Genomic DNA, 72,089 nt, shown 5'->3' on the forward strand with positions numbered 1-72,089 from the left:
AACCGGTCCACCACTGTTATGATGACTGTAGCCTCATCGGAAAGTGGCAATATATGTGCCTTGATAACCGCAGAGGGGCAAGGAAGGGACCCACTGGAGTGCATTACAGCGCATGGCCGTTGGCTGGAGCAGGGTCGTACTGCAGGGCCGAGCGAATCTGATTCTCAACAGCCTAGCTGACGGGGGCGAGGATTTGCTAGGATATAATGATGGGCTGAGAGTCAATTTCTGTTTCAGCTGGATTCAAAGAGACAGTGTGTCTGCCTTTGTGCTCTTGCAGCCGGAAAGGAGAAAGGGAAGTTCAATTGCTCAAGCCTGACTTGAGTTCAATTGGCGATCTATTTCTGTCGTTTGCCTAAATGAACAGTTAGATTACACGAGATTCTGCAGATGCTGGAAATCCACAGCAAACGACAGAAAATGCTGTAGGAACTCAATAGGTCAAGCATCATCTTTGCAATGGAATAAACAGTTGACTTTTCGTGCCGAGACCTTTCATCAGGGCTGGAAAGGAATGGAACAGAAGCTGTTGGACTGTGGTGCTGTTATTTTCCTTTTGACCTTCTGCTTTCAAAAGTCTGCAGTCGCTTTCGAGCTTTCCTAACGGTCCACTTCGACATTTTAGACTGTTGTCCACAAACATCTTCTGCTGCCTCTTAAACATACGAGTTTGCCTTAAATCTAACGATTCTTCAGAATGGGCTCTTTCTTCCTATTTTACAAGTTGGAAGGTATCAAAGGCGTCAAGAAAAACATAATTACAAAGCTAATGTTTTCTGTTTATTAGGCGATTTGGTGCAGAATGATGCGTAAAATATACCGATATGAATACCATTATCCCATGCGGTGACAAATAGCAGTCACAGCAAGTCTAAGCAAACAGCGCTCTCCATAATTGGCAATAAAATCTTGGACACGTTATTGAACTGGGCTAGTTTATCATGTGCCCAATTACACTGTGGCCAGCTTTATTCATTAATTAGACTTCATTTACTATATATTTAATAAGTTACGTCTCCTTCAAACCGATTCCCTGGTACTTACTGGATATAAGTAAGGACGGGCTCCTTCACCACTGTCCCTCTGACCCTCAATACAGGTGCCCCCCAGCGTTGTCCTGAGTCCCCTCCTCTACTCCCTTTACATCCACAACTGTGATGCCACACAGAGTTCCAAACTGCTGCTCAAATTTGCAGATGACACAGTGATCGCCTTATTTCTAGCGGTGACGAGACAGCCCGCAGAGGAGAGGTTAATACCCTGACAAAGTGGTGCCAAGATAACAACCTCCTGTTCAATGTAAAAAAAAACACAAAAGCGCTGATTGTGGATTACAGGAGGAACGGAGACGGGCTCGCCCCGATCAACATCAATGGGACCGCAGTCGAGACGGTGAGTAGTTTCAAGCTCCTCGGTATACACGTAACCGAAGCTCTCACTGTACACGCCGGTTGTGTGACAAAAAAAAAACACAATGGCGTCTCTTCCACCTCAGGCAACCGAAGAAGTTCGACATGAGCCCCCAAATCTTCAAAACCTTCTGCACAGGCACCATTGAGAGTTGTATCATTGCCTGGTACGGGAATTGCACCAACTTTGATCGCTGGCACTACAGAGAGTAGTACGGACAGCGCAGCGCATCTGTGGATGTGAACCTCCCTCCACTGCAGACATTTACACTGAAGTGCGTAAAGAAGGCCTGTAAGGTCACCGGGGACAACAGTCACCCCAACCATAAATTGTTTCAGCTGCTTCCGTCTGGCAAACGGTACCGCAGCATTAAAGCCAGGACCCACAGTCTACGGGACAGCTTCTTTCCACAAGCCATTACACCTACAAATTCACATGTCTGTACATTGCGACGGAGTCATAACGCAAAGGTTTTTACTTCCTCACGTTGTGGGACAGATGTAAGATTTAAATAATTAAATGACTGAAACTTTCAGCTCACCAATTCATGCATTTCAAGTGATGCACTCTATATAGTAAAAAAAAAGAGGGCTATGGGCAACCTTAGGTAATTTCTAAAGTAAGCGCGTGTTCGGCACTGCATTGTGGACCAAAGGGCCTGTATTGTGCTGCAGAATTTCTATGTTTCCATGTTTCTATGTATGAGCAGTCTTGGCGTAAACTTATTACATTCTCCTGAGCACACCTTTCTTTATTTAGTGTGCATTATGTCGACTTGGCCTAGCATCAGTAAGTTTTCATGTTAGCAACAAAGTCCAAGTCATCCAAGTCAAAGTCGACTTCATCATCATATTCTTAAGTGTAAGGAAAAATCTGCAGCAGCATTAGACACGTAGCATCATGTAAGTAGCGTTTACAAAAATAAACAAATATTATACATATGCTATACACAACTGTTAAATGAGAGAACGCAATCAAAATATCAAAAAAAAATGAAGTCTAATTTAGTGCAAAGAAGTGTACCTAGACAGTTCACGAACCAAATAATTAAAGGGAAGTAGCGGTTCTTAAATTTAGTGGTGTGGGACTTCAGGCTTCTGTAGTTCCTGCCGGTGGTCGCTGGTAAAAGTTGGTGAAAACAGTAGAAATCAGGAACAATGTTGGCAATTTATAGTGAAAAAGCCGAATATTTATGGGGAATATTTGGAAACAGCCACATGAATCTTTACTACTGCAATGAACCAATGTTTGCCACCTGGTCGCTAGATATGAATGAATTGAAAAGGTTTTCTTATATAGATCTTCTGATTGTTGTAATGAAAGTTTCAAAGCAAAGTTTCATTCCATTAACACTCAATATACTGTGAAATACAAATGATTCTTATCATCGTTTGAAATTTTACTCCAGACATTTCTGCAATGAATAATGACATATCCAAGAAGAAAATAATAGTGAAAAAATCCAAAATATAACGTCCATGTTGAAAGCATTTCAGAAAAAAAAGAAGAACATTATGATTCTTCTGTCATCAGGAAAAAGGTTTCGAATTGATCGCAGAGTCAGAATCAGAAACAGGTTTAATATCACCTGCATATGTCGTGAAATTTATTGGTTTGCGACAGCAATACATAAAAAAACTAAATTACAATAATATGTATATATTAAAAATAAGTTAAATTATTAGTGTAAAGAAAGAACCAAAGGTGTAAAAGCACTTCACGGATTCGTTGCCTGTTCAGAAAGCTGATGGCGGTGCAGAAGAAGCTATTTCTCAAAACATTCAGCGTGGCTCATTAGGCTCTTGCACCTCCCCCCACCCCACCCCCGATGCTGCCAATGAGAGGACGGCATGTCCTGTGTGATGGAGGTCTTTAATCTTGAATGCCACCTCTCTGGGGCATCTCCTTTCGACTCCTCATGCTATGGAGTCTTCTGCCCAGGATAGAGCTGGCTGAGTTGGCAACTTTCTGCATTTTTTTCCGATCCTGTACAGTGGTCATTCCACACCAGACGGTGGTGCAACCATTGAGAATTCTCTCCCCGCTACGTCTGTAGAAGTTTTGGGACATCTTTGATCACATACTAAGTCACTTCAAGCTCCTAACGAAATATAGCCGCTGTCATGTCTTCTTTGTAACTGCATCAATGTTTTGGATAAAAAGGGTGGGGGGGGGCGGGGGTTGAATGGCGTTACTCGTCAGGAAAATGTCACTGCAGTGCTCAGACAGGACAGACTGGACAACTCGTCCAGTGAGGCTTTATGGGTGGAAATGAGGAACACGGTGGATGTGACCACGTTAGTGGGGCTATATTTTAGACCACCCAACAGTCCGAGGGATTTAGAGGAGCAAATTTGTAGAGGAACTCAGAAACAAGACAGTAGATGATTTTAACTTTCCACATATTGACTGTGTCTCCCATACTTTAAAAGGACTAGATGGGATAGAGTTTGTCGAGTGTGTTCAGGAAGGTTACCTTAATCTGTATTTAAGAGCCCTAACGAGCGAGTGTGCAATACTTGATCTGCTATTCGAGTATGAGTCAGGATAGGTAACAGAAGTCTGTGTCGGGGAACACATTGTATCTAGTGATCATAATGTAATTATGATTAAAGAATAACGCTGGACCTCGGGTAGAGATTTCAAATTGAAGAAAGGCCAATTTTGTTGGTATCAGAAAGAAGATGGCATGTATGGATTGGACGAGAAAATCTGCAGATACTGGAAATCCAAGCAACAGACCAAAGTACTGAAGGAACTCAGCGGGCCAGGCAAAGTAGAAACGTGTAACCGGTCTACGTTTCGGGTCCAGACCCTTCATCAGTACTGGGACAAAAAGATGAGGTTAGGGCTAGAATGTGGGGCGGGAAAGAATAAGTACAAGGCGGCAGCTGATAGGTGAAATCGGAAGGGAGGAGGGGTGAAGTAAAGATCTGGGAAGCTGGTAGGTGAACGAAGTGTAAAGTGCTGGAGATGGGGCAATCTGATAGGTGAGGGTAGAAGACTATGGAAGAAAGGGAAGTGGGAGGAGCATCAGAGGGAGGTGATAGGCATGCAAGAAGATGAGGTGAGAAAGGGAAATAGGAACGGGATTGTGAAGGAGGAGAGGCAATTACCGCAATTTCGAGAAATCGAAGTTCATGCCATCAGGTTAGAGACTACCCAGATGGAATATAATGCGTTACTCCTTTAACCCGAGTGTGACCTCCTCGCGTCAGTAGAGGAGGCCATGGACTGACGTGTCAGAATGGAAATGGGAAGTAGAATTAAAATCGATGGCCGCTGGGAGATCCCTTTTTTTTCTGGCGGACAGAGCGTAGGTATTCAGCGAAGGGGTCTCCCAATCGACACCGGGTCTTACTGATATACAGGAGGTCACATCTGGAGCACCAAATACAGTAGATGACTGTAATGGACTCACAGGTTGAGTGTTGCCTCACCTGGAAGGACTATTTAGCTATTTAGCGCCCTGAATTGTAGTGACGAAAGATGCTGAGAGGCAGGTATGGCACTTGTTCCGCTTGCAAGGCTGAATACCAGGAGGGAGATCAGTGGGAAAGGATGAAAGGACAAGGGAGTCGCATAGGGAGTAATCCCTGTGGAAAGCGGAAAGTGGTGGGTGGTGGTGGGGGCGGAGGGGGAGAGATGTTCTTGATGGTAGGATCCACTTGGAGATGCGAAATTTACGGAGAATCATGTGATGGAATGCAAGGCTACAGGTGTAGTAGCTGAGGACAAGACGAACTCTATCTCTCTGCTTTCCACACTAATCATCACCTCACTATCAAACACGCAGGTAAGGGATGGGGGATGGGCGGTTTGCTGTAGTAGTCTGTCAGTGTCTTCCCGGTCCCTATACACCTACTGCCCCCATGAGGAGGGCCTTAAAGCTTTCCGCTTTTTTTGTGGATAAAAGACCCAACCTTTCTTCACCCCCCCACCCCCCCCACCACTACTCTCCTCTGTCTGGCAGTTCTGGTCCACACTCTGAATAAGGTGTTACTTCGGGCCCTGTACGATGAATGTGCAGAAATTGCAGGGGCCCTGGCAGAGATATTTAAATAATCCTTAGCAACAGATGAGGTACTGCTGGATTGGAGCGTTAGCTAATATTGTTGCATAGTTCAGGGAAAGTTCTAAAAATAAACCGGAGAATTATAGGACAGTGAGCCTACATTTGTAGTGAGAAAATTGTTGAAAGATATTCTAAGAGACCCGATATATGAGTATTTATATAGACAGGGCTGATTAGGGATAATTAGTATGGCTCGTGTCTAACCAATCTTATAGAGCTTTACCAGGAAGTTACCTGGAAAGTTGATGGAGGCAAGAGAGTGGATGATGTTTACATGGACTTTAGCATGGCATTGAACACGGTCGTGCAGGAGTGATTGATCAAGAAAAATGGTCGATAGAATTTAATATAGACAAGCGTGAGGTGTTGTACTTTGGGAGGAACAATCCATGAATGACATTCAGAGATGTTGGCACCCCCGATCTGAAACTGCTCACCCTGTCCAATGTTGATCCTTCGATGAGGAATGCTGTGTGTTGCCTCGACTTCCCCTTCCTGAAGTCCACGATCAATTCCTTGATCTTATTGACGTTGAGTGCAAGGTCGTTGAACGAGCTTTATCCAGCGAGTGATTGGAATCTAAAACTCAGTGCTTGATAGGGTTGTAAAGACGGACATGTTTTAAACTGTAAAGAAGCACAGGGCAAGCACCTGAAAACGAACCTGGTGATTATATCTGGACAAGCACCAAGGCTAATGGTTGAGAGCTGGTAAGTGGAGTTGGTATAAATTGGTAAGACGGTCAGCATGGGCACAGTGGGTTTTTTCTGCGCTGTGTGATTCCGTGACATAAGTATGACCACGTTCCGCATTCAAAGAGAAAATCTGATGTACAACCTTTAATTCATTTCCTTACCACACTAACAGTACTTCTAATTCTTGAACTTTCCAAATGTGGCTCTTTTGACGGAAAAAATCTTCTGTAATGTGCGGTTTGGAATTTCGTGTTTGATTGGAACATCGGAATTCACAGCCAAGGGTATATTTCAGAACGTTGTGTAAATAATGTCGTAGCTGGATCAAGGACAAAGATTGGATGTACAGGCGAAGAAAGTGAGAATGATCAGGGAAAGGCTCTTGGTGGCCATGTGGGAAGTGAAGGCATAGCCAATATGAACTAAAGTTAGGACAGACCGTACCTAATAAGAAGTAGGGAGTGGAAAAGAACAATAAAGCCTTGGTTAGACCAAATTGGAATATTGTGTTCAGTTCTGGTCAGCTCATTACAGGGAGAATGCGGGAGCTTAAAAGACGGTGCAGATAATAATTACGAGGATGCTGCCAGGATTAGAAAGCATGTCTTATGAAGAAAGATTGGGCGTATTAGGGACCTTCTCTTTGGAGGATAAGAGGATGAGAGTTGACTTGATCGAGATGTATGAGATGGTAAGGTGCTTCGATCGAATGGATAGCCAGATTCTTTATCCCAGTGCGGAACTGACTAATACTAGATGACATAACTTTAAAGTGATTGCAAGAAAGTTCAGACTACTTAGAATGAAGGAAATTCGGAGTAAGTTATTTACGCAGAGAGCGATGAATGCGTGGATCGCAGTGCCGGGGTGGTGTTAGAGGCAGATACATTAGGGATATTTAAACAACTCTTAGGTAGGCACTTGGATGATAGAAAAATAGAGGACTGTGTATGAGGGAAGGGTTTAGATTGATCTTAGAGCATGTTAAAAGGTCGGCACAAAATTGTGGGCCCCAGGGCATGTGCTGTGCTTAATGCTCTATGTTCTACATGCAGCGAGGTATGGGCCTCTGACATGTTAATGAGGAAATGATGTACACAGAATAAGCTGCAATGTGCAAAGCAGAGAAACGTGACGGGGGTTCTGATGGTGGGGGTTGGGGTTATGAGTGGAGGTCAATGTTTCAACTAAACTGTAATGACTAGTGTGCGTAAAAATCTTGCGTGCGCACTGAACTTTTAAGGGGAAGTATTCCTGAAGTTATTCTAAGGATAATAAACTACCAAGTCCATTTTGCTGTTCATTTATTAAAATAAATAAAATAACTGTCAATAAGAACCTTGATCTCCTCTCGGGTTTATGGTTTTCGCTCTCGTTCATCTAAACTTTCACACAAACATACGTAGCAGCCCTGTTGCCGGAGCTTTACTGTCCATATGAGCAGGATTCCTTCAAGGTTAATCTGCAGGTCGAGTCTGTGGTGAGGAAGGCAAATGCGACGTTAGCATTTAATTCAAGAGGATGCGATGTTGTAATATAAAAGCAAGGATGCAAAGTTGAAATTTCTAAAGCACAAGTGAGAACTCACCTGGAGTATTGTGAGCAGGTTTTGGCCCGTTATCTTAGAAAGGATGTGCTGAAACTGGAGAAGGTTCAAAGGAGATTCACGAAAATGATTCCAGGTTTGAAAGGCTTGTTATGTGGAGAGCGTTTGATGGCTGTGGGCGATATTAGGAGAAAGCTTGAGATTGGGGCTGAGAAGAAATTTGGATCAGCCGTAATGAAATGGCGAAGCAGACTCGATGGGGCAAATGCCCTAATTCTGATCTTACGTACTTACGGTCTTACGGTCTTTGACAAACATTTTATATCTTATAGTTGTGACCACTCTGTCAGTTTATACAGTATCTATGAACACTATCTCTGTATTTCGTAATTTAAGCATCCTTAACAGGTCCTCTCTAGGCCACTCCTCTACCAACCGGATCAACTCTAGCTTTGTCATTATGCTAGAAACCAAAGTGCCCTATCTGTTGAGTAATGATGATAAGTCACTTCGACTCCGCGGAAAGATTTTGCAAACAGAACTGGACACAATACTCAGTTTGCCGGTTGTATCTGTATCCCGCAAATGTGCATCGTGACTTTTTTTAATATTTCTTTTATCTTATACCGCTATTTATGTTGTCTCCGAGGGAGGTCGTTGAGGTTTGGAGCGGAGTATGTAGCTTGGAAACCTTGATAAGGAGCCATTGATTCTCTCCGAATGAGGCGTCGAGGGTGCGAGCCCATAATCGAATCAATTGCTTCTCTCTGATTGAAACGTCGAGAGCTCAAGCCCATAATTAACTACATTGCTTCACTCCAATTCAGGCGTCGAGGGCGCAAGCCCACGATCAACGCTTTTGCTTCTCTCCAATTGAGGCAAACAGTAAGTTTAAAGTCGTCTAGGACGAGAGTAGAGAATTGCGCCGTCTTCCTGCGTTTGCCCGTCTTCTTCTCCCTCTCGCTATCTGCTGTCGGTAAGAAGTGCAGAATCCTTGGGATCCACATTGCAAGGATTGATCGGCGAGACCGTGGACTCGTTTTGGGGGACTTTGAGTTTCATGTTGTATGTGTTTCTAGATTGTGTTTTGCTCTTCTCTTTTGCTGTTTGTGAAGGGTTTGATTGGGGAGATTGATGCGGACTGGGGCGCTTCAGTGAAGTATGGCTCTCCCGCCTGCAGTGAGCTAGAGGCGCGGCGTTGAACTATGTGTTGTTTACTTGCTTTTTCCTGTTTGTGCAATTTGTTCTTTTTTTCGCGTGTTGGGTGTTTGATGTTTTCTTGAACCGAACCAATGATGTTTCTTGTTTTCGTGGCTGCCTGTGGGAGGACGGATTTCAGACTTCTATTTTCACACATACTTTGATAATAAAAGTACTTTGATTCTTTGAATCAAATTGTTTCCCGATTCCGATGATTGATCTAAACATCAGCTGAACCTCTTGACCATATGTGCATGCATTGAGTTGCTGCCATATGATTGGCTGATAAGATATTTGGATTGACAAATAGGTGTACTCGTATACCTAAGAAAGTGGTCACTGAGTGTAATGTACATTTTTGAGAAATGCTTTACCCATCCAGGTTGCACGAATTATTAGTTTTAATGATATGACTTTGTATTACAGAAGTTAGTTTCTTCTTACTCTATCTATATAAATTACGATCCCAGAAAACATATTTCTATTTGATCAAAGCAATGAAATCCATTTAAATAAAAGACAAAGGAATAGCAGAAATCACAGTCTCTGAACTCCGTCCAGGGAATTATTTACTTTACTATACTTTATACTTTATTGTCGCCAAACAATTGATACTAGAACGTACAATCATCACAGCGATATTTGATTCTGCGCTTCCCGCTCCCTAAATTACAAATCGATAGTAAATACTAAAAATTTAAATTATAAATCATAAATAGAAAATAGAAAAATGGAAAGTAAGGTAGTACAAAAAAAAAAAAACCGAGAGGCAGGTCCGGATATTTGGAGGGTACGGCCCAGATCCGGGTCAGGATCCGTTTAGCACTCTTAACACTGTTGGAAAGAAGCTGTTCCCAAATATGGCCGTACCAGTCTTCAAGCTCCTGAGCGTTCTCCCGGAGGGAATAGGGACGAAAAATGTGTTGGCTGGGTGGGTCGTGTCCTTGATTATCCTGGCAGCACTGCTCGGACAGCATGCGGTGTAAAGTGAGTCCAAGGACAGAAGATTGGTTTGTGTGATGTGCCGCGCCGTGTTCACGATCTTCTGCAGCTTCTTGCGGTCTTGGACAGGACAACTTCCATACCAGGTTGTGATGCACCCTAGAAGAATGCTTTCTACGGTGCATCTATAAAAATTAGTGAGGGTTTTAGGGGACTGGCCAAATTTCTTCAGTTTTCTAAGGAAGTAAAGGTGCTGGTGGGCCTTCTTGGCAGTGAACTTTGCTTAGTTGGACTTTCTCTTCTGAAAGTCAGTGCCTTCCTTCCGAAAATGCCGTGATGCGAATTGATGTTGCACTTCACGTGTGGTCTTAACACCATGTTGTAAGCATTCAGCATTACTTCCCCTTTTTAGCCACTGCGCTCTTCTACGAATTATGTGGATTCGACATTCCTCTTCAACACCTGCTGCAAATTTCAAAGAATTGGACGTTGTATTTCTTTCTGCCTAGAGTTATGACAGTATAATGATATTCCCTTCCTTTGCAATTGCTGCTGTTTTCGATGTTAAAACTTGTCTTCCGTTTATTTGTCCTATCTACCCGAAATGTTGTCCTCAGGTAGTCCCTCAGTACGCCCTCATTATGAATTATGCCTTGTTATGGCCTTGCACCTTATCACCTGTCTGCACTGCACTTTCTCTGTAACGGTAACATTTTATGCTGCACTCTTATTGTTTTACCTTGGACTACTTCGATGCGCGATTGCAATAAATTGATCTGTATGAAGGGTATGCAAGGCACGTTTTTCATTATACCGCGGTTTTTGTGACACCAATAAACCGATTTACTAACTTGCTTCTAAGACAGCCCGGATCTCTAAAGCAGCTTTAAATTTCTCGGTGTTATAATTTCAGAGGATCTGTCCGGGGACCAGCTCATAAATATAATTACAAATAAGGCACGATAATAACCCTACTTTCTTAGAAGCTTGCCATTCGGCATGACATCTAAAACTTAAACAGACTTCTGTGGGCACGTGGTGGGAGTATGTTAACTGATTGCATCACAGCCCACGACTCCTGGACGTTCTACCCAGGATTTTTCATCCCATATTCTCGATATTTATTGCTTATTCTTAAATTATTATTTCATTTTTTAAATTTTGTATTTTCACAGCTTGTTGACTTTTGCACAATGGCTTTTTGTCCATTCTGGTGGGTGCGATCTTTCATTGTGTTTCTTCCTTTCATTCATTCCATTACGTTTCGCTAATTTACGCATGATTTTGACTATAAGACACAGGAGCAGAATTAGGCCATCGGGCCATTCATCCAGTCTTCTCCGCCATTCCCTCATGTCTGATTTGTTATCTCACTAAACCTCATTTTCCCGTTTCACCCCGTAACTTTTAGCACCCTAACTAATCAATAATATTTAAATATAGCCACTGACTTTGAATCCATTGTAAAGGGTCCTTGTCTTCTAAGGCAGTGTCGTTTGGTCCGAAACTCCCCTAATATAAGAAAAATCGTCTCCACGCCCAGTCTACCCAAGCCTTTCAATATTCGATAGGTTTCAATGAGATCTATCTTCATACCTAAACCTCAGCGATTACAACCCCAGACCCATTACGCTCTCTTCATACGCTAACACTTTCATATCCGGATCATAGTCGTGCACCTCCTCCAGACCCTCTCCAATGAAAGAACATCCTATCGTCGATACTCCAACTGCGGTATGACCAACGTATTTAACAAATTCGTGTTGGCTCTCCTTCTTTAGCTTGGTCTTTTCAAATCCCCAGTTATATTTTCCTGGATCTAAGGTGTCACACATCAATGGAAACGTTTTCTTAAAATGCCACGCCCTTGCCTGCCCTTGCACCAAAATAACATAACTTGCTCGAAGAACTCAGTGGGTCACACAGCATCTATGAATACAAAGGGACAGTGGACTTTCCAGGTGAAAATCCTGCACGAGGATGCAGAGTCATGAAGCCCTGCAGCGCATCGACTCTTCGCCTAACTGTTATTTTACCTGGTTCCATCTACGCGAACCTGCGCAGTAGTACTCCATACGCTACCCATCTGTGTGCTTATCCAAACTTCTATTAAATGTTACAATCGAACCGCAATTACCACTTACACTGTTACCTCGTTCCATACTCACACCATCCTCTGAGTGAAGAAGCTCACTCCCAGTTTCGTCTTTAATAATTCACCTTTCACCCTTCACCTACGACTCATTCAAACTCAGTGGGATAAGCCTGCTGCCTGTGCTCTAACTATACACCTCATAGTTTTGTATATCTCTACCATATCTCCCCTTATACTATTGCGCCTCAGGGGATAAAGTCCTAATCTATTCATCGTTGCCTGTAACTCCGGCCCTCAAATCTCATCAACAGCTTTATATTTCCTCTGTACTCTTTTAACCTTATTGATGTATTTTCTTCAGGTAGGTGGCCAGAATCCCAAACAATATTCCAAATTCAGTTTTACCAACGTCTCCCAAAGTGCAACACCTCACACATGTCTGCAATACATTCCCTTTGACATTTTTAGCCCATTTTTCTAGATGGCCCGAATCCCACTGCAAACCTTAATAGCCTTCCTCGCCCTCCACTACATTCACAATCTTGGTGCCATCCGCAAAGTTGCTAATCTAGTTCACCACATTATATGTCCATAAAACCATAAGAGAGAGGAGCAGAATTAAGGCATCTGGCCCATTGAGTCCATTCCGCCATTCCAATTGTCTTCTCAGCCCCAGTCTTCCGCCTTCTCCCTGTATCCATTCAAGGCCTGACCAATCAAGAATCTGTCAACCTCTGCCTTAAATATACGCAAAGACTTGGTCTCCAAAGCTGCCTGTGGCAACGAATTCCATGGATTCACCATTCTCTGGCTAAAGAAATTCCTCCTCATCTGTGCTCTAAAACGGCATCTCTCATTTTGAGGCTGTGTCCTTGGTCCTCGGCACTCCGACGACAGGAAACATCCTCTCGATCTCCACTTTATCAAGGCCATTCACCATTCGATAGGTTTCAAAGGTCACCCCTCATTCTTCTGATTTCCAGTGAATACAGGCCCAGAGCCACAAAACGCTCTTCGTATGACAAGCCGTACAAATGTGCAATCATTTTCGTGAACCTCCTTTCAATCCTCTCCAGTTTCAGCACATCTTTTCTAAGGGATCCAAAACTGCTCACAATACTTCAAGTGAAAAGTCACCAGTATCGGCATTACATTGTTGGTTTTATATTCCAGTCCTCTTGACAAGAATGCCAGCAATACATTTGCCTTCCTTACCACAGATCAACCTGCAAATTAACCTTTAAAGAATCGAATCCTACACAAGCACTCCCAAGCCCCTTTTCTCCAAGCTATGTATTGTATCTTCATTTCGAAAATAATAACCCTTTTCATTTCTTCTACTAAAATGCATGACCATACACTTCCCTGACACTGTATTCTATCTGCCTCTTCTTTGCCCATTCTTTAAATTTGTTTGCCTGTTCTTCTGTAGCCTGTCTACCTCCTCGAAACTACTTGCTCCTCTACCTATATTCGTATTGTCTGCAAACTTTGCAATAAAGACTTCAACTCCATCATCCAAGTCATTAACATATAACTTAAAATTAAACGGTTCCAACACAGACCCCACTGAAACGCCACGAGTCTCCGGCTGCCAATTATTCCCAGCGGTTCATAGTCCAACAGATATGTCAGGCAATATTTTCCCTTGAGGAAAGCATACTGTCTAAGGCCTATTTTTTTTTAATCATGTACCTCCAAGAGCCCCGAGAGCTCATCCTAGATAATCGACTCCAATACCTTCCCAACCATTGAGGTTGGACTAATTGGTCTACAATTTCTTTTCTTTTCAGAAATTTCCTTTCCATAGAACCATAGAACCATAGAAACTACAGCACAGAAACAGGCCCTTTGGCCATTCTTGGCTGTGCCGAACCATTTTCTGCCTAGTCCCACTGACCTGCACACGGACCATATCCCTCCATACACCTCCCATCCATGTATCTGTCCAATTTATTCTTAAATGTTAAAATAGAACCCACATTTATCACCTCGTCTGGCAGCTCATTCCATACTCCCAACACTCTCTGTGTGAAGAAGCCCCCACTAATATTCCCTTTAAACTTTTCCCCCCTCACCCTTAACCCATGTCCTCTGGTTTTTTTCTCCCCTTGCCTCAGTGGAAAAAACCTGCTTGCATTCACTCTATCTATACCCATCATAATTTTATATACCTCTATCAAATCTCCCCTCATTCTTCTATGCTCCAGGGAATAAAGTCCTAACCTATTCAACCTTTCTCTGTAACTGAGTTTCTCAAGTCCCAGCAACATCCTTGTAAACCTTCTCTGCACTCTTTCAACCTTATATATATCCTTCCTGTAATTTGGTGACCAAAACTGAGCACAATACTCCAGATTCGGTCTCATCAATGCCTTATACAACCTCATCATAACATTCCAGCTCTTATACTCAATACTTCGGTAAATAAAGGCCAATGTACTAAAAACTCTCTTTACGACTCTATCTACCTGTGACGACACTTTTAGGGAATTTTGTATCTGTATTCCCAGATCCCTCTATTCCACTGCACTCCTCAGTGCCTGACCACTAACGCTGCATGTTCTACGTTGGTTTGTCCTTCCAACGTGCAATACCTCACACTTGTCAGTATTAAACTCCTTCTGCTATTTTTCAACAATTTTTCCAGCTGATCCAAGTCCCTCTGCAGGCTCTGAAAACCTTCCTCACTGTCTACTACACCTCCAATCTTTGTATCATCAGCAAACTTGCTGATCCAATTTACCACATTATCATCCAGATCATTGATATAGATGACAAATAACAATGGACCCAGCACTGATCCCTGTGGCACACCACTAGTCACAGGCCTCCACTCGGAGAAGCAATCCTCTACCCCCACTCTCTGGCTTCTTCCATCGAGCCAATGTCTAATCCAATTTACCACCTCTCCATGTATACCTAGCGACTGAATTTTCCTAACTAACCTCCCATGCGGGACCTTGTCAAAGGCCTTACTGAAGTCCATGTAGACAATATCCACTGCCTTCCCTTCATCCACTTTCCTGGTAACCTCCTCGAAAAACTCCAACAGATTGGTCAAACATGACCTACCACGCACAAAGCCATGTTGACTCTCCCTAATAAGCCCCTGTCTATCCAAATGCTTGTAGATTCTGTCTCTTAATACTGCCTCCAATAACTTACCTACTACTGACGTTAAACTCACCGGCCTATAATTTCCCGGATTACTTTTCGATCCTCTTTTAAACAAGGGAACAACATGAGCCACTCTCCAATCCTCCGGCACTTCACCGGTAGACAGCGACATTTTAAATATTTCCGCCAGGGCCCCCGCAATTTCAACACTAGTCTCCTTCAAGGTCCGAGGGAACACTGTGTCAGGTCCCGGGGATTTATCCACTTTAATTTTCCTCAAGACAGCAAGCACCTTCTCCTTTTCAATCTGTACAGTTTCCATGGTCTCACTACTTGATTCCTTTCTTCTGACTCACTTCCTTCTTGAGGAGTAGAGTGATCATTGCAAATTTCTTGACTTCCAGAACCATTCCAGAATCTAGCAATTCTTGAAAGATTATTACTAATACCTCTACAATCTCTTCAGCCACCTCCTTCAGAACCCTGGTGTGTATGCCATCTGGTCCAGGTAACATATCTACTTTCAGTTCTTCCAGTTTTCCAAGAACCTTCTCCCTAGTAATGGTAACTTTACATTTTTCATGGCCGCTGACACTTTGAATTTTCACCCTAGTGCAAAATACTTGCTCAGTTCGTCCGCTCTTGTCTCCTATTACTACCTCTCCAGCATTGTTTTACATCGGTTCAATATCCACTCTCTACTTTATGTACCTGAAGAAACTTTTGGAATCCTCTTTAACATCTTAGGCTAGATTACTTTGGTATTCCATCTTTACCTTCTTATGACTTTACTTGCCTTGTATTGGTATTTTAAAACTTCACAGTACTCTAACCTCCATAGCTTTTGCTTTATTATATGCCCTCTCTTTGGCTTTATGTTGCCATTGATTTTATTTATTAGCAGCAGTTGTGTCCCATTTCCTGCAGAATACTTCTTTGTCTTTGGGATATATATCCTCTGTGCCTTCCGAATTACTTTCAGAAATTTCAGCGAACGCAGCTTTGCTGTCATCCCTGAAAGTGTACGTTTCCGAACATTTCTGGCCAACTCCTCCCTCATGCCTCTGTAATTCCCTTTAGTCCACCGTAATACTGCTACACCTGACTTTAGCTCAAAACTCAGGATGATTTCGATCATATTGATGTCTAACAACAATAGGCCCAGCCCCAAATCCCTGTGTCATATCGCTAGTCACATGCCTCCAGTCACAGAGGCAAGCATGTAATAACACTTTCTTGATTCTTACGCTAGGGAAATGTTGCATCAAATTTACTACTTCACGCTGAATGCTTGTGTTTGTCAAAATCTAGTCAAGGTCCTTGTAGGCAACGTCTACTGCCTTTTCTTTATCAGCTTTTTCTGGTGACGTCCTTAAAAATCTCTATAAACCGTGTTGATTATCCCTAATTCGGCTGTCTCTCAAAATACTTATATATCCCGTCCATTAGATTACCTTACTGTAATCTAGTCACTACTGACGTTAGGCTGACCAGCCTATAATTACTCGGTCGATTCTTAGAGCCTGTTTTCAACAAAGGAACAATAGCTATCCTCCAGTCCTCCCGTAACTTTAGATGGTTAACTGGCCTCCCATAAATTCGTAAGGGACAATTTGTCGGACCTTGGAGACCTATCTGTCCTAATTTGCTTCAAGGCAGCATGCACATCGACTGTCTATGACCTCACTACCGTTTTGCCTTTGCTCTATAGACTCAGCTTCCGACTCCCCAGTACATACAGATGAATGCAAAAAAAAAAAAGAAAAACATTTAAGATCGCACCCATCTCTTTCGGCTGTATGCACTGATAACCACGCTGATCTTCAAGTGTAACAATTTTGTGCTTGCTATCCTCTTGCTCTTTTGAAACTCTTGGGATTCTCCTTCATCTTGTCTGCCAGAGCAACGTGATGCGTTATTTTAGACTTCCGTATTTCCCTCTTAAGTGCTCCCTTGTATTTCTTATTCTCCTCAAATACCTCCTTTCTTTCTTGTTGCCTATAACTGCAAGGCAGCTCCTTCTTCTTCCTAACCAGGGCTTCAATACCCCTCGAAAACTAAGTTTCCCTAATTTAGTTAGGCCTGCCTTTTTTTTTTGTTCTACAGGAATATACAAACTCTATGGTTTCAATGTCTCACTTCTGAAAGCCTTCCTTTTACCGATCATCCCTGTTGCAAGAAAACCAACAATCTCGATCCATACTTTCCAAATGCTTTCTGATACCAACAAAATGGGTCTTTATCCCATTTAGAAATTAAGCCAAACACTAATCCTATCCTCCTGTATAATTATCTTGAGACTAATTGCCTACAAACACTTCTGTCACCTGTCGTATCTAGTTCTCTAATAGACAATCCAGAATCTCTCGAATTGGGATCTCTATACAGATTAAGGAACCTTTCCAGAACACAATTGACAAACTCCATCCCATCTTTTCTTTTCACAGTATGGGGAAAACGGGATAAGAAGATAAGGGAGTGGGGTTCACTGATGGCAAGTGATAAGTGAGAACACGTGCGTGTGAATATGGATGGACGAGGGAGTGGTGATGCCGTACAGTACAGTACAGTGCAAAAGTCCGAGGCACCATGAATTTTTTTAATATATCTTCTCATATCCTCTACAGAGCACTGATCTCAAAATCATTAAGGCTATCTGGGATTGACTGGAGAGACAGAAGCAAGGGAGACAGCCGAAGTCTGCAAAAGAACTGTGACAAGTTCTCCAAGATGTAGGTCACCGTTCCCCAGTGACACCAGATTGATTCCTGGGATGGCCGGACTTTCATATGATGAAAGACTGGATCAACTAGGCTTATACTCGTTGGAATTAAGAAGATTGAGGGGGATCTCATTGAAACGTATAAAATCCTAAGGGATTGGACAGGCTAGATGCAGGAAGATGGTTCCCGATGTTGGGGAAGTCCAGAACGAGGAGTTACAGTTTGAGGATAAAGGGGAAGCATTTCAGGACCGAGATTAGGAAAAACTTCTTCACACAGAGAGTGGTGAATCTGTGGAATTCTCTGTCACAGGAAATAGTTGAGGCCAGTTCATTGGCGATATTTAAGAGGGAGTTAGATATGGTCCTTGTGGCTAAAGGGATCAGGGGGTATGGAGGGAAGGCTGGGGTGGGGTTGTGAGTTGGATAATCAGTCCTGATCATACTGAGTGGCCGTACAGGCTCGAAGGGCCGAATGGCCTACTTTTGCACCTATTTTCTATGTTTCTATGTTTGGAACTGCCTACAAGTCGATTTTCTTATAAATTGCACGACATTGTATCTAATAGAAATGATACTGTTTTAAAGTGAAATATGAATTTGTTTTTAGCTTTTTGCTGTTTGCTGCTCTTTAGAATATTCTTTGATATGTAGAAACTTTTCATTTCATGATTTTCAAAGCATCTTCGCTATACGTATTTTTACACGTGCGTAAAACTTTTGCAAAGTAATGTGAGAATCTTGGAGGTGATAGTTGAAAGAGGTGAAGGACTGGTTCCCTTTCCCTTACTTCATAGTCTTTATGAAGGGGCTCGGCCCAAAACGTCGATTGTTAATTCCCCTCTATAGACGCTGCCAGACTTCCTGAGTTCCTCCAGCATTTTGCATGTGTTGCTCTGGATTTTCATCATCTGCAAAATATCTTGTGTCTACTTCTAGAATCCACTATCCAGGTAAAATGATTACGACCATCCACAGTGGTCCAAGTGTGGTCTCACCATCGTACAGTTGCAACATGTTGCCCTAATGCTGTATTCAATGCTCTGATATAGGCAGACGTGCCGCACTCAAGCACCCAGAGGAAACATACGCAGTCACAGAAAGGGCATACAAACTCCTTACAGGTGGCACTGGAATTCATCTCCAAACTTTTGAATGACTTGAGCTGTTGTAACTTTCTTTGCCAGGGTCCATGCAATTTCTTCCCTCGCTTCAGAGAATGCCACGGGAAGCACAATCGAGGGCGCCGTGGTAGCGTTGCAGTGAGCGTAAAGCTTTATAGCATCAGCGATATGGGTTCAATTTCTGCCGATGTCTGTAAGAAACTTATAGGTTCTGCCCATGACTGCGTCGGTTTCCTCCAAGTGCTCCTGCTTCTCCCACATTCTAATGACCTTCTGGTTAGTAAGTTAATTGGTCACCTGGGTGTAACAGAATGGTACAGTCTAGTTGGGCCAGAAGGGCTTGTTATCGTGCTGTAACTCCTAAGTAAAAAAAAAAAAGTCAATTAGGGCTTGGGGATTTATCTCCCATAACACGTTTTAAGATAGCTGCTTTTTTCCTGACCACTGCCTCAACATTCGTTACCAAGCAGAACTCCCTAAACCGACCAACATTAAACTTCATGCAAACAGGAATATACTGCACCTGAACACACTCTATCTCGTACACAGAACCCTCCCACACGCCAGGCATCCCTTCACCTGCAGTCACTTGGTCCCAATCAACCAGTTAAAGCTCCTGGCTTTTGCGTTAAAATATATTTTGACTCAATTGTAAGTGTTAATTTTGCACCCGTCTTCCGTTTTTTCTATTACGGCTTTAGACTAATACAATTATGGTCCCGTGACCCCCGTGACTTATCAGCCACTTACCCGGACATTCCTCAGCGGTAGATCATCTGTGTCCCCTCTCCTGTAGGGCCATTGGCATATTATTTGAGAAAACATTCCTGGAGACGTTTAGCAAATGCCGCCCCATTTAAGACTTTGCACTCTGGGAGTCAGCGTAAAGTACGCTGAAATCTTCTACTGTTACAACTTTGTTGTTATTCCATCTATCTGCAGTCTCCCTACATATCTCTTCCTGTGATGTCCGCTGACTTCTGAAGTGCTTTAGTTTCAAAAATCATTAAAAATACACCCTAAAATGTTAATGTTAACTTTACAGATGAATCTGCGTCATGGAAATAGAAACTTTACTGTGAATTGGGAGAGAAAAACACCTGGAATAGGTTGCAATTGATTCACTGGGAAGGCAAGGATCAATAATATCGAAACGCCAATCAAGACAAATTAAAAGAATATCAGCAGAAGTTCGTTTATTTTTTCTAAACACAGAAGCTCCATCAATGTTTTTATATTTTAATTCAACACCACAAAATTTCAGGAACAGTCTAGCTTTAAGGATTGCACTCTGCTGAGATTGACAGTGGCTCGATGTCTCGCTTGTAACCAATAGGAGACTTCCCACAGCGGGAGATCCATTGCTCCTCCCCTCTGGATAACCGAGCGAAAAGAAGTACGATTTACATTGCAGACGCAGGATCAGCACATTACGTACCGGCTGAGTCTTATGATTTTCGACATGTAGGTTAATCGACCCAGGCATTTTTGGTGGGGTTTTTTTTTGCCATAACATCTCTTGCAAGTATTTGGCAGATCAGAAAAAGAAACAACAACTGGCGCAGAGACAATGGCGAATTCGCGGAACAACACCACCTTGATGTTTAGGGGGCTGGTTTTTATTTCCTTTGTTTACGCAGTGAACCTGGGCTTCGGACTAATTCGCTTCACCATTCCAGAGGAAATGGAATATGGCTCTTTTGTTGGAAATATCGCTGAAAATTTGGGACTAACGGTTCGACAATTATCAGCTCGAAAATGTCGCATTGTGTTTCCGGAGGGAAGGCAATATTTAGAGGTAAATTTGGACACCGGCGTCTTATTTGTCAGCGGTCGAATAGACAGAGAGCAGCTCTGCGCACAGAGTCCTTCCTGTACACTTGGCTTCCAGATAATTTTAGACAACCCCCTGCAAATGCATCGCGGTGAAGTAGAGATTCTGGATATAAATGATAATTCACCCACGTTCCCCGCAAAATCCATTCGCTTGCAGATGGCTGAATCCATCGCACAAGGCTCCCGTTACCCACTAGAGAGCGCGCTCGACCTGGACGTGGGAGCAAACACGGTTAATACGTACAATATTAGTCCCAGTGAACAATTCCGTTTGAACGTCAATGTCAGGGAGGACGGGAGTAAAATTGTAGAGTTGTTACTGGATAAGCCACTGGACCGCGAACGACAAGCATCGTTTCAACTCGTACTGACGGCCTTTGACGGCGGTAAGCCTCCGAGATCCGGGACAACTCAAATCACTATCAGCGTGCTGGACAACAACGACAATGCACCTGTGTTCGAGAAAGAAGTCTATACGGCCAGCTTGGTGGAAAATGCGACTTTGGATAGCTTGGTGATCAAAGTCAAAGCTGTCGATCTGGACCAAGGTACTAACGCTGAGGTGAAGTACTCCTTTGCTAATCGTGTTTCAGGCAAAGCGAATGAATTGTTCAGTTTGGACTCTGAAACTGGGGAAATCAAAGTTCAAGGGCAGCTGGATTTTGAAGAAAAGAGCAGTTATGAACTTGATGTACAAGCCGTCGATAACGGGTCACCAGCTATTACAGGGCATTCCAAAGTATTGATCAAATTAACTGATGTAAACGATAATCCCCCCGAGGTAAAGGTAACATCCTTATCTGGCAAAGTCCCCGAAGATGCTATACCTGGGACAGTCGTAGCTCTAATGGATGTTACGGATCGCGATTCCGAGGCAAACGGAAAAGTTCACTGTGAGATTCCACGGGGCCTTCCTTTTAAAATTAAATCCTCTCTGAATAAGCATTATGAACTGACCACCACCCGTCCGTTGGATCGGGAAACTACCCCGGTCTATAACATACCTGTCACAGCCTGGGACTCCGGGTCTCCTCCGTTATCGACCAATAAAACTATCCAGATAACGCTGTCTGATGTAAATGACAACACACCACAATTTTCGCGATCTTCCTATGCCGTCTATGTGATGGAGAATAACGCTCCGGGTGCTTCTATTTTCGCACTGACTGCGTTCGATCCGGATATGGACCAAAACTCCTATATTTCCTATTCCGTCCTGGGGAATCTGCAGGATTCGCTGGAGTCCACTTACTTCAGTATTAACTCGATGAACGGTACCATTTACGCATTGCGCTCATTTGACTATGAGAAGGTCAAACGTTTCCAGTTCCATGTTCAAGCCCGTGACGCCGGAGTGCCCCCGCTGAGCAGCAGTGCTACAGTGAATGTCATCATCCTGGATCAAAATGACAACGCTCCGGTGATTGTTACTCCTTCCACACCGAGTGGATCATCACCCATGGAGATCCTGCCCCATTCAGCGGGTCAAGGTTACTTGGTCACCAAAGTCATGGCAACTGATGCAGACTCTGGTCAGAATGCTCGGCTTTCCTATCAGATGGTTCAAGCAACCGATCCCACTCTCTTTAGCATAGGGAGCAATTCAGGGGAAATCAGAACAACGAGAAGCATTTTGGACTTGGATGAAACCTCGCAGAGTATTGTCGTCTTAGTGAGGGATAATGGACAGCCGAGCCTGTCCAGTACAACTACAATATTTTTGTCCATTTTGGGGAATGTTACTGAAAATGTTTCTGAAACGAGGGATTTTCATAGTAATCCTGGTTATGTTTCCGGCGACATGAATCTTTATTTACTTGTCACCTTCGGATCAACATCGGTTTTGTTCCTTCTGATCATCGTATTCTTAATTGTACTGAAGTGTAAACAAGATGGAGGCATTATTCACGATGGAGGGTGCCCCATTTGTTGTTGCCGGCCGAGGAATTCGAAGGAACTCTTTACCCGCGCCAATGCGCCAAGTGATCAAGTTGATTGTACTGGGACTGGTCAGACTGCACCCTTTCCCGAGAGGTATCATTACTCGGTGTGCTTGTCACCGGAATCATCCAAGAGTGAATTTCTTTTCTTGAAACCCTACAATCCACCTTTCGCTCCAGGTCATTGCTAAATTACAAAGCTGTAATTACAAAGGTAAACGGGAAGGTTTTTTTTTAAAAATCATCACAGTTACTTAGGTTTGCGTACGAACTACTCCTGCCTTTCAAGTATTATTCATGATATGCTTGTTTATGAAAACCTTGCAATAAACAGAATTTTGTTATGAAGGGAATGTGATAGCCACCAATGACTGGATTTAAATATGTAACTTCGATTACCAAGCCGTCTGATCGACGGCAGCCCAATTCCCCAAACCCACCTCCACTAAACCCGCTAATCAGGTTTTTAAAACCGTGACCCAATTATATTATAATAGCAGAGCTCACTTTCCGAGCGGTAGACAATAACGATGGTATTTTCGTCTCCCGCACTGTTAATCCATTGAACATCTGTATAGGTTGCACAGACTCTTATAGATTTATTCCTGGTATTTGCATTTCTTTATGAAAATGCAGAATTAAGATAATGGAAGTTTAATGGTTAATTTGACCATCAGGTTCAGTGCATATCTAGACACAGAGAAAGATTTAGGCTGCTTCAAGGTTTAATTCCAATAGACCGTGTCGGTGTTTATGTTTCATAAAGGCATTCCCTACTCCACATTCTTCATCCTGGGGCAGCGGTGTGATTCTATTTATCTTCTGCTTAGCAAAGTTTCACTTAAAATATATATCTGACTTGATATGCAGTTCTGTGTTCCACAGTCTTTATAAGAAATAGTTTTTTCCTGAATTACTTGCTAATTTATAAATGCAGATTATCTTTATGATCAGTGGTCTGTAGGTGCGTTATTTTCATTCTTCATGATTTGCTAATATAAAAAATTCTCTTTATTTAGCTTGTTAAATTTTGTTAGAAACTCTAACAGAACAGCACATCATTCATTGTTTAGCAATGTTCCTAACGTTCCTTAATTTACTATAGTATAGTGGATACTATAGAGAGAGTCCAGAAGAAATTTACATGATTTGGAGAGCGTGCCTTATGAGGAGTTGGTGGAGTGAACTTCGCTTTCTCCTTGGAGCGACGAAGGATGAGAGGTGACCTGATAGGGGTGTATAAGATGGCCAGAGGCATTGATCGTGTGGATAGCCAGAGGATTTTTCCCAGGACTGAAATGACTAACACGAGGGGTCTTTGAAGGTGCTTGAAGGTAGGTGCAGAGGGGATGTCAGGGGTAAGTTGTTCCCGAAGAGCCCATCGAGTCTGCTCCGGCAGTCAATCAAGGCTGACTCTTTATCCTCCTCATTAGCCCCACTCCCAGCCCTTTCCCCCGTAATCTCGGATGCAGTGCCCAATCAAGAACCTATCAACCTTGGTCTCAGATATACCCAACGAGCTGGCCTCCACAGCTGCCTGTGGTAACAAATTTCACAAATTCACCACCTCCTGGTTAAAGGTATTCCTCCACATCTCTGTTTTAAACGGACGCACCTCTATCCGCTCTCATCTCTCTTTTATTTTTGACATACTTGATAAAGCTTTTTCTATCCATATTGATATTATTTGCTAGTTTGGTTTCACATGTCATCGTTTTCCTCCTAATAATTTTTTTAGTTGCTGTCTTTAGAGTTTAAAAAGCTTCCCAATCCTCTGTCTTCCCACTAATTTTTGCTTTGTTGTATTCCTCTCTTTTGCTTTTACATTAGCTGTGACTTCCCTGGTCAGCCACGGTTATACCATTTTGCCATTTAAGTATTTCATTGTCTTTGGAATACATCTATCCTGCACCTTCCTCATTTCCCCAGAAACTCACACTATTGCTGCTTTGTTGTCATCCCTGCCAGCATTTCCTTCCAATTTACTTTGGCCAGCTCCTCTCTTACACCACGGTAGTTTCCTTTACTCCACTGAAATACTGTTGCGGCAGACTTCACTTTCTCCCTATCAAATTTCAAGTTGAACTCAATCATATTGTGATCACGATCTCCGAAGGGTTCTTTTGCCTTAAGCTCCCAAATTGCCTCCGGTTCATTACACCACACCCAATCTAGTATAGCTGATCCACTGGCAGCGTCAACGGCATACAGATCTAAAAAGCCATCTCTGGGTATTCAATCAATTTACTCTCTTGAGATCCATTACCAACCTAATTTTCCCAATCGACCTGCATGTTAAAATCGACCATGACGATCATAACATTGCCCTTTTGATAAGCCTTTTCTACTTCCCGTTGTGGTCTTTGGTCCATTTCCCAGCTACGGTTGGGAGACCTTCATATAAATGCCATCAGGGTGCTTTTACCCTGCAGTTTCTCAACTTAATCTATAAGGACCCAACATCTTCCGATCCTATATCACATCTTTCTACCAGCAGATACACGCCCCTCCGCCTACCATCCTGTCCCCCCGAGACAACGTGTAATCTTGGACATTCAGCCCCCAACTTCTACCATCCTTCAACCATGATTCAGCGATGGCCACAACAGCATACCTGACAATCGTGCAGCAAAATTATCCACCTCATTTCCTATACTCCGTGCATTGACATATAATACTTTGAGAACTGTAGTTTCTACCCTTTTTGATACCGTTTCCCTAACGCACTGATACTCACACTGCTGGCTGCATTTTGTCCTGCCATCTACCTTCCTTTCTTGACAGTCTGATTGCACGCTATCTTTACTTTTTTTGTCATCTATCCTATCCTGAGTCCCTTCACTCCATTTCACATACCCCCAAATTAGTTTAAACCCTCCCCAGCAGCTCTAACAGACCAGTCCGCGGGAATATTGGCCTCCATCGGGTGCAGGTGCAGCGCATCCCTTTTGTACAGGTCATATCTCCCCAGAACTTGATCCAAGATTCTGAAGCCGAGACCCTTGCGCCTGCTTCTTAGTCACGGATTTATCTGCCCAATCATCCTGTTTGTACCTTCACTGGCGCATGGTACAGGTAACAATCCAGAAATTCTTACACTGGAGGTCCAGCTTCTCAGTTTTCTGCCTAACACTCTAAATTCTCTCTTCAGGACCTTTTATTCTTTCGTAGCATTAACCTTTCCATAACTGTTATGCAGTTCACTTACACCTTTTAATACCTATTTATGATCAAAAATTACAAAATACAGTACTGTGCAAAAGTCTTCGGCAGATATATATAGCAAGGGTGCCTGAGACGTTTGCGCAGCGCTGTATTTGCCAATGTGGAGTGCAGAGTGTAAATCTGGCGGGAGCAAAGCATATTGTGAATGGCGAGGATGGAGCGCCGGGCGAGTAGTGTGGGGAAGGTGGCAGAGAAAGAGTGCCAGGGGTGGAGGGTGGAACGGTTGCTGACACATCCAGCCCTGAGACACCAGGCAAGATAATTCAATTCCAAACAGCTGTTTTTTTAAAATCATCACCGAATGTCTACCTGGTGCTTCCTGCTCCCTCCTCACCTTTTTGCCAACCATAATTCCTCTCTTCTTGCGACTCTCCCACTCTCAGTCCACAACGGAGACCCATAGCAGAATCTCGATTATCATCATTCACATAAGTCATGATTTTTTCCAGCAACGTTTGGATGCAGTACATAAAATTACTGCAGTACCGCGCAAACGTTTAAGGCACCCCATCTATATATATGTGCCTCAGATATTTGCCCAGAATTGCAGTTGCCTGCTGTAATAGGAAACCCCTTTCACGATGATCACATCCGTACATTGTACTTTGTATTCCTTAACTGTTTTATTTAAACATTGTGGACGTCTTCCACTTCCATTAGTGATTTTATTGTCTATAATTTTGATTAATTCATTGGCGACCAGTTTTCTAAATCTACTGGAATTGTTTCAATTATTTGTTTGAGAAGAACCAGAGACGCAGGTGACTACAGAGTGAGCGGGATTATATGTACACACATCCATTGAAGTGGAGGCGTTAGTAGACAGGTTAAGAGGAAGGCATCTGGCACTCTTGCCTTCACTGATCAGTGAACTGCGTACAGAAAGTACGACGCTCAAATGCAGCTCAATATGTCGTTGGTGAGGCTGCACTTAGAGTCGGGCGTGCAATCTTGGAGGCTTGACTACAGTACGATCGGATTGGTGCAGGAAAGCATCGTGAGGTTTTCATAGGGACCGGAATACTTGAGCTGTTACGATAGGCTGGATAGCCTGGGGCCTATTTTTTTCTGTAGCTATAGTATGCTACTGTGTAATATTATAGTGGGATATGAAATCATGAAGTGCATACTTAAGTGAGATAGTCACAGTGGTTTCCCCAAAGTAGTGGAGTCTAAAGTGAGAGGACACAGACTTAAGGTGAAAGGCAATTGTTAAAAATCGACAGAAGGGATTCTTTTTGACGTGGAGTGCAACGCGTATACGGAATGGGCCGCCGGAGAAAGCTGAATAGGTGCGTAAATTTCAACGTTTAAAAGAAATTTAGCAGATTCATAGCGTGAAAATATTTAGAGTGATATGGGCCAAGTGCAGTAAAATGGAACTATCTCAGACAGACATTTTGGTCGACATGACCGTTGGGCTCAATAGCCTGTTTCTCTGATAAAGCAGTACAATTATTATCACATGCTCTCAGGCTTGTATGCATTCTGAGCAGGAGTGGCTCAAAAGCACTATTATAAAATTCTCGAATTTCTGTCAATATAGGCGAGCTTATTTGTGCGCTTGTTGGAGCCTGAGCTCATAAATAGAATTCATAGAATTCAGCTTTAGTGTTTTTTAAAAAAATAATTTTTCTTAAATTTCCGTTCGTTACCTTTATGTATGTAAAAAAAATGCTGACAAAACTCAACAGATGTGCTATCGTTTGCGGAAAGAAAAACACTTCACGTTTCAGATCCGGAAGCTGACATTCTATCTCTTCTTATTTCCGCTATATGCTGCCTGATCTGCCATGTTTTTGCAATTTTTTTTAACTCTTTCAGAATCCCGACACCCCGGACTTTTCGTGGTTTTCATGAAATTTTCATGGAATTAAGTACTTTCTCCATACGTTTCAATTAGTGTTCTCTCTCATTAATCGGCCAAACAGGGTAAATTCAATTTTCAATGGAATATGTTGCCCTTATCTTCATCATGTACTTCAAGCAATTTTATATTTGTAAAACAGTATTAGGTTAAATTCCGAACTTACATTCTTGAAAGGCTGAAACGAACAACTAATTTCTTACAGTACATTGAGTCTTGTTATATTATGTAGACCAGAATCAGCAGCATTGCCTCAAGTTTCTGGGAATAGATATAGGATGGAGATAAGGAGTAATTGTATTTGCCAGAGTGTAGGAAGCGGAGAAGGCAGGAGAATGCGGTGAAGGGATAACAAATCAGGTATGTTGGAATAGCGAGGCAGACTCGATCGGCCGAATTGCCTAATTCTGTTCCTATGTTTTATGGTCTTATAGTCGTGAATCTTGGAATTCTCTGCCCAGGGAAGCAGTAGAGCAACCACATTAAGTATATTTAAGACACCGCTAGATAGACTTTTGCATAGCAGGGGAGCAAGGGCTCAAGGGGAAAAGAGAGGTGGGGGGAGTCCACAGTTATATCTGCCATGATCATATTAGATGTCGGAGCAGTATCGAAGGGCAACATGGCTTACTCCTGCTCCGAATCCTTACGTTCTTATGTTGTTCAGTTATCGCTCCAATCTTGTTTTCTTTGAGGATCAGATTCATGGTGTTTCTGCTCACGTGTGTATGCATGTTGAGGCTCAGAGAACACAAAAATCAATCCAGGCTGTCTCACAATGACCAGTAAGCACAATATAAATAAAGACATCCGTTAGTCTTGCGAGACCATGGATCTACACCTGGAAAGGCTTCACTTTCCAGGGCGCAGGCCTGGGCAAGGTTGTATGGAAGACCAGCAGTTGCCCGTGCTGCAAGTCACCCCTCTCCACGACACCAATGTTGTCCAAGGGAAGGGCATTAGAACCCATACAGCTTGGCACCAGTGTCGTCGCAGAGCAACGTGTGATTAAGTTCCTTGCTCAAGGACACAACACGTCCCCTCGCCCGGGGCTTGAACTCACGACCTTCAGCTCGCTAGTCCAATGCCTTAACCACTTGGCCACGTGCCCACAAGCACAATATTTGGTATATGCAGCAGCGCCATTATTAATTTTAACAACCAGTATCTGTCTTTTAGATTATCGCTGATACAGTGATAGCTCTCCTCATGTTTCTTAAATGCAAGAAAATAGGGCACATCTCAGTCTCCTCAAACGCAGTCCACCTCTCCAGTCCTGATGGAAACTTATATATATATATATATATATATATATATATGCTGTCCCTACTACGTAGCCTTTCCCCCTTCCCAACATTCTCGAACGCTTTATATAGATAGGGCACATTTTAGGTATTGCACTGTACTGCTGCCGCAAAAATACCAAATTTAATGACGTATGTGAGTGATGATACACGTGATTCTGATCTGAATCTCTATTTTTGATTGAAAGTGGGATATGGGGAGGTAGAAAGGAATCATGATTGGGTAAAGGGGAAGGGAGAGGCGACGGAGCAGGAAGCCCCAGAAAGTCATCCTGTAATGATCAATCAGCCATTTGCTTGGAATCAAATGACCTTGCCTGCTGTCCCAGGGCTGAATGTGTCTGCACCCACGTCATCCCCTGCCCTTGGCACTCTTTCTCTGCCACCTGTACCAAACCCCTCCCATGGCACTCGACTCTTGCCATTTCCAACATCCTTTGCGCCACTCTCTGCATCACCTTGACAAGTTCAGTAATATGCAAATATTTTATGCACCTTAGCTATCCATGTGTGCCTGAATGTTGTAGTGTACCTTACATCCCGGAATCTGGTGCCAAATCAGAAATTCTCTGTCTTCTATAATAGAAGATGTTCGTATAATTAGACAGAAATGATAGAGTTTGATGAGGTATATATATGAAAATTCAACTGGTGAATATAACTGCTCTGTTTCTTGGGCACTATTAAATGCAATTTCGATACATTGGTAGTCAAGAAATACATTACTTTCTAAAACAGTCATTTTTAAACGGTTGTTACGAGGATAATATAATTACAGATGATTCTGTCACTCTGTATTTTAATTGCAACACACAAATTCACGTTGCAGTGCAGCTTTAAGAAATGCATTCTGCAGTTATTGACTGGCCTTATTATACCGCAGGCCGCCAATAGAAATCCACTTTCAGCTGGAGATCCATTGCCCCTCCTCGCTGGTGACAGAAAGGATTTTCCATTGATATTGCGGAACTAAAGCTCCCGGGAACATAATCTATGTGAATTCTGCGTACGGATCGAAGGATTCCTTTGCCGGCAGAGGTCTTGAAACGTTTGCACAGATAATAACCTGGCGCAGAGACAATGGCGAATTCGCAGAACAACAACGCCTTGATATTGATGATGCAGATTTTTATTTTCCTTGTTTTCATATTGAGACAGGGACTGGGTCTGATTCGCTATTCTATTGCAGAAGAATTGGAATATGGCTCTTCTGTCGGGAATATTGCTGAACATTTAGGACTAATCGCTCGAGAATTATCAGCACGAAAATGCCGCTTAGTTTCCGCTGACGGAAGCCGCCACTTCCAGGTAAATTTAGAGACTGGTGTCCTGTTTGTTAGCGGTCGAATAGACAGAGAACAGCTTTGTGCACAAAGCCTGTCTTGTAATCTTGGTTTCCAGATAATACTAGAAAACCCCCTCGAAATGTACCGCGGTGAAGTGGAGATTCTCGATATAAATGATAATTCGCCTTCTTTCCCAGAGAACGCCATTGTTTTACAAATGGCTGAATCTGTTGCACCGGGTTCGCGCTTCCCGCTAGAGAGCGCGCTTGATCCAGACATAGGAATATACACGGTCAATACGTATTTAATCAGTCCCAACGAGAACTTTGGTTTGAAAGTGCACGTCAGAAAGAATACTGTTACAAATGCAGAGCTACTGTTGGAGAAATTTTTGGACCGTGAAAAGCAGGCATCGTTCCAGCTTGTTCTGACGGCTGTTGATGGCGGCAAACCTCAGAGAACCGGAACTACTCAACTCACCATTAATGTATTGGACAGTAACGATAATGCGCCTGTATTCGAGAATGATATATATACTGCGAGCCTGGAAGAAAACGCACCAGTAGGAACCTTGGTGATCAAAATCAACGCTGTCGATCTGGACCAAGGTACGAATGCAGAGTTTAAATACTCGTTTTCTAATCTTGTCCCAGAGAGAGTGCAGGAATTATTCAGTCTGGACCCTGAAAGTGGAGAGATCAAAGTTGAGAAACTTCTAGATTATGAAAATGAGAAAAGTTATGAACTTGATGTCCAGGCCGTGGATAATGGTTCACCGTCCATTACCGGACATTCCAAAGTGCTGATCGATTTGATTGATATGAATGATAACGTCCCTAAGATAACAGTGACCTCCATGTCTGGGAAAGTCCCTGAGAATGCTGCACCCGGGACACTGGTTGCTCTAGTTGATGTAACTGATCGCGATTCCGGAGCAAACGGAGAAGTTCACTGTGATATGCCAGTGGACCTTCCCTTTAAATTTCAGTCATATCTGAACAACCATTATAAAGTGACCACCACTCGTCTGTTGGATCGAGAAACCACACCAACATATAATATACCTGTCACAGTCTGGGACTCTGGGTCTCCTCCACTATCAACAAATACAACCATCGAGATACTGGTGTCTGATGTAAATGACAATACACCACAATTTTCCCAGTCTTCTTACGCCGTCTATGTGATGGAGAATAACGTTCCGGGCGCTTCTATTTTTGCACTGACTGTATTCGATCCTGATCTGGACCAAAATTCTTATATCTCTTATTCATTCACGGGGAATCTGCAGGATTCGGTGGTGCCCACTTACTTCAGCATTAACTATATGAACGGGACCATTTACGCATTACGCTCATTCGACTACGAGCAGGTTAAAAGCTTCCAGTTCCATGTTCAAGCCCGTGACGCCGGAGTGCCCCCGCTGAGCAGCAGTGCTACAGTGAATGTCATCATCCTGGATCAAAATGACAACGCACCAGTGATTATTTATCCTTCCGCACCGGGTGGTTCATCACCCATGGAGATCCTGCCCCATTCAGCGGGTCAGGGGTACTTGGTCACCAAAATCATGGCGACTGATGCAGATTCTGGTCAGAATGCTCGTCTCGCCTATCAGATAGTTCAAGCAACTGATCCCACTCTCTTTAGCGTAGGTCGGAATTCAGGGGAAATCAGAACAACGAGAAGTATCTTGGAACTCGATGATATCTCGCAGAATATACTCGTCTTAGTGAGAGATAACGGACAGCCGAGCCTGTCCAGTACAGCGACAATATTTTTATCGATTTTAGGGAATGTTACTGAGAGTGTCACCGAAACTAGGGATTTTGATATTAATCCTAGTTATGTTTCGGACGTGAATTTTTATTTACTTGTCACATTCGGATCAACATCGATTTTGTTCTTTCTGATCATTGTCTTCTTGTTTGTAGTAAAGTGTAAACAAGATGGCGGCATAGTTCAAGATGGCAGATGCCCAAATTGTTGTTGCAGACCCAGGAACTCGAAGGAAGTATTTACTCGGGGCGATGTGCGAAGCGATCCTTTAAATTGCGCTGGAACTGGTCAGAATGGACCTTTCCCCGAGGGTTATCAGTACTCGGTGTGTTTGACACCGGAATCATCGAAGAGTGAATTTCTTTTCCTGAAACCCTACAATCCAAACTTCACTCAAGTTCTACGCTAAATCATAAAGTTGTGGTTAACGGAAGGGTTTTACAAAAACTTCATACTTAATTAAATTAAGGGGGCATACTACTACTTTTAAAGTAATTGCCATGATTTGGTTGTTTACTATAAATATGCCGTACCAACCACGATTAAGGGAAGATGATAGTACAATTGATCCAATTAATAATCATGGGTAACATCAATTATCGGGCTGGCCGATTGGCAACAACTCATTCCATAGGCCGAGCTCCACTCCCCACCCACGTACTCTCCACCACTATGACCCAGCGCCCGAACCACTTGAATAATTCGCTTGCTAATCAGGTTTCAAATACATTGATCGGAATTTATTATAGTAACAATGCTTATTTCTGGAGCGTTTAAGAGGTAATATTAGAAAATAACAACACTATTTTCTTCTCCCTGCTGTTAATTATTCGAACGGTTTGTGAGGTTGCACAGACTTGAATTGTTTGTATCATTTTTGTTTCCTAGTGAAAAAACAGTATTAGAGACATGAATCTTTACTTCATGAACTGACCATAAAGTTAAGACCTTGTCTGGAGGCAAAGAAACTTTGTGAGATACTTTTAGATTTAATAGGGCACGTTATGTGCAGTGTATATTTACCCCCAAGGCAGTTTATTCCAATAGACCGTTCCGATGTTTTTCCTCCATAAAACCCTTCTGTCCTCCGCATTCTTCATCCACCGCCAGCGGCATGGTACTATTTCTCTTGTGCTTATCAATCTTTCGCTTACAGGTATTTTTGCTATTTGACAAAATGCGGTGCTATGTTTCCCGGTCTTTAAATGAAATTGTTTTCTTTGAATTACCTGTTGGTTTATATTGTTTGATTATTGCTAGGATGTCTGATCTTTGGGCATCTTATTTCATCGTAAGGTTTTCTAATGGAAACATTTTCCTCTTTATTTAGACTTAGAAACGTTATCAAATCAGCCCACTGCCTTCCCTATTCAGCAAATTTCTCAACCTTTTTTGTAAATTTACAATTTAGCCTGCAAAATAGCATTGTTTTGTGTGTTTTTTTCTCCTACGCCTCCATGAAGTTTTCAAATATACTTTCTAACCAAACTTAAAGCGATTCTTCTCTGTCCTTAAATTCCTTCCTGCTGTAGCTGGTTAGCTGCACTCGGTGGCTGCGTTCCTTATAAATGACTTATTCTGCAGGATTAGTTTTTAATGTCTTTCTTATTTCTATCTTCAATCAAATTTCCATTAAATCCCCATTAAATTCTTAATTTTCATGTATTGCAGTATTCTACTCTTCGAAATTATAGTACTATACAGATTATCCTTATGTTGTTTTTCAATTAATTCAATACGATTAGATTATAATTAAATTCCGTTTTGAAATCCACAGTCCATATGTTTTCTTATACTTTTGAATGATTACTTTATACTGGGATAAGTTACAAATACAGCTTTCAGCATAGGTTGCCTTTCATGGCACTGACATTATGGCTTTGGTATACAGTTCACCAATAAAATTTAATACTTATTTAGGAACAAAATTATGAATATATGCCTACTCGCACCGTGATAAGAAACACCTTTACTATTGTACGTTGCATTTGGTAATCGCTAACTGTTTTCTTTTCAAACTTTATCGAAGAATTCCCCTTGGAACAGAGATTTTAACTTTAATACTGATTAATTCATTGGTTTACGCTCTTCGAAATCTCCTAGAATTGTTATAAATACTTTTTTCCAGATATATAGGATTTGCTCGTGTCTACAGAGACCACACGGGCGTAGATGATTTTAAGTGCTGGCACAGATGGACAGAGTCGAGGAGAAGGGGAGGCGTTTGGCAGGCTTGCCTTCGTTAGTTAGTGTATTACATAGAAGTGTTAGGACACCAAGCTGCGCTGTACATGTTGTTGGTGAGACTACATACGGAATACAGCATGTAGTCCTGGTCGGCCAGATATGAGAACGGTAGAAAAGGTGCAGATAAGATTAATGAGGTTACTATAAGGACTGGAGGACTTGAGTTTCTGAGACAGGCTGGATGGCCTGGGATTTTCCCCCCCCTGGATCCAGTTTGCTAATGTGTTACCTGATAGAGGTGCATAGTTACGTTCGATGGTCGCAGATTTTTTCTCAGTGCAATGGAGTCTATAATTAGAGGACATAGATTTAAGTTGAGAGAGAGAAACGTTTAAAAAGGGACCAGAAGTAGGTCTTTATGACACATACAGATGTATAGAATGATCTGGCAGAGGAAGGTCTAGAGGCGGGTACAAATTCAATGTTTATGCGACCTTTAGAAGATTCATGGAGAGAAAATGTGTACAGTGATCACAGTTAATCGTAGTGAAGTGCGACCAGCTTGGTCAGACGTTTTGGTCTGCATGGCCGATAGGCCAACATATTTGTTTCTCTCTGTTGTAACTGTTCGACATCTGTCATACGCTGTCTGTGCTGGATATAAACCCGAATAACAACTGCCCAAACAGGCTATGAAACGATTCTGGAACTTCTGTCAAATTAGCTGAGCTTGTTTGTGCACGCGTTAGGGCTTGAAGGTCAGAAACAGAATTCATTATCTTTGCGTTTAGTTTTTTTTCTGCTTTAATTTCCGATGTAGGAGATAAACCAAGATAACAGTGACTTAAACAAAAAACTATTAAAAGATTCTGCAATTTTTGTCAAGCTAGGTGAGCTTACTCTGTGCAATGGCTGGAGGCTGAATGTCATAAATAGAATGCTTTCGCTTTCGCGTTTATTTTTTTTTCTGCTTTCTTTTCCTTTCCAGTCGTTTCTCAGTTTCTTTACATTTTATTTTGCCTTCGATATCCTCTGTGGATTTACGTTAAATACAACAATGCTGAAAGGAAAAGAAAAAAAAAAACTCAACAAGCGAGGCAGCGTTATGGGAAGGAAAACACTTAACGTTTCGGGATCTGAAGCTGAAACTCTAACTCGCCTTCTGCCTGACCTGTTGAGTTTTTACAATATTCTGTTACTTCTTTCAGAATTCTGGCACCGTAGACTTTTCATGCTTTAAATGGAATTGAAGTACAGGTGTAAGTTTACCTGATTCGTTTCATTAGTGCTTCTTTCTCATTTCTTAGCCGAGTTGCCTCGAACCAGGGACAGTGCATTTTATAGTGGACTATGTTGTCTTTAACCTAACCGTTTAACCGTTAAAATATTTCTAGTAGCTTTATATTTATGAAACTGCATTAGGTTAAATTCCCATCTTCTGGTCTGAGAAGGCTGAAATGAACAACCCACGATTTATTACATTGAGTTTCGTTTTATCCTTTAGTCTGAAACCAGGGAAATTTCTCGAGATTCGAGGGAATAGATATAGGATGGAGAGGACGAGAAATGGTTGTCGCCGGAGAGTAGGGAGGGGAGAATGCAGGAGAATGATGTTGAGAAGGATAATAGATCAGCCACGATGGAATAGCGAGGCAGCTTCAATCAACCAAATTCCCCAATTATACTATTATAATCGTATGTATGCACAAAGGGAAAAGAATCTCAGGGTTGCATGTGGCGACATGTATGCACTCTGATAATAAATTTTACTTTGAAATTTCAACTTTCATGGTCTTGAATTGTGAAATTCTATGCCCAGGGAAGCATTAGAGTCTATTGTATTGTTAAAACACAGTTAAATAGACTTCAGTATAGCAGGGAACTGAGGGTTATGAGGAAAAGGCAGATAGCTGGAAGAGAGGTTACACAGAGAAAGCCATGATCTTATTCAAGTGGGGACAATCTCCATTGCCAAATAGCCTACTCCTGCTTCTAATTTTTATGTTCTTATGTTTACCAGTCATAGGTCCCATATTTTTTTCTTGAAAGACCAGATTCAAGGTGTCTGTGCGAATGAATGTGTGTGTTGGGCATGGAGAAGATGTGAGTAAATATACGTATTCTCACAATAATCATTAAGCACTAAGTGCTGTATGCGCAACGATTTAACATGGCCATTTAGGTTATCATTTGTTTCACAACAACACTCCAGTTGTTTCTTAAATGCAACAAAACGGTTGACATTCCGGTCTCTTCAAACGCTGTCCAGCTCTCCAGTAGCGTAAGGCAATTTCTATACATGTTCTTCCTCCAGCCTAACATTCTCATTCCCAACATTCTTGAACGCTTTACATTGCAGAATCATGTGCCAAATCAGAAATTCTTTGTCCTCTGTTATAGAGGATGTTGGCATAATTGGAGTGAGACGACAGATTTTGATGGGTATTTATATGAGAAGTCACATGGTTGAGACGGATTAATGTAATTGCTGAATTTCTTGAGTACAAAAGGATGCGGTTTCGATTCATTGGTTGCCAAGAAATACAACAATTATAAAAAGGCATCCGTTAGTCTTGTGAGACCATGGACCTGCACCTGGAAAGTCTTCACTCTCCAGGGCGCAAGGCTGGGAAAGGTTCTATGGAAGACCAGCAGTTGCCTATGCTGCAAGTCTCCACTCTCCATGACACTGATGTTGTCCAAGGGAAAGGCATTAGCACCCATACACCTTGGCACCAGTGTCGTCGCAGAGCAATGTGTGATTAAGTGCCTTGCTCAAGGACACAACACGTTCCCTCGGCTGGCACTCGAACTCACGACCTTCAGGTCACTAATCCAATGCCTTAACCACTTGGCCACATGCCACACACAACAATTATATTTCCAAGTCATAGTGCGCTTAAGTTGTGATGAGGTCGAAATTCATGAAGTAACAACTATTCAGATGTCAACAGTTTACATTTATATGTCAAGATATCCAAAGAATTTCTCGTAAATAGCTGTTGTACTGTTAATCTTGGCACCAATTGGGGAAGCTGACCGTTTCGAAACTCAATGATCAATACTATCAAGACACTAAAACACTCATTTTAACATGTTTGCTACGAGGATAATGTAAATGCAGATGATCTGTCAATCTGTATTTTAATTGCAACACACAAAATTCCCGTTGCAGTCCAGCTTTAAGAACTGCATTTAACAGTTATTGACAAGGCTCATTATGCTACCGACAGCCAATAGGCATCCACTTTCTGTGGGAGATCCATTGCCCCTCCTCGCTGGTGACGGAAAGGATTTTTCATTGATATTGCGGACTTATAGCTTCGAGAAACATTATCAGTGTGAATTCTGCATATAGTACACCGGTCAAAGGGTTTAACTATCGTTAGAGCTCCTGAAACAATTATACAGATATAAAAGGATAATAATCTGGCGCAGAGACAATGGTGAATTCGCAGAACAACAACGCCATGTTACTGTTGATGCTGAATTTTATTCTCCTTTTCATACTGAGACAGGGACTGGGTCTGATTCGCTTTTCTATTCCAGAGGAATTGGAATATGGCTCTTCTGTCGGGAATATTGCTGAAAATTTAGGACTAATCGCTCGAGAATTATCATTACGAAAATGTCGCCTAGTCTCCGGTGACGGAAGCCGGTATCTAGAGGTAAATTTAGAGACTGGGCTCCTGTTTGTGAGCGGTCGGATAGACAGAGAGCAGCTTTGTACACAGGGTCCTACTTGTAATATTGCCTTTCAGATAGTTCTAGAAACCCCCCTCGAAATGTACCGCGGGGAAGTGGAGATTCTTGATATAAATGATAATCCGCCCTCGTTCCAAGAAAACACCATTGTCTTGCAAATGTCTGAATCTGTTGCACCGGGTACCCGCTTCCCACTAGAGAGCGCACTTGATCCAGACGTGGGATCAAACACAGTTAAAACGTATACCATCACTCCCAACGAGAACTTTGGTTTGAAGGTGCACATCAGAAAGAATACTGTTATAAATGCAGAATTGGTGTTAGAGAAACCTTTGGACCGTGAGAAACAGGCATCTTTTGATCTTGTACTGACGGCCGTTGACGGCGGCAATCCTCCGAGATCCGGCACAACTCAAATCAAAATCAATTTGTTGGACATCAATGATAATGCGCCTATGTTCGAGAATGATGTGTATACGGCAAGACTGAAAGAAAACGCACCAACAGGAACCTTAGTGATCAAAATCAAAGCTGTCGATCTGGACCAAGGTAATAATGCCGAGTTAAAATATTCGTTCTCTAATCTTATCCCAGAGAGAGTGCGTGAATTATTCAGTCTGGACGCTGAAACTGGAGCGATCAAAGTTCGGGAACAGCTGGACTTTGAGAATGAGCAAAGTTATGAACTTGATGTCCAGGCTGTGGACAATGGCTCACCATCAATTACAGGACATGCCAAAGTGCTGATCGATTTGATTGATGTAAATGATAATGCCCCGGAGATAACAGTGACCTCCATATCTGGCAAAATCCCCGAAGATGTTGCGCCCGGAACAGTTGTAGCTCTACTGGACGTTACAGATCACGATTCAGGAGCAAACGGACTAATTCGCTCTGAAATTCCTCTGGGCCTTCCCTTTAAAATTGAGTCATCCCAGAACAGCCATTATAAAGTGACCACCACTCGTCCGTTGGATCGGGAAACCGCACCGACCTATAAGATACCTGTCACAGCCTGGGACGCCGGGTCTCCTCCATTATCAACAAATAAAACTATCGAGATATCGGTGTCTGATGTTAATGACAACACACCACAATTTTCCCAATCTTCCTACGCCGTCTATGTGATGGAGAACAACTCTCCAGGTGGGTCTATTTTCACACTGACTGCGATTGATTCTGATATGGACCAGAACTGCTATATTTCTTATTCCTTTTGGGGGAATTTGCAGGATTCGCTGGTGCTCACTTACTTCAGTATTAACTCGATGAACGGTACCATTTGCGCATTGCGCTCATTTGACTATGAGAAGGTCAAAAGCTTCCAGTTCCATGTTCAAGCCCGTGACGCCGGAGTGCCCCCGCTGAGCAGCAGCGCTACAGTGAATGTCATCATCCTGGATCAAAATGACAACGCTCCGGTAATTGTTTCACCTTCAGCACAGAGTGGGACTGCAGCGGTGGTGATCCTGCCACAGTCAGCGGGTCAGGGATACTTGGTCACCAAAATCATAGCAACTGATGCAGATTCTGGTCAGAACGCTCGGCTCTCTTACCAGATATTTGAAGCAACCGATCTCACTCTCTTCAGTGTGGGGCGTATTTCAGGCGAAATCCGAACAGCAAGGCGTATTTTGGACTTGGATGATACCTCGCAGAGTATAGTCGTCTTAGTGAGGGATAATGGACAGCCGAGTCTGTCAGGTACAGCCTCAATCTTTTTGTCAATTTTGGGCAATGTTACCGAGACAATCCCTGAAACTAAGGATTTTCATAGTAATCCTGGTTATGTTTCGGATATAAATCTTTATTTGCTTGTCACCTTCGGATCAACATCGGTTTCGTTCCTTCTGATCATCGTCTTCTTGGTGGTCTTAAAGTGTAAACAAGATGCTGGTATTGTTCAAGATGGCGGCTGCCCGATTTGTTGTTCCTGGCCGAGGAACTCGAGGGAAGTATATATGCAGGGAGATGCGCCAAGGGATCCCTTAAATTGTACTGGAACTGGTCAGACTGCACCCTTTCCAGAAAGATATCATTACTCGGTATGCTTGTCACCGGAATCATCGAAGAGCGAATTTCTTTTCCTGAAACCCTACAATCCTTCCTTTTCTCAAGGTCAACGCTAATACACAAAGATGTGGTAAACGCGAGTGTTTTACAAAATTATAATATTTACTTCATTTTGCGGTAAAATGCCTTTGAAATATCAGTCATGATTTGGTTGTTCACTAGAGCATGCTGTAATAAACACGATGGTGTTATGCAGGGTAGACGATAGTCATCATTAAAATCATCTGTTTACTAACCATGGTACCGCAAATTACCTAGCCGGCTGATCCACGCTAACCGATTCCATAACTGATCTTGTCCCTACCACCTGTACCGCTCAGCGGCGACCCACTTGAATAATTCACTTGCTGAACAGGTCTCCAAAACATTCACGGAATAGATTATCATGACAATACTCACTCCTCGAGTGATTAAGAGGTAATTAAAAAAAAAACAACCCATTTTCTTATCCCTGCTCTTTGTTATTCATTGGAACGACTGGCAAATTTGCAGAGACTCTTCTGAATTTTTTTTGTGTCATTCGAGATTCCCCATGAAACCACAGTATTAGAAATATTAACGTTTAATTCTTGAACTGAACACTAACCGAAAACCTTACGCGAATGCAAAGATACATTGCAAGGTGCTTCCAGCTTTAATAGGAAGCGTCTTACTTCATGCTCAGTTATATATTTACCCCCAAGGCTATTTATTCTATTATACCGTGTTTTATTCTCCATAAAACCTGCCCTCCTCCGTATTCTTCATGAGCCTCCAGCAGCATTCGTACTTTTTAACATGTGCTTTATCAAGCTTTCGTTTAGACATATCTGTTATTGGACTAAATGCGGTGTCGTGTTCCTCAGACTTTAATTGAATTTATTTTCCAAGAATTACATGTTGATTTATTAATATCTGATGATGGTTAAGATCTCTGATCTTTGGGCAAGTTATTTCATCATACGGGTTGATAATGAATACATTTTTCTCTTGATCAGACTGTTATATTATCTCAGAAACTTTATCAAACAAGCTCACTGACTTCCTTATTCAGCAATATTCTCAAACTTCCTTGAGTTACAGTTTAGCCCGCAACATGGCATCGTTTTGTATAATTTTCTTCTATGCCTCCATGAAGTTTTCAAATATATTTCCTAATCAAATTTATAGCTTTTGTTCTTTAATTCCTTTCGGCTCGCGGCGCTTGAAGGTTGCCTTCTTTATAAACAGAATATTCTGTTAGATTAGTTCTTAATGATTTTCTTCTTTGTATCTTTTGTCAATTTCCAACAAATCCCCATTCATATTCTTAATTTTCATGTATTACAATTTTGTACTTACCGAAACAGTAGCACCATACACATTGTCCTTGTCTACACTTTGTGCTATTTTCAATTAATTCACAATGCTTGGTTATACTTTGCTATGGTTTTGTTATACTTAGATTACTTACAAATGCAACTTTCAGGATAGTTTACCTTTCATGACATTGGCATTACGATAGCTGATCTGTAATTCACCACTAAAATTAATGCCTGTTTAGGAAGAAAAGTTATAAATAGTTGTCTGCTCCCACTGTGGTAGGAAACACCTTTGCAATGATCGCATCTAAACGTCATATTTGGTTATATTTAACTGTTTTATTTTCAAACTTTGTGGATGCATTCGAATTGGATCAGAAATTTTAACCTTAATTTTCATTAAATCATTGGCTTTAACTCTCCCAGAATTGTTTCACTTATTTGTTCCAGAAGCATATTGAGACGTCGGTGTGGACAAAGACTGTACCGGGCTTCAGGTACACAGATGCGTTTAAATGCTAACACAGACAGATAGCGCGAAGAAGAAGGGAAGCCGTTTGGCACACTTGCCATCAATGGTTAATGCACTGGCTACCACTGTTAGGACGCGATGTCAAGTATAACTGTCTCTGGTATAACTGTACGATTCTTGTCATATGCTATCTACCTTGCAGATAAACCAAGATAATAGTGACTTAAATTTTTTTAACAAGATTCTGCAATTTTTGTCAAGCTAGGTGAGCTTACTGTGTGCAACGGTTGGAGGTTGAATATCCTAAATAGATATTTTTGCTTTCGCGTTTAGTTTTTTTTCTCTCTGCGTTCTTTTCCTTTCCGATTGTTTCTCAGTTTCATTACATTTTATTCCCCCTTGTTATCCTCTGCGGATTTAAATTAAAAACAGCATTGCTGAACAAAAATTCAACAGCAGAGGCTTCGTTTGTGGAAAGAAATATACCTAACGTTTCAGGTTCTGAGGCTGAAACTTTAACTAGTCTTCTTTCCATATGTGCTACCCGAGCTGCTGAGTTCTTGCAATATTTTATTACCTCCTTCAACAATCCGACAGCGTGAATTTTTCATCATGCGGCTAACTTTCTCGATTACGAGCTTAAAATATTTATATCAGTTTTATACATGTGCCAATAGTTTATGTTTACATGTCAAGGTATCCAAGGAATTTTTCGCAAACAGGTGCTTAATGGTTAATCATGGAATCAAACGATCTCGAATATATGGGCGCTGACCGTTTAGAATACCAATTATTGATACTATCAAAACACTAAATTACTAATTTTAAAATATTTTCTACAAGAATAATATTAATGCAAATAATTCTGTCAATCTGTATTATAATTGCAGCACACTAAATTCCCAATGCAGACTAGCTTTAAGAACAGCATTCTGCAGTTATTGACAGGGCTCTTACGCCGCCACCAGCCAATAGTATTCCACTTTCAGTGGGAGATCCATTGCCCCTCCTCGCTGGTGTCAGAAAGGATTTTCCATTGACATTGTGGAACACCAGCTCTAAGGGACATTATTTGTATGTAGATACATCAGTCAAAAGGATTTATTACCGATACAGCTGCCGAAACGGTCGCAGAGATATAATAAGGATAACAGACTTTCATTGCAGAGACAATGGCGAATTCGCAGAACAACAACGCCTTGATACCGTTGGTGCTGATTTTTATTCTCCTTGTTGTCGCACTGAGACAAGGTCTGGGTCTGATTCGCTATTCTATTCCAGAGGAATTGGAATATGGCTCTCCTGTCGGGAATATTGCTGAAAATTTAGGTCTAGGCTTAAGAGAATTATCAGCACGAAAATGTCGTTTCGTCTCAGCTGACGGAAGCCGGTACTTAGAGGTAAATTTAGAGACTGGTCTCCTGTTTGTGAGCGGTCGGATAGACAGAGAACAGCTTTGTGCACAGAGCCCTACTTGCAATCTTGCCTTTCAGATAATACTAGAAAACCCTCTCGAAATGTACCGCGGGGAAGTGGAGATTCTCGATATAAATGATAATTCGCCCTCATTCCCAGAAAACACCATCGTCTTGCAAATGGCCGAATCTGTTGCACCAGGTACCCGCTTCCCACTAGAGAGCGCACTTGATCCAGACGTGGGATCAAACACCGTCAATACGTATATAATCAGTCCCAACGAGAACTTTGGTTTGAAGATGCACGTCAGAAAGAATACTGTTACAAATGCAGATTTGCTGTTACAGAAATCATTGGACCGTGAACGAGAAGCAGTTATCCAACTTGTATTGACTGCTGTTGACGGCGGTAAACCTCCGAGGTCAGGGACAACTCAAATTACCATCCGTGTACTAGACAATAACGATAATGCACCTGTGTTCGATAATGATGTATATACGGTGAAACTGGAAGAAAACTTACCTTTGGGAACATTGGTGACGAAAATCAGTGCTGTTGATCTGGACCAAGGTACTAACGGTGAGCTGAAATACTCTTTCGTTAATCTCCCAGACAGAGTGCGCGAATTATTCAGCCTGGACCCTGAAACTGGTGAGTTGAAAGTTCAGGAACGGCTAGACTTTGAGGATGAGAAAAGTTACGAACTTGATGTTCAAGCCGTGGATAATGGTTCACCAGCACTAACAGGACATTCCAAAGTTCTGATCGATTTGATTGATATGAATGATAATCCCCCGGAGATAACACTGATATCCCTGTCTGGCAAAGTCCGCGAAGATGCCCTGCCCGGGACAGTGGTTGCGCTGTTGGACGTAACGGATCGTGATTCAGGAACAAACGGACAAGTTCACTGTGAGATTCCACTGGGACTTCCGTTTAAAATTCAGTCCTCCCAGAGGGACCATTGTAAAGTGGCCACCTCTCGTCTATTGGATCGGGAAACCAACCCGATGTATACGATACCTGTCACGGCCTGGGACTCCGGGCTTCCTCCGCTATCAACAAATCAAACAATCCAGTTACCTGTGTCTGATGTAAATGACAATATACCACAATTTTCCCAATCTTCCTATGCCGTCTATGTGATGGAGAATAATGCTCCAGGTATTTCCATTTTCACAGTTAATGCGTTCGATCCGGATCTGGACCAGAACTCCTATATTTCTTATTCCTTCAAGGAAATTTCGCAGGATTCACTGATACCCACACACTTCAGCATTGCCTCAATGAACGGCACAATTTACGCATTACGCTCCTTTGACTACGAGAAGGTCAAAAGCATTCGGATCTATGTTCAAGCCCGTGACGCTGGAGTGCCTCCGCTTAGCAGCAGCGCTACGGTGAATGTGATCATCCTGGATCAAAATGACAACGCTCCTATAATTGTTTCACCGTCAGCACAGAGTAGATCGGGAGGCGTGGAGGTCCTGCCCCAGTCAGCGGGTCAGGGGTACTTGGTCACCAAAATCATAGCAACTGATGCAGATTCTGGTCAGAATGCTCGGCTCTCTTACCAGATTGTTCAGGCAACCGATGTCACTCTCTTCAGTGTGGGGCGGAATTCAGGGGATATCAGAACAACGAGAACTATTTCAGAGCTGGATGATGCATCGCAGAGTATTGTCATCTTAGTGAGGGACAACGGACAGCCGAGCATGTCCACTACAACCACAATCTTCTTGTCGATTTCGGGCAATCTTACTGAGAATGTGTCTGAAAAGAGGGATTTTCATAGTAATCCTCGTTATGTTTCGGACATGAATCTTTATTTACTTGTGACCTTCGGATCAACATCGGTTTTGTTTCTTCTGATCATCGTTTTCTTGGTTTTATTAAAGTGTAAGCAAGATGGTGGCATTGTCCGAGATTTCGGTTGCCCAATATGTTGTCCCAGACCGCGAAATTCGAAGGAAGTCTTTACTCGGTGCGATGCACCAAGAGATTCGTCAAATTGCACTGGAACTGGTCAGAGGGCATCCTTCTCTGAGAGCTATCATTACTCGGTGTGTTTGACACCCGAATCATCCAAGAGCGAATTTCTTTTCCTGAAACCCTACAACCTAAACTTCACTCAAGGTCAGCGTTGAACCAGAAAGTTGCTATAAAACTGGAGGGTTTTTACAAAATCCTAACATTTACTTAAATTTGGGAGGTAAATATTATTGCCTTTCATTATTTGGTTGTTTATCAGATACACTGTACCAATAAGTTGATCCAAATATGTAACCATGGTTAACTTTGATTGCCTAGCCGACTGATTGACAAAAGGCCATAACGCATCCTGAATGGTTAACAGTTAATGTTTGAAAATCCGTGATGATATTCAATCCACTGACTGGTAAGGGTTTGGCACTTTTTTAATATATAAAAGCTGCGCCTACTTATGAAAGAATAATATTGAAACACTGCAGTTTAATGCTTAATTTGACAACAAGTTAGGAGCTTTTCCTTGAGGCAAAGAATCATTGTGATGTGCTTCTGACTTTCACGCGATACGTCATATTCAGTGGTATATTTACACGAAAGCAGGTAATACTTTTAGAGCCTCCACCCCTCTATCTTGTTCATCCTTCTCCAGCAGCAAGATATTATTTATCTTACGCTTATCAAGCTTTCGCTTACACCACGCTATTTGACGGAATGTGCTGCCTTGCTCCGCAGCCTTTAACTGGAATCATTTTCCCCGAATTACTTACTGATTTATTAATACTTGATTATTTTTAAGATCCTTGATCATTGGCCATGTTATTTTATCATAGGGGTAGCTCATGCAAATATTTTCCTCTTATATACCCTGTTGAATTATCTTAGAATCTTTATCCAATTCGTTCAGCGATATTCCGGCTTTTCTTAATTTACAATTTCACCTGAAATATGACATCGTTTTGTTTAATTTTCTCCCATGTCGCCTCGATGTTTTCAAATGTATTTCCGAACTAAACTTCCGGCGATGCTGCTTTGCTTTTGAATTCCATTCTGCTGTAGTTGGCTCTCGGAGTCTGGGTGTCTGCATTCTTTATAAAGGGCCTATTCTGAATGATTGGTTTTCGTGATTTGCTTATTTCTGTCTTTGATTAAGTTTCCTAGAAATCGTTGTCCATGTTGTTAATTTTCATGTATTATCCTGTTCTGCTCATTCAAATAAAATGCCCTTTCGTTCATTTCTCTGTTTTGTGCCTGTTTTTTTACCCATTTGTTAATCGTACAAGTCACCGCATTCTGCCTATGTCACATTATTTTCCTGTCACTATTAGCTAACAGGAAGCAGTAGCGTTTATTGCCCGTAATGGATTGTTGTATATTTTAAGCTGTACCGCCGAATCTAGCTGCAAGTATTTTTCACCGGCAAATCATCGGCAGTTACGTTTGCAACAGGATCTATCCTGGAATATTATTTTCATCTTTTGCCGGTCTGTTATTTTGCACCCAATCACAACTGATCTCATCTATCTTTAGGACAGATACTCGTCTACTCTTCTACAGATCCATTTAAACACCATACTCCGATTTTTGGCATTATCCTGCAGAGTTTCCTTATTCAAGATCTGTTGAAATTTCAAAAGAATAGAAACAAACGAACATATTAGTACCAGACTCAATATTCTTGCCTTTACTTTCTCCTGTTTTTCAATTAGTTCAACACGATTGGTCTATGAATACATTAAATTTGGATATCCTCACTGATTCTCTTTTTGTTTCTACGTTTCTTCTTTAGGTGTTTTACAAATTTATCATTTAGCAGAGATTATCTTCCGTCACTTTAACATTTCGTCATGTGGCGTACAGTTCACTAAGTAATTTTAATGCCGGTTTAGGAACAAAAATTATAAATAATTGCCTGCTCATCCTGTGACAGGAAATCCCTGCGTGGTTACCATATCTTTTCGTTGTATTTTGTATTCCATCACTGTTTTATTCAAACTTTGTGGATGCATTCCACTTCGATCAGATATTTTATCCCCGACTATTCTAATCAATTCAATGGCGAACACTCATCTAAATCTCCCAGAATTGCTTCAATTACTTATTCCCGAAAAACATGACGTGTCTACCAAGAACTTGGCACGAAGCTACAGGTACATAGATCCTTTGAAATGCCAGTGTGAAAACGAAAGTATTTCGCATGCTTGCTTTAATTGTCGGTACGTTGCGGAAAAGAATTAGGACACAATGATTTAACTGTAAAAGTTGTTACTGACACCACACTTGGAGTGTGGCTTTCAGTCCTCGTCGTCCACGTATAAAATGATAGGGTGCAGATAAGAATAATAAAATTGTTTCAAGATTTGGGGGACTAGGGTTACTAGGAGAGTCTTTTACGCAGAGGACGGCATGTACGTCGAAAGGGATGCCGGAGAATGGCATCTTAGCCTTTCTTCTTGGAGCGATGGAGGGTGAGAGGTGACCTGATAGAGGTGGATAAGATGATGAGAGGCATTGATCGTGTGGAGAGTCAGAGGCTTATTTCCCAGGGCTAAAATGGCTATCACGGAAGGGATATAGTTTTAAGGTGCTTGGAAATAGGTGCAGAGGAGATGTCAGGAGTAAGTGCTTTTAACGCAGAGAGTGGTGAGTGCGTGGAATGGGCTGCCGGCGATGGTGGTGGAGGTAGATACAGTAGGGCCTTTTAAGAGACTCCTGGATGGGTACATGGAGCTTAGAAAATAAAGGGCTATGGGTCACTCTAGGTAATTTCTAAAGTAAGTACATGTTCGGCACAACATTGTGTTGTAGTTTTTTTATGTTATTATGTTTTTAACGCCATGAAGGCTGGTACAATTTTAATGTTTAAAAGACAGATTCACGGAGAGAAAACGTTTAGAGCGATATAGGCCAAATGCAGTGAAAGGGGATTAGCTCCAACAGCCATTTTGGTCTGCAGGGATGATGGGCAAGTGGCCTGTTTCTCTCTGGTACATTGCTACGACCCTTTTCATTAGCTGACTGGCTTGTTAATCAACCCAAATAATGGTGACTTAAAATAACTATGAAAATTTTTTGGAATTTTTGTCAATATAGGCGAGCTCACAATGTGCACGTGTTGGATCTAGAAGGCCATAAGTTCAGAGTTCAAAGTTCAAAGTAAATATATAATCAAAGTACATATATATCACAATATACAGCACCGACGTTGGTTTCCTTGCGGGCATCCTCAATAAATCAATAATAGAATAATAACCATAATAGAATCAATGAAAAACCACATTAAAAGGGCATTGAACTAATGTGCAAAGGACAATAAACTGTGCTAATGCAAAAAGAAGGAATTACTAATAATAAATCAGGAAGCAAGAAATATCAAGAACATGAGGTGAAAAGTTCTTGAAAGTGAGTCCATGTGTTATGGACACATTTCAGTGATGGGGCAAGAGAAGTTGAGTGCAGTTATCCACCTTGGTTCAAGAACTTGGTGTTTGAAGTGTACTCATTATTCCAGAACCTGGTGATGGAAGTCCTGAGGCTCCTATTCTTTCTTCCTGTGACTACACTCTGTGTAGATGAGCTCAGTGGTGGGGAGGGTTTTACCCGGGATGGACTGGCCCATATCCACTAAATTTTGTAGTATTGGTGTTTATATACCAGTTGTGATGCACCACACATAGACCATAGAACATAGAAATTTACAGCATATTACAAGCCCTACGGCCCACATTATTGTGCAGCCACGTAAACTACATTAGAAACTGCCCAGAACTTCCCTTGTGTATAGCCCTCTATTTTTCTAAGCTCAATGTACCTATCTAAGAGGCTCTTAAAAGACCCTGTTGTATCCGCTTACACCACCGCTGCCGGCAGGGCAATCCACCCACCCACCACTCTGTATGTGAACCATTTACCCCGACGTCCTTTGGCGGTACCTATTTCCAAGTACCTCAAAACTATGCCCCCTGGTGTTAGTCATTTCAGCCCTGGGAAAAAGCCTCTGGTTATCCGCACGGTCAATGCCCCTCATCATCTTATACACAGCCATCCGTTTACCTTTCATCCTCCGTCGCTCCAAGGAGAAAAGGCCAAGTGCACTCAGCCTATTCTCATAAGGTACGCCCTTTAATCCAGGCAACAACCTTGTAAATCTCCTCTGCACTCTATCTAAAGTATCCACCTCCTTCCTGTAGTGAGGTGACCAGGATGAATACAATACTCCAAGTGGAGTCTGACCAAGCTCTTCTATATCTGTAATATTACCTTCCGGCTCGTGAACCCAATCCCATGGTTGTAAATGCCAAAACACCATACACCTTCTTAACAACACTGTCAACCCGCCCAGCATCTTTGAGTGTCCTATCAACACGGACCCCAAGATCTCTCAACTCCTCCACACTTCCAAGGGTATAATCATTTATATTATATTCTGTCTTCAGATTTGACCTACAAAAATGAAACAATTCACACTTATCTGGATTGAAGTCTATATGTCACTTCCCAGCCCAGTTCTGCATCCTATCGACGTCCCGCTGTAACCTCTGACAACACTCCAGCCTATCCACAACACCCCCAACCTTTGTGTCATCAGCAAACGTACTAACCCAACCTTCTACTTCTTCATCCAGGTCATTTATAAAAGTCACAAAGAAGAGGAGTCTCAGAACCGGCTCTCTGAGGTCACCACTGGTCACCTCTATGCAGAATACGAACCATCTACAACCACCCTTTGCCTTCTGTTTGCAAGGCAATTCTGGATCCACAAAGCAAGATCTCATTGGATCCCATGCCTCCTTACTTCCTGAAAAAGCCTTGCATGGGGAACCTTATCAAAATCCATAAACACTAGATCCACTGTTCTACCTTCATCAATGTGTTTTGTTACATCTTCAAAGAATTCAAGCAGGCTCGTAAGGCACAACCTGCCGTTGACAAAACCATACCGACTATCCCTAATCAGATTATGCGTCTCCAAACGTTCATAAATCCTGCGTCTAAGGATCTTCTCCAACAACCTGCCCACCACTGAAGTTCGTCTCACTGGCCTATAATTTTCTGGGTTATCTCTACTCCCATTCTTGAATAAGGGAACAACATTTTCAACTCCCCACCCCCGCCCAAACCTCCGGTACTTTTTCCGTCCCTATTGATGACGCTAAGATCATCGCCAGAGGCTCAGCAATCTCCTCCCTCGCTTCCCCCAGGATACTTTCCCAGTATCCTGGGATATATATCATCCAGTCCCGGTGACTTATCTAACTTAATGCTTTCCAAAAGCTCCAGCACATCCTCTTTCTCAAAGTCTATATGCTCAAGCGTTTCTGTCCGCTCTCAGGTATCCCCACATTTGCCAATGTCTTTTTCCTTGGTGAATACTGAAGCAAAGTATTCATTAAGTACCTCCGCTACCTCCTCCAAATCCAGACACACGTTTCCACGATTGCAACTGATTAGTCCTATTCTCACGTGACTCATCCTCTTGAGCTTCACATACTTGTAGAATGCCTTGGGGTTTTCCTTAATCCTACTCACCGTGGCATTCTCATAGCCTCTTCTAGCTCTCCTAATTCCATTCCTAAACTCCTTCCTAGCAACCTTGTAATTTTCTGGAGCTTGAACTGTACCCAGTTTCTTAAACCTTTCGTAAAGTTTTCTTTTCTTCTTAACTAGATTTTCTACAGCCTTTGAATACCACAGTTGTTCAACCCTGTGATCCTTTCCCTGTCTCAATGGAACATACCTATGCAGATGTCCATGCAAATGTTCCCTGAACACTTGCCACATTTCTGCCCTGCATTTCTCTGAAATCATCTGCTCCCAGTTTATGCTCCCCAGTTCTAGCCTAGTCGCATCATACTTTCCCCCAGTTAAATATTTTCCCAAATTGCATGGTGAAGGAGATAGAGTTGCGGTTACTACCTCCAAAATGTTCCCCTACCGAGAGATCTGACACTTGTCCAGGCTCATTTCCCAATACCAATCAAGTACACGCTCTCCTCTAGTTGGCTTATCTACATATTGCGTCAGGAAACCTTCCTGAACGCACCTAACAAACTCCACCCCATCTAAACCCCGTGCGCTAAGGGTATGCCAATCAATGTTAGGAAAGATGAAATCTCCCATCACAATAACCCGATTATTATTGCACCATTCCAGAATCTGCCAGCCTATCTGCTCTTCGATATCCCTGTTATTATTGTGGAGGTCTATAAAAACACCCAATAGAGGTATTGCCCCTTTCCTGTTTCTGACTTTCACCCACACTGACTCAGTAGACCATCCCTCTATGACTTCCGCCTTTTCTGCATCCATGAAACTGTCCCTAATTAGCAATACCACGTCCCCACCTCATTTCCACCCCTCCCGTTCTTTTTGGAGCATCTAAAGCCTGGCACACTCAGCAGCCATTCCTGCTCCTGAAACATCGAAGTCTCTGTAATGGCCACGACGTCCCAGTTCCACGTATTGATCCACGGTCTCACTTCATCCGCCTTGTTTACGATACCCCTTGCATTAAAATAGACACATCTCAAACAATCAGGCCGAGCGCATCTTTGCTCTAATATCTGCCAGTCCTTACTCACAAACTGCCTACAAGCTGTCTCTATTTGTGTTCCAACCGCCCATCCTCGGCTCTTTCACTTCGCTTCCCAGCCCCCTGAAAATCTAGTTTAACACCCACCCTCCGATAGCATTAATAAACTTCCCCGCCGGGATATGGGCGCTCCTCGGATTCAACTTCCACTCATCGTTTTTGTACAGGCCACACCTGCCCCAGAAGAGATCCCCATGATCCAAAAATCTGAATCCTTGTCCCCTGTTCCGATCCTTCAGCCACACATTTATCCTCCACCTCATTCTATTCCTGTACTCACCGTCGCGTGGCACAGACAGCAATCCTGAGATTAGAACCTTTGAGGTCCTGCTTCTCAGCTTCCTTCCTAACTCCCTGTATTCTGCTTTCACGACCTCTGGCTTCTTACCCTCCCATTTCAGGATATTGTGGACGCGCTGAGAAACATCATGAAACCTGGAACCTGGGAGGCAAACTACCATCCTCGTTACTTTTTCCCTGTCCACAGAATCGCCTATCTGTCGCCCCTAACTATAGAGTCCCCTATTACCCCGTCCTCTTTTGCCACAGGGCCAGACTCAGTGCAAGAGGCACGGCTACTGTTGCATCCCCCAGGTAGGTAGTCACCTCCAACAGCAATCATAATGGAGTCCTTATTTTTAAGGGGGACAGACACAGGGGTGCTCTCCACGACACATCTATAGAAGTTTATGCAATAAATAGAATTATTTAGCTTTCGAGTTTAGTTTTTTTTTTGTTTGTGGAAAGAAGAACCCGAAACGTTTCAGGTTCTGAAGCTGAAATTTTAATTCGTCTTCTTTCTATATATGATTCCTGACCGGCTGAGTGTTTTGTTTCAGTATTTTCTCTGACTTCTTTCAGAATTCTGGCACTGTCGATTTTTTTTCATGGTTTTCATAGAATTTAAGGTAACTTTTTTTTTTTCCGGGTACATTTCAATTGTGCTTCATTTCTATTCCTCAGCAAAGGTGCTTCGAACCGGAGAAATTGCATTTACGCAAAATATTTCGCCCCTACATTATCTCTTACCCGTTCAAATATCCTAGTAGCTTTATATTTGTGAAACAGTATATAGTTATTTTCTGAACTTCCAGTCTTAAAAGGCGGAAATGAACAACACAAGCTGCAGTTTATTACACTGAGTTTTATTTAATTGTTTAGGGTAGAAGTAGGGCCATTGACTCAAGATTCCGAGGAATAGATTTAGAAACATAGAAAACCTACAGCACAATACAGGCCTTTCGGCCGATAAAGCTGTGCCGAACATGTTCTTACCTTAGAGATTACCTAGGGTTACCCAGAGCCCTCTATTTTTCTAAGCTCCATGTACCTATCCAAAAGTCTCTTAAAAGTCCCTATCGTATCCGCCTCCACTACTGACGCTGGCAGCCTATTCCACGTGCTCACCGCTCTGCAGGGAAAAACTTACCCCTGACATCTCCCTCTGTACCTACTTCCAAGCACCTTAAAACTGTGCCCTCTCGTGCTAGCCATCTCTGCGCTGGGTAAAAACCTCTGACTATCCACACGATCCGTGGCTCTCATCATCTTATGCACCTCTATTAGGCCACCTTTCATCCTCCGTCGCTCCAAGGAGAAAAGGCCGAGTCCACTCAACGTATTCTCATAACGCATGCTCCCCAATCCAGGCAACATCCTTCTAAATCTCGTCTGCACCCATTCTATGGTTTCCACATCCTTCCTGAGTGAGGCGACCAAAACTGATCACAGTATTCCAAGTCGAGTCTGACCAGGGTCCTATATAGCTGTAATATTACCTGTCGGCTCTTTAACTTAATGCCACGGATGATGAAGGCCAATGCACCGTATGCCTTCTTAACCACAGAGTCAACCTGCACAGCTGCTTTGAGTACACAGCTGCTTTGAGTATCCTATGGACTCGGATCCCAAGATCCCTCTCATTCTTAAACACTGCTAAGAGTCTTACCATTAATATTATAATCTGCCATCATATTTGACCTACCAAAATGAACCACTTCACATTATCTGGGTTGAACTTCATATGCCACTTCTCAGCCCAGTTTTACATCCTATCAATTTCCTGCTGTAACCTCTGACAGCCTCCACACTATCCACAACCTCCTCAACGTTTGTGCCATCAGCACATTTTCTAACCCATCTCTCCACTTATTCATCCAGGTCATTTATTAAAATCACAAAGAGTAGGGGTCGCAGAACAGATCCCTGAGGCACACCACTGGTCACTGACTTAAATACAGAATGTGACCCTTCTACAACCACTCCTTGCCTTCTGTGGGCAAGCCCGTTCTGGATCCACAAAGCAATGTCCCCTTGGATCCCATGCCTCCTTACTTTCTCAGAAAGTCTTCCATGGGGTACCTTATTAAATGCCTTACTGAAATCCATATACACTACATTTACTGCGCTACCTTCATCAATGTGTTTAGTCACATCCTCAGAAAATTCATTCAGGCTCCTTAGGCACGACCTGCCTTTGACAAAGCCATGCTGAGTATTCTTAATCATATTATGCCTCTCTAAGTGTTCATAAATCCTGCCCCTCAGGGTCTTCCCAATCAACTTACCAACCAATGAAGTAAGACTCACTGGTCTATAATTTCCTGGGCTATCTCTTCTCCCTTTCTTGAATAAGGGAACAACATCCGGAAACTTTTAATCCTCGGGAACCCCTATTGAAGAGGCAACGATCCTCGCCAGAGGCTCAGCAATATCCTTCCTCTCCTCCCACTGTAGCCTGGGGTACATCTCGTCCGGTCCCGCTGACTTGTCCAACTTGATCCTCTCCCAAAGCTCCATCCCATCGTCTTCCTTAATATCTACTTGCTAAAGCTTTCAGTCCGCTGTAAGTCATCCCTACAATCTCCAAGATCCTTTTCCGTAGGTAATACTGACGCAAAGTACACATTAAGTACCTCTGCTATCTCCTCCGTTCCATACACACTTTTGAACTTTCACACTTGTTTGATCCTATTCTCTCACGTCTTATCCTCTTACTCTTCACATACTTGTAGAATGCCTTGGGATTTTCCTTAATCCTGTCCACGAATGCCTCCTCATGGCCCCTTCTGGCTCTGCTAATTTCAGTCTTAAGCTCCTTCATGCTAGCCTTATGATCTTCTAGATCTCTATCATTGCCTAGTTTTTTGAACGTTTCGTAAGGGTTTCTTTTCTCCTTGACCAGATTTACAACAGCCTTTGTACACCACGTTTCCTGTCTCCTTCCATGTTTTATTGGAGCGTACTTATACAGAATTCCACGCAAAAATCCCCTGAAAGTCACATTTCTTCCGTACATTTCCCTAAGAACATCTTTTCCCAATTTATGCTTCCAAGTTCCTGCCTGATAGCCTCAGGTTTCCCCTCACTCCAATTAAACGCTTTCCTAACTTATCTGTTCCTATCCCTCTCCAATGCTATCGTAAAGGAGTTAGAATTGTGATCACTATCTCCAAAATGCTCTCCCACTGGGAGATCTGACACCTGACCAGGTTCATTTCCCAATACCAGATCATGTACAGCCTCTCCTCTTGTCGACCTATCTACATATTGTGCTAAGAAACCTTCCTGTACACACCTAACTCCACTACATCTAAACCGTTTGCTCTGGGGAGATGCCAATCGATATTTGGGAAATTAAAATCTCCCGCCACAACATCCCTGTTATTATTACGCCTTTCCAGAATCTGTCTCCCTATCTGCTCCTCGATGTCCCTGTTACTATTGGGTGTTCTATGATAAATACCTAGTATATTTCTTGACCCCTTCTTGTACTTAACTTCCATCCACAGAGACTCCGTAGAGAATACCCACATGACTTCCTCCTTTTCTTCAGATTTAGGACGGAGACGAGGAAATATTCTATATGCCAGACAGTAGGAAGGGGAGAAGGCAGGAGAATGGAGTTTAGTTGGATTTTAAAAAAACAGCCACAATGGAATGGTGAAGCATACTCGATGGGCCGAATTGCCTAATCCTGCTCCCATTTCTTATATATTGTGGTCATATAGTCGTGAATCTGTGGAATTCATTGCCCAGGGAAGCTACCTTATAAGATATATTTAAGATAGAGTTATGTAGAGTTTTGCATAGCAGGGGATTTAAGGATTATGGCGACATGGACTGTGTCCACGGCCAGATCAGCTATGATCTCTTTGAAAGGTCGAACAGGTTCGCCAGGTCAGATGGCCGACTGCTGCTCCGATTTCCTATGCTCTCAACGCTCCAGTCATTATGTCTTCGTTCAGATTAATGGTGCGCCGACGCATACAGTATGTGTATCTTCCAGAATCGATGCCTCAAAAAGGCGGCATCTATCATTATGGTCCCCAATCACCCACGCATTGCTACCATAAGGGAGGAGGTACAGGAACCTGAAGGCACACATTCATCGATTCAGGGACAGCCTCTTCCGCTGGACCATTCGATTTCTATATGGGCATTGAACGAAGGACCTCACAACTTTGTTTATTTTTATTTTTGGACTACGCATTTCAATTGACTATTTAATACTCACTACAATTCACGGTTTTCTGCCTCTTTTACTATGTTTTGCCATGTACTTATACAATTCACGGTTTTCTGCCTCTTTTACTATGTATTGCCATGTACCATGTTGCTCAAAGACAGCATATTTCACGACATCTGCCGGTGATATTAAACCTGATTCTGTATGCACGTTGGGGGACGGACAGCCCGAAAATCCCTACATCCCATCTCGGAATGAACATTAAGCACAATACACCGTATACGCAATGAGTCCGCAACACAATTTCCTGTCTTCCGGATTACCTCTGATATCATAACAACGCTCCTCTTGTTCTTTTATCTTAAATACAACCAAATGCGACATATCCCTGTCTCCTCAAACGCAGTCTACCACATCAATACTGCAGTAAAATTTCTTTATACGTGCTGCATTCTTGAACGATTTTTATCCAGATTTTAGTGCTAAATAATACATTTCTTGTCGTCTATCATAGAGGATATTAGTGCACTTGAAGTGTGATGATCGATTTTGATGAAGTATGTGTACAGAAAACCCAGAATGTTAAGGTGGATGAAAATAATTGCTTGGACATCAAGGAATGTGGTTTCCATTCGTTGGTTGCCAAGAAATACAGCAAGTATATTTCCACGTTACAGATTGGTTTATGGAGTCGATAAATTCATAATGCTTAGAAGTAAACAGTATTTATGCGCCAACAGTTTAGTTTACATGTCAGGATAGTCAAGGAAATTTTCTCAAATAGCTGGTGTTCAGTTAATTATGGGACCAAACGACCTATATGATGATTCTAATCGTTTAGAAACTCAAGACTACCAAAGTACTAAAGCGCTGATTTTGAATTTTGTACAATACTGTACTAGATGCAGAGTGACAGTAAGATAAATCATTGGACTGTGGAGAATAGGCATCTTTCCAACTTGTATCGACGGCTGTTGACGGTGACAAGCCTTCAAGAACAAAAAATGCACCCGTGTTCGAAAAAGAGGCTGAAAGGAAACGCATTTTTGGGAACATTAGTGACCAACGCACCAAGGTATTAAATGCACTATTTGTTAATCTTGTTCCAGGGAGAGTGCGTAAGTTATTGGCCTGGTTCCTGAAACTGTGAGAACGAAATGCAGGAATAACTGGATTTTGAAGCAGAGGAATGCCACGAACTTGATATTTAGACCGTGGAAAATGGTTCGCCAGCACTTACAGGGCATTCCAAAGTGTGAATGGATTTGATTGATGTAAAAGATAATGGTCCTGCGATAACGGTGTGCTCTCTATGTGGCAAAGTCCCCAAGCCTCTCCCGGAACAGTGATAGCTAAAATGTTCGTTACGAATCGCTATCCCGGAGCAAACGGGGAAGTTCCGAGCACCATTTCATTGGGTCTTTCCTTTTAAATTTAGTCCTCCCTGAACAGCCATTATCAAGTGATCACCAGTCGCTTGTTGGATCGGGAAACCACTCCAATCACAGCGTGTGTGTTTGGGTCTCCACAATTAACATGTAAAATCATCCATATATTGTTGTCCGATAGCAATACAACACATCACGAATTTCCCAATCTTTCTACGACTTCCATGTGATGAGAATCACGCTACGGGTGCATGTATTTTCGCACAGACTGCGTTTGATCCGGACCTGGGCCACATCTTTTTTTTTGTCTTCAGGGGGAATGTGCGGGATACACCGGTGCCCATCTACATTATGATTAACTTGATAGAAGACAGCATTTGCGCACTGCGCTCCTTTGAATATCAGGAAATCAAAACCTTCCAAATCCTTATTCACGCTCGTTACGGCGATGTGCACCAGCAGAGCAGCAGCGCTACAGTGAATGCGAGCATCCTGAATCAAACTGATAACGTGCCGGAAATAGTTTTACCTTCAGCGCAGTGTAGATCGGGAGCCGTGGAGATCCTTCCCCAGTCAGTAGGTCAGGCGTACTTGGTCACTAAAATCATGGTGACTGTTGTAAGTTCTGGTCAGAACGCTCGGCTCTCGTACCAGATGGTTCAAACAACCGATCCATAGGGTTTAATTTAGGCGAAATCAGAACAATGGGAAGAACTTTGGAGCTGGATGATTGCTACCACGCAGAGTACAATGGTCCTAGTGGGCAACGTCACCGAGAATGTTACCGAGAAAGTCTCTTGGGTCTAGAGCTTGGCTGCCGGCTGGGGCTTGGGTCTTGAGTCTTGAGCTTGGCTACCGGCTGGGGTTTTGGATCTTGAGCTTGGCTGCAGGATGGGGTCTTGGGTCTTGAGCTTGGCTGCCGGCTGGGGTCTTGGGTCTTGAGCTTGTCTACCTGATCGTCGAGGCTAGGGTTCTTGGAGCTTGGCTGCGGGATCATCGAGACTAGGGTTCTTGGAGTTTGGCTGCGGGACCGTCGAGGCTAGAGTTCTTGGATCTTGGCTGCGGGATTGTCGAAGCTAGCGTTCTTGGAGCTTGGCTGCGGGATCTTCGAGGCTTCGGTTCTTGGAGCTTGGCTGCGGGATCTTCGTCTTGAAATGCGGAGGCCGATAACTCGGAGGCCGGAGCTGAGAGACAGACTGGGAACTGAACATCAACATCGAGCCGGGACTTATCCTACGACAAGCCGGGACTCAACTTTATCTCCACACCAAGGTGGGACAAGTCCAGCTGTTGGGTAACGGCCGGATGGCCAGACTTACCCAACAGAGGCAAAGACAAGACAGGTCCCCCCGCAGGCAACGGGAAGACGGCCTGACTACCCCACGGAGGCTAGGACAAGACTAGACAAGACATGACCGCCCCTCCCCCCGCGGGGCAACGGCAAAACGGCCTGACCATGATAGTATCCCACCCCCGCCGCCTTCTACGGGAGCTTCCGGGCGACTGAAGAGGTTCTCCAGGACTAAGGACAACTCTGGCGGGTGGGTGTTTGGTTTCGGCACTGGGGAATCCTGGATGGCGAGAGTTTATCTCCACTGTCTGTGTGCATGGGTCCATGGTTGGCTGGTTCGTTCTGTCACAAGGGGTGCTGGGGACGGATCCAAATGCAAGACACAGACACTGAAGTACAAGGAAAAGGACTTGACTAGAGTAAGGACGTGACAGGATTCAGGCAAGGATCAGGGACAAGAGCGCAGACTTGGGCTAGGGAAAGCGGGACCAGTACTAGGAACCATGGACTAGGAGACAAGTCTTGGACTCCCATCCCGAGACTGGACAAGGACCCAGAACCTGTGTCTTGCCTCCTGCTCGGACCCCAGAACCAGTCAAGGACATGACTTGTCTGCCGGTAGGGGTCTAGGGTCTTGAGCTTGGCCGCCGGCTGGGGTCTTGGGTCTTGAGCTTGGGTGCCGGCTGGGGTCTTGGGTCTTGAGCTTGGCTGTCGGTTGGGGTCTTGGGTCTTGAGCTCGGCTGCCGGCTGTGGTCTTGGGTCTTGAGCTTGGTTGCCGGCTGGAGTCTTGGGTCTTGAGCTTGGCTGCCGGCTGGGGTCTTGGGTCTTGAGCCTGGCTGCCGGCTGGGGACTTGGTTCTTGAGCCTGGCTGCCGGCGGTGGCCTTGGGTCTTGAGCTTGGCTGCCGGCTGGGGTCTTGGGTCTTGAGCTCGGCTGCCGGCTGTGGTCTTGAATCTTGAGCTTGGCTGCCGGCTGGGGTCTTGGGTCTTGAACTTGGCTGCCGGCTCGCCGAGGCTAGAATTCTTGGAGCTTGGCTGCGGGATCCTCGAGGCGTGGTTCTTGGAACTTGACTGCGGGATCTTCGTCTTGAAATGCGGAGGCTGATAACTCGGAGGCTGCAGCTGAGAGACAGACTGGGAACTGAACATCAACATGGAGCCGGGACTTATCTTTCGACAAGTCAGAACTCATCTTTAACACAACACTAACATGTGACAGGACAGAACATAGACATAGAGCCGGGACTTATCCTCCCGCAAGACGGGACACAACTTCATCTCCACACCTGAGTGGGACAGGTCCAGCTGTTGGGTAACGGCAGGACGGCCAGACTTACGCAACAGAGGCAAAGACAAGACATGTCCCCCCGCAGGACAACGGCAAGACGGCCTGACTACCCCACGGAGGCGAGGACAAGACAAGACATGACCCCACCCCCCCCGCAGGGCAACGGCAAAACTGCCTGACTTACTCCACGGAGGCGAGGACAAGACAGGACAAGACAAGACCCCCCGGCGGGGCAACGGCCAGACGGCCTGACTTACCCCAAGGAGGTGCAGGTAGATCCAGAGCCTGACTTGGAGCCTACACCTAGTAAGAGGACTCTTCAGAAACGCGGGGTGAATACTTGGCCCCCACCTGGCGAGGATAGGCCGGCCCTCACCCCTGAGAGGGGTACCCATTCGGAGGATAAGGTCCCGGATATGTGGTATATGCTGCCTTTCGCTAACCCCCAGTGACTGAGGAAAAGATTCCCGGCCCTTCTGCCATTGAGACAGGTGAAATGGGGTTGGGAGGTGGAGGGGGATATCGGTGGGCAACCTGGGTTGCATCGTGAAACGCAGGGTTTGATCACGGAACAGAGGGCTCCGACTTGCAGGTGGGCACAAGTGATAGATCGGGGGAGGTCTTTCCAGGTAGACCAGAAGTATCCCCAGTAGTGTCGGCACCTGAAGTGTTAGATGATGGGGTGCGGCGGTCTCAGAGAATTAGGAGACCACCGGATAGTTTGGCCTACGTAGCACAAGGCGAGCAGAGTGTGATCCCTACTGTTTTGAGGAGCTATATCACTGCCTTTTACACCTGGGTTGGGCTTTGTGTTTTGCACGAAGGGTTGGCGAATTATCTCAACGTCATAATGACATGATTAAATTTGGTGGGGGGAGAGTGTAACACGCTGTAGGGTTTCACTGCTGTAAGGTTTCACTGATAATGTAATGGTTTCTCTGTACCAGCAATGTTTGGGTTATGACGAGAGATAACTGGGTTTGGAATGTTGTTCTTTCTTTTGAGTCTGGAAGAGAGATTTTCGCGGTCTTTTGCCGCGAATAGGTGAGGAGAGGGACAGAGTTTGGTAGATCGCCGGAGAGGGTGCACTTGGAACGAGAATCCGAAGGGCAGCGACGATCGAAAGAGGTCGACGGTGGAGGATCAGCTTATCAGTAAGATCCAACATTGCACAACAGACTGTTTAATAAGATTGGGCCTTCTTTTCTTTTTTTTTCGTTTCTTTACTAAACATATAATCAAAGTAAGAAATATAAAGCTTATTCGTTTAATCACACATTGTGTACTGTTCGTTATTTCGGGGTACTGATTTGTAACAGGGGACATATCGCTCAGCATCCCCCCAAACGGGATTTCTTAAGTTTGGCGGGGCCAGGGTTTATCACCCACTATATTAAGCCACTCGCCAAAGCAAGAGTTGCAAATGATTTCAAGAGGAGAAAATTGGAGGCCCATGAGTCAGTCCTCATCGGAAGAGCAGAGTTGGAGAGAATCAGCAACTTTACGTTCCTCGGTGTTATCATTTCAGAGGCTCAGTCCTGGGCACAGCACGTAAGTGTAACAGCAGTTCTGTTTCCTTAGAAGTTTGCGAAGATTCGGCATGACATCTAAAACTTAGACCGTAAGACCATCATATATAGGAGCAGAAGTAGGTATTCGGCCCATCTAGTCTAATCCTCCATTCAATCATGGGCTTCTTCAAGTCAGCCCCACTCCTCTGACTTGCCCCTAAACCCTTTGATGCGCTGGTTAATTAAGAACCTATCTATCTCTGCCTTAAATACACCCAATAACTTGGACTCCACAGCCGCTTATGGGTACAAATTCCACAGATTTACCACCCTCTGACTAAAGTAAGTTTTTCGCATTTCGGTTCTAATTGGCCGCTCTTCAGTCCTGAAGACTTGTCCTCTTGTCCTAGAATCCCCTACCATGGGGAATAACTTTGCCATATCTAATCTGTTCAGGCCTTTTTACCAAACGGAATGTTCCCTCATTCTCCTGAACTCCAGGTAATACAGCTCAAGAGCTGCCAGATGTTCCTCATACGGTAACCCTTCCATTCCTGGAATCATTCTTGTGAATCTTCTCTGAACCCTCTCCAATGCCAGTATATCCTTCCTAATATAAGGAGCCCAAAACTGCACACAATACTCCCAGTGTGGTCTCACAAGTGCTTTATAGAGTCTCAACATCACACCCCGACCCTTATATTCTATACTTCCAGAAATGAATGCTAACATTGCAGTCGCCTTCTTCACAACCGACTCAACCTGGAGTTTAACTTTTAGGGCACCTTGCACGAGGACTGCTAAATACCTTTGCATCTCTGCCTTTTGAATTCTCTACCCATCTAAATAACAGTCTGCGCGTTGATTTGTTCCACCAAAGCGCGTGACCATAAACTTTCCAACATTGTATTTCCTTTGCCACTTCTTTGCCCATTCCTTTGAACTATCTAAGTCTCTCTGCAGGTTCTCTGTTTACGCAACACTACCCGCTCCTCCACATATCTTCAAATCATTGACATACATTGTAAAAAGCAGCGGTTCCAACATCGACTCCTGTGGAACTCCACTGGTAACCGGCAGCCAGCCAGAACAGGATGCCTTTATTCCCACTCTCTGTTTTCTGCCAATAGCCGATGCTCCACCCATGCTAGTAACTTCCCTGTAATTCCATGGGCTCTTAAGTGGCTAAGCAGCTCTTAGGTGGCTAAGCAGCCTCATGTACGGCACGTTGTCAAAGTCCCTCTGAAAATCCAAGTACACCACGTCTACTGCATCTCCTTTGTCTACCCTGCTTGTAATTTCCTCAAAACATTGCTGTAGGTTTGTCAGGCATGATTTTCCTTTCAGGAAACCATGTTAGATTTGGCCTTTCTTGTCATGTGCCTCCAGGTACTCCGTAATCTCATCCCTAACAATCGATTCCAACAACTTCGCAACCACTGATGTTAGGCTAACAGGTCTATAGTTCCCTTTCTGCTGCCTCCCACCTTTCTTAAATAGTGGAGTAACGCTTGCAACTTTCCAGTCATCCGGTACAATGCCAGAATCTATCGATTCTTGAAAGATCATCGTTATTGTCTCCACAATCTCTCCAGCTACTTCCTTCAGAACCCGAGGGTGCATTCCATCAGGTCGAGGAGATTTATCCACTCTCATACCATTGAGCTTGCTGAGCAAGTTCTCAGTCGTAATTTTCACTGTACAAACTTCAATTCCCTGACATTCTTGAATGTCCAGTATACTGCAGATGTCTTCCACTGTGAAGACTGATGCAAAATACGCATTCAGTTCCTGTGCCATCTCTGCATCTCTCATTACAATATCTCCAGCGTCATTTTTTATTGATCCTATATCTACCCTCAACTCTCTTTTTACCCTTTATAACCATATAACCAATAGCAACTACTGCACGGAAGCAGGCCATCTCGGCTCTTCTAGTCCATGCCGAACTCTTACTCTCACCTAGTCCCACCGACCTGCACTCAATCTAAAACCCTCCATTCCTTTCCTGTCCAGATATCTATCCAATTTAACTTGAAATGACAACATCGAACCTGCCTCAACCACTTCTGCTGGAAGCTCGTTCCACACAGCTACCACTCTCTGAGTAATGACGTTCCCCCTCATGTTACTCCTAAACTTTTGCACTTTAACACTTAACTCATGTCCTCTTGTTTGAATCTCCCCCACTCTCAATAGAAAGAGCCTATCCACATCAACTCTATCTATCCTCCTCATAATTTTAAATACCTCTATCAAGTCCCCCCTCAACCTTCTACGCTCCAAAGAATAAAGACCCAACTTGTTCAACCTTTCTCTGTGACATAGGAGATGAAACCCAGGCAACATTCTAGTAAATCTCCTCTGTACTCTCTCAATTTTATTGACATCTTTCCTATAATTCGGTGACCAGAACTGTACACAATACTCCAAATTTGGCCTTACCAATGACTTATACAATTTCAACATTACATTCCATCTCCTATACTCAAGGCTCTGATTAATAAAGGCCAGCATACCAAAAGCTTTCTTCACCACCCTATACACATGAGATTCCATCTTCAGGGAACCATGCACCATTGTTCCTAGATCCCTCTGTTCTACTGCATTCTTCAATGTCCTACCATTCATCATGTATGTCCTATTTTGATTAGTCCTACCAAAATATAGCACCTCACATTTATCAGCATTAAACTCCATCTGCCATCTTTTACTGCACTCCTCTAAGTGGTTGAAATCTCACTGCAAGCTTTGAAAACCTACTTCATTTTCCACAACTCCACTTCTCTTAGTATAATCTGCATACTTACGAATCCAATTTACCACCCCATCATCCAGATCATTAATATATATGACAAACAACATTCGACCCAGTACATATCCCTGAGGCTCACCACTAGCAACCGTCCTACAATATGACACACAGTTATCCACCACTACTCTCTGGCATCTCCCATCCAGCCACTGCTGAATCCATTTTACTACTTCGATATTAATACTTAACGATTGAACCTTCCTAAGAAGTTTCCGTGTGGAAACTTGGCAAAGGCCTTACTGAAGTCCTTATAAACAACTTACACCTCTTTACCCTCGTCAACTTTCCTAGTAACCTCTTCAAAATTCTATAAGATTTGTCCAACATGACCTTCCACGCACAAATCCATGTTAACTGTTCCTAATCAGACCCTGTCTATCCAGATAATTATATATACCATATCTAAGAATACTTTCCATCAATTTACCCACCACTGACGTCAAACTGACAGGCTGATAATTGCTAGGTTTACTATGAGTACCCTTTTTAACAAATGGAACAACATGAGAAATACGCCAATCCTCCGGCAACATCCCCGTTTCTAATGACATTTGAAATATTTCTGTCAGAGCCCCTGCTATTTCCACATTAACTTCCCTCAAGGTCCTAGGGAATATCCTGTCCGGAACTGGACACTTATCTACTTTCATATTCCTTAAAAGCGCCAGTACTTCCTCTTCTTTAATCATCATACTTTGTATAACTAACCTTCTTGTTTCCCTTACCTTACAGAATTCAATATCCTCTCCGTAGTTAATACCGAAGAAAATAAATTGTTCAAAATCTCCCCCATCTCTTTTGGCTCCGCAACTAGCCGTCAACTCTGATTCTCTAAGGGACTTTTATATACTTAAAAAAAAACTTTTAGTATTTTCTTTGGTATTAGTCGCCAGATTCCTTTCATAATTCATCTTTTCGTTCCTACTGACCTTCTTCGTTTCCTTCTGTAAGTTTTTAAAAGCGCCTCAAGCCTTAATCTTCCCCCTAGCTCTGGCTTCCTTATACACCCTCTCTTTCGCTTTTTCTTTGGCTCCGAATTCACTTGTCAGCCACAGTGGTGTCCTTCTTCCCTTTGAAAATTTCTTCTTATTTGGAAATTATCTGTCTTGCACTTCCCTCATTTATCGCAGAAACTCCTGCCATTGCTGCTCTGCTGTCGTTCCCACAAATGTCCCTTTCCAGTCAACTTTGGCCAGTTACCCTCTCCTGCCATTGTAATTTCCTTTATTCCATTGAAATACCGACACATTGGATTTTATTTTCTCTCTCTCAAATTTCAATGTGAGCTCTATCAAATTGTGATCTCCGTTCCCTAAGTGTTCCTTAACCTTCAGCTCTCTTATCACCTCCGGATCATTGCACAACACCCAATCAACAACAAACTGTTCTAAAAGTCATCCCTTAGAAATTCTGCACATTCTCTCTCTTGAGGTCCAGTACTGACCTGGTTTTCCCAATCCACTTTCATGTTGAAATCCCCAACGATTATTATGACGTTGTCTCTCTGACACGCCTTTTCTATCTCCAGCTGTAATTTGTAATCCACGTCCCAGCTGCTGTTTGGAGGCCTGTATACAACTACCATTCGGGTCCTTTTACCCTTGCTATTTCTTAACTGAACCCATAGAGACTCTACACCTTCCAATCCTATGTCATCTCTTTCGACTGATTTAATGTTATTTTGACAACATTCAAAAGATGTGTGGTCAAGAGCATATGAACTGGTTACATCGCGGCCTGTTATGGACATACCAATGCCCTTGAACGGAAAATCCTACAGAAACTATTGGATGCAGGCCGGTCCATCACGGACAAGGACCCCTGCAGCATTAAGCACATCTACATGGAGCACTGCCACAGGAAAGCAGCATTCATTATCAGTGACCCCCACCATCCGGGACGTGCTCTCTTCTCGCTGCTGCCATCAGGGTCCACGCTACCGGGTTCAGGAAAAGTTATTACCCCTCAAACACGAGAATCTGAACCAGTGGGATAACTTCACTCAAATTGACTCGCCTCAACACTGAACTGTTCCCACAACTTATGGACTGACTTTCATGGCTACTTCCTTTCACTGTCCTTGATTTTTATTGCTTATGTATTTATTTATCTTGTATTTGCACAGTTGATTGTCTTTTGGACATTGGTCGTTTGTCCGGCCTGTTGGTTGCGATCTTTCAGTGACTGTATTATATTTCTTGGTTTTACTGACGATCCCTGTACGAAAGCAAATGACCAGGTTGCACCTTGTGACATATAGTTACTTTGTATTTTGAACGGCAGGAAATACTGGAACTACCAGGATGATCAGTGAATGAGGTGGGAAATAAAATTGACGGTTATTGTTCGGAAACATTATTCCTCTCAGAGCTGTTTCCACTTTGAACAATTGTGTACTTCCAATATTTTCTGCTTCTATGTAGTTTTGTAGAAATTTCATTTTCATTTAAATAGAACGTCCTTCTACAAGCGAGTATATCTGCAGATGACTGAAATCTTCCATGATCCCCCCCCCATGATCATTTTATAAAATTTCCACGACCTTTAGTCTAGATTTCCAATACTAGAGAGTTGATTCCATGCGGCCTTTAACTTCTCATTCACTGCCCGTTTACTTCTGTTCCTGTTCGACATCACGATATGTACAACAGAATTTTAAAAATTTCAGTATATAGTTTTAGGGTTCATTACAGGTGCTTTTCATAATATGCCTTCAAGTTTAGCAATCGTCAATGATTTTTAGCATTAAGCACCAACTTTGGGTTTCTATTCCAGACTGACAATATTTCTTGCTGAACAACACAAAGGAAATGCTGACACGGAACTCAGCAGGTAAGATAGCAACTATGCAAATGAATAGACAATCGACGTTTCGGACCGAGACTCGAGCATCAGAACTGGAAAGGATGGGGAAGAAGCCAGAATAAGACGGTGAGGGAAGGGGCAGGAGGAAAAGAGAAAATACGATAGGTGAAGCCAGGTTAATGGGCAACAGGGACGTGTTAAGTGGAAGAGAGAAAGGGTTTGAGAAGAAAGAATCTGATAGGAGAGGAGAGTGGATCATGGTTGCTCCCTCAACCTGAGAGTGGCTTCAAAGTGGCAGAAGAGGAGGCCATAGATCGATATGAGGGAATGGAAATGGGGATAGGAGTTGAAACGGTTGGCCACCGGGAAATTCCGTTTATTGGCGGAAGTTTCTTGCTTGCTGCATACTTGCTGCCTGGTCTCAGTTATTGCTTACTGGGCAGCAATGTGCTCCTTGGATGCAATCATATGTGTATCTATTCATCTCCAATGAATTGTTTACGATTGTACTTTTGGTTATCCGAATTGGCACTGCATGCAAACGAAAAATAAAATGACTGAGCTGTAATAACCAATGAATAAGACCTGGAATACGTGAACTTAACCTTCACAAGCAGATTTCAGTTCTGTAGGCTCCAGTGTTAAGTTGGAATTCTAGACAACAGCTTTGAAAGTATATCATCATAAATTTAATTAACCTTTCAGATATTTACATTAGATCTGGATACAGAATGTCATGCCGGCATGCTCAGCGTGTGGAGTAATCAAACAAATATGGAACACAGAACTAAAAAGTTCTTAAGAAGAGTAGATGGCCGTAAGAAAGCTCTCTGAAAAATTGCTATTGTAAAATCCGTAAATTGGACAATTGGTTTATTATATCGATGTACATTGGAAAGGTTTCTGCGCATGCCTTCCAAACAGATCATTTAATCATATCAGTCCGTTGAGGTCGTACAAGGGGAAAGCAATATAACATGCAAAATAAAATGTGATGGTTACAGAGAAAATCAAGCAGTGAGGAAGGTACAGGATCATGACGAAGTAGACTTTCACAGCAACTTCTGAAGATCTTATCGTACAAAGGGATGGGTCAATAGTTTTATAACAGCGAGAGTTGTAAAAGAGCGCCTGAAGGCTTTGTGTGTCAATGCAAGGAGCATTCGTAATAAGGTGGATGAATTGAAAGTGCAGATTGTTATTAATGATTATGATATAGTTGGGATCACAGAGACATGGCTCCAGGGTGACCAGGGATGGGAGCTCAACGTTCAGGAATATTCAATATTCAGGAGGGATAGACATGAAGGAAGGGGAGGTGGGGTGGCGTTGCTGGTTAAAGAAGAGATTAACGCAATAGAAAGGAAGGACATAAGCCGGGAAGATGTGGAATCGATATGGGTAGAGCTGCGTAACACTAAGGGGCAGAAGACGCTGGTGGGAGTTGTGTACAGGCCACCTAACAGTAGTAGTGAGGTCCGAGATGGTATTAAATGAGAAATTAGAAATGTGTGCAATAAAGGAACAGCAGTTATAATGGGTGACTTCAATCTACATGTAGATTGGGTGAACCGAATTGGTAAAGGTGCTGAGGAAGAGGATTTCTTGGAATGTATGCGGGATGTTTTTTTGAACCAACATGTCGAGGAACCAACTAGAGAGCAGGCTATTCTGGACTGGGTTTTGAGCAATGAGGAAGGGTTAATTAGCAATCTTGTCGTGAGAGGCCCCTTGGGTAAGAGTGACCATAATATGGTGGAATTCTTCATTAAGATGGAGAGTGACATAGTTAATTCAGAAACAAAGGTTCTGAACTTAAAGAGGGGTAACTTTGAAGGTATGAGACGTGAATTAGCTAAGATAGACTGGCAAATGACACTTAAAGGATTGACGGTGGATATGCAACGGCAAGCATTTAAAGGTTGCATGGATGAACTACAACAATTGTTCATCCCAGTTTGGCAAAAGAATAAATCAAGGAAGGTAGTGCACCCGTGGCTGACAAGAGAAATTAGGGATAGTATCAATTCCAAAGAAGAAGCATACAAATTAGCCAGAGAAAGTGGCTCACCTGAGGACTGGGAGAAATTCAGAGTTCAGCAGAGGAGGACAAAGGCCTTAATTAGGAAGGGGAAAAAGATTATGAGAGAAAGCTGGCAGGAAACATAAAAACGGACTGTAAAAGCTTTCAGAGATATGTAAAAAGGAAAAGACTGGTAAAGACAAATGTAGGTCCCCTGCAGACAGAAACAGGTGAATTGATTATGGGGAGCAAGGACATGGCAGACCAATTGAATAATTACTTTGGCTCTGTCTTCACTAAGGAGGACATAAATAATCTTCCAGAAATAGTAGGGGGCAGAGGGTCCAGTGAGATGGAGGAACTGAGCGAAATACATGTTAGTAGGGAAGTGGTGTTAGGTAAATTGAAGGGATTGAAGGCAGATAAATCCCCAGGGCCAGATGGTCTGCATCCCAGGGTGCTTAAGGAGGTAGCCCAAGAAATAGTGGATGCATTAGTGATAATTTTTCAAAACTCGTTAGATTCTGGACTAGTTCCTGAGGATTGGAGGGTGGCTAATGTAACTCCACTTTTTAAAAAAGGAGGGAGAGAGAAACCGGGGAATTATAGACCGGTTAGCCTAACGTCAGTGGTGGGGAAACTACTGGAGTCAGTTATCAAGGATGTGATAACAGCACATTTGGAAAGCAGTGAAATGATCGGACAAAGTCAGCATGGATTTGTGAAAGGAAAATCATGTCTGACGAATCTCATAGAATTTTTTGAGGATGTAACTAGTAGAGTGGATAGGGGAGAACCAGTGGATGTGGTATATTTGGATTTTCAGAAGGCTTTTGACAAGGTCCCACACAGGAGATTAGTGTGCAAACTTAAAGCACACGGTATTGGGGGTAAGGTATTGGTGTGGGTGGAGAGTTGGTTAGCAGACAGGAAGCAAAGAGTGGGAATAAATGGGACCTTTTCAGAATGGCAGACGGTGACTAGTGGGGTACCGCAAGGCTCAGTGCTGTGACCCCAGTTGTTTACAATATATATTAATGACTTGGATGAGGGAATTAAATGCAGCATCTCCAAGTTTGCGGATGACACGAAGCTGGGTGGCAGTGTTAGCTGTGAGGAGGATGCTAAGAGGATGCAGGGTGACTTGGATAGGTTGGGTGAGTGGGCAAATTCATGGCAGATGCAATTTAATGTGGATAAATGTGAGGTTATCCACTTTGGTGGCAAAAATAGGAAAACAGATTATTATCTGAATGGTGGCCGATTAGGAAAAGGGGAGGTGCAACGAGACCTGGGTGTCATTATACACCAGTCATTGAAAGTGGGCATGCAGGTACAGCAGGCGGTGAAAAAGGCGAATGGTATGCTGGCATTTATAGCGAGAGGATTCGAGTACAGGAGCAGAGAGGTACTACTGCAGTTGTACAAGGCCTTGGTGAGACCACACCTGGAGTATTGTGTGCAGTTTTGGTCCCCTAATCTGAGGAAAGACATCCTTGCCATAGAGGGAGTACAAAGAAGGTTCAGCAGATTGATTCCTGGGATGGCAGGACTTTCATATGAAGAAAGACTGGATGAACTGGGCTTGTACTCGTTGGAATTTAGAAGATTGAGGGGGGATCTGATTGAAACGTATAAGATCCTAAAGGGATTGGACAGGCTAGATGCAGGAAGATTGTTCCTGATGTTGGGGAAGTCCAGAACGAGGGGCCACAGTTTGAGGATAGAGGGGAAGCCTTTTAGGACTGAGATTAGGAAAAACTTCTTCACACAGAGAGTGGTGAATCTGTGGAATTCTCTGCCACGGGAAACAGTTGAGGCCAGTTCATTGGCTATATTTAAGAGGGAGTTAGATATGGCCCTTGTGGCTACGGGGGTCAGGGGGTATGGAGGGAATGCTGGGGCAGGGTTCTGAGTTGGATGATCAGCCATGATCATAATAAATGGCGGTGCAGGTTCGAGGGGCCGAATGGCCTACTCCTGCACCTATTTTCTATGTTTCTATGTTTCTATGAGACGGAAGCAATCCCTGAGTCAATCGTTCAATATAAGGATGTATGCACGTAGTACTTTTAATATATGCTGTTGAAAGTTGTAGGAACAGTTTTATAGCTTCGGTGGAAACTTTGGAACAGAATAAAAAAGGCGGAATAAGCTGCGAAACTTCTTGTGTCATTGGGGCAGAAATTACAGTTGTACACCCATAAACAGTAGACTGCCTTTCCTGGGGCCGCCCAGCTTTAAGATTTTCTGTTGTTATTATTGACAAGAGATCTTTGTGTCGCTGTCCACCAATCAGGATCTCAAGTGCAGCTAGAGATCCATTGCTCCACCCCCACCGGTGAATGAAAGCAGAATCAGACGGAAACGACCCGGTATTTTACTTCAGCCTGGACGACCGTTTATTGAAACAGCCAGGACCAGTCTGTCATCTCGGCAAGACAAGGTTTGGTTAGATATTTTCGTCAGCAGTCTCTCGCAAAGCAACCGAAGTAAATTCGTGCTTCTGGAAAAGAAAGCGGCCTCACAACAATGGCGAATGTACAGGGTAAGAAAGCCTTACAGTCCCTGGGATTGCCTTTTAGTGTTATTATTTGTGCATTAAGTATGGTTTTCGGACAGATT

General features: G+C 43.0%; 4 protein-coding genes across 4 annotated transcripts in view; all 4 read left to right on the top strand.

The window, feature by feature from the left end:
- Nucleotides 1-20,499: 20,499 nt before the first annotated feature.
- On the top strand, nt 20,500-22,896 carry LOC140200999 (protocadherin alpha-C2-like). The gene has a single exon (XM_072264635.1). It carries the CDS (start codon nt 20,500-20,502, stop codon nt 22,894-22,896), a length of 2,397 nt encoding a protein of 798 aa, XP_072120736.1.
- A 7,324-nt stretch (nt 22,897-30,220) lies between these two features.
- Nucleotides 30,221-32,625, top strand: LOC140201000 (protocadherin gamma-C5-like). The gene is given in 2 exon segments (XM_072264636.1): nt 30,221-32,546; nt 32,549-32,625. Coding segments are annotated over 2 exon segments (2,403 nt in total).
- Nucleotides 32,626-37,796: 5,171 nt separating this feature from the next.
- Nucleotides 37,797-45,446, top strand: LOC140201001 (uncharacterized). Its single transcript, XM_072264637.1, has 2 exons — nt 37,797-40,176; nt 43,051-45,446. Exons 1-2 carry the CDS (start codon nt 37,797-37,799, stop codon nt 45,444-45,446), a joined length of 4,776 nt encoding a protein of 1,591 aa, XP_072120738.1.
- A 26,625-nt stretch (nt 45,447-72,071) lies between these two features.
- Nucleotides 72,072-72,089, top strand: part of LOC140201002 (protocadherin gamma-C5-like) — a 2,340-nt gene continuing 2,322 nt past the window's right edge. The window contains exon 1 of the mRNA XM_072264638.1: nt 72,072-72,089. This exon is cut by the window's right edge and continues 2,322 nt beyond it. Within this exon, the coding sequence (XP_072120739.1) occupies nt 72,072-72,089 (18 nt within the window).

Source organism: Mobula birostris, chromosome 7 (assembly GCF_030028105.1).
Source record: "Mobula birostris isolate sMobBir1 chromosome 7, sMobBir1.hap1, whole genome shotgun sequence".
NCBI lineage: Eukaryota > Metazoa > Chordata > Chondrichthyes > Myliobatiformes > Myliobatidae > Mobula > Mobula birostris.

What these genes read in the sequence shown, in the direction of transcription:
- LOC140200999 (XM_072264635.1), top strand. Translation starts at nt 20,500, where the DNA reads ATGGCGAATTCGCGGAACAACACCACCTTGATGTTTAGGGGGCTGGTT.
- LOC140201001 (XM_072264637.1), top strand. Translation starts at nt 37,797, where the DNA reads ATGGTGAATTCGCAGAACAACAACGCCATGTTACTGTTGATGCTGAAT. An exon ending in CAATCCTTCCTTTTCTCAAG is followed by an intron (nt 40,177 to 43,050) that starts GTCAACGCTAAT and finishes CTTTCATTGCAG; the next exon opens with AGACAATGGCGAATTCGCAG.